This window comes from Megalobrama amblycephala, unplaced genomic scaffold, assembly GCF_018812025.1.
Source record: "Megalobrama amblycephala isolate DHTTF-2021 unplaced genomic scaffold, ASM1881202v1 scaffold775, whole genome shotgun sequence".
Taxonomy (NCBI): domain Eukaryota; kingdom Metazoa; phylum Chordata; class Actinopteri; order Cypriniformes; family Xenocyprididae; genus Megalobrama; species Megalobrama amblycephala.
In genome coordinates this window covers 260,001-325,924 of record NW_025953553.1, presented here as the reverse complement: position 1 = coordinate 325,924, position 65,924 = coordinate 260,001, and the positions used below count along the sequence as shown (strand labels likewise).

General features: G+C 37.9%; 3 protein-coding genes across 3 annotated transcripts; all 3 read right to left on the bottom strand.

Moving 5' to 3' along the window:
- Positions 1–8,739: 8,739 nt before the first annotated feature.
- On the bottom strand, positions 8,740–10,033 carry LOC125262166 (protein kinase C-binding protein NELL2-like). Its single transcript, XM_048180718.1, has 2 exons — positions 9,708–10,033; positions 8,740–9,161 (listed from the first exon to the last, which is right to left on the bottom strand). The coding sequence occupies exons 1-2, from the start codon at positions 9,751–9,753 to the stop codon at positions 8,890–8,892; spliced, it is 318 nt and encodes a 105-aa protein (XP_048036675.1). The 5' UTR covers positions 9,754–10,033; the 3' UTR covers positions 8,740–8,889.
- Positions 10,034–18,536: 8,503 nt separating this feature from the next.
- On the bottom strand, positions 18,537–39,406 carry LOC125262167 (NACHT, LRR and PYD domains-containing protein 3-like). Its single transcript, XM_048180719.1, has 7 exons — positions 39,269–39,406; positions 38,386–38,654; positions 33,617–33,661; positions 31,228–33,085; positions 24,983–25,150; positions 20,579–20,752; positions 18,537–19,515 (listed from the first exon to the last, which is right to left on the bottom strand). Exons 2-7 carry the CDS (start codon positions 38,645–38,647, stop codon positions 19,506–19,508), a joined length of 2,517 nt encoding a protein of 838 aa, XP_048036676.1. The 5' UTR covers positions 38,648–38,654; positions 39,269–39,406; the 3' UTR covers positions 18,537–19,505.
- Positions 39,407–53,039: 13,633 nt separating this feature from the next.
- Positions 53,040–60,187, bottom strand: LOC125262164 (homeobox protein DBX2-like). The gene is made up of 4 exons (XM_048180716.1): positions 59,450–60,187; positions 58,061–58,135; positions 54,243–54,427; positions 53,040–54,025 (listed from the first exon to the last, which is right to left on the bottom strand). Exons 1-4 carry the CDS (start codon positions 59,739–59,741, stop codon positions 53,846–53,848), a joined length of 732 nt encoding a protein of 243 aa, XP_048036673.1. The 5' UTR covers positions 59,742–60,187; the 3' UTR covers positions 53,040–53,845.
- Positions 60,188–65,924: the final 5,737 nt, after the last annotated feature.

Genomic DNA, 65,924 nt, shown 5'->3' with positions numbered 1-65,924 from the left:
CAAATTTTGTCCAATCAGAATGTTTGCAGCTATTTTTCCAAACACTGGATATTTAAGATTCCAAAAGCCTTAATTTAATGCACTTATCCTAATGAACAAAAAAAAAATGCATTTTTGTTGAAGACTTCGTCCGGATGTGATTCAGAGCGATGATTAAAGCACAGATGAAGAACATCGAGTCCATCAACACCTCAAAGCTTCACAGTCGTTTCCTCTTCATGGGTTCAACATTTCTTTCAGTAACGTTAGGCAGTTTTGATTTATATGCTGATTAATGTTTGATGATTGCATTATTTGACATGTACGTCAGCAATGCTTATATCGCTTATTTCTGCTTCTTCTTTACCTGTGTTTTGATCCAAAGATTCTGTACTCTTTCAGTAGATGCGTAATAACGCCCCCTACCGTATAACACTGAAAACATGGATTGCTGGAGAATTCCGTTAATGGCGGGAAAAGAGTTAAAAACAAAAATGGGCAGGAAAAACCTTTAGGAGAATCCTGAGAAAGCCAAAAAATCGCTTTTCTCATCGTCTTGCATGGGAAGCATCTCTCTAGGGAGGCGTTTGTGTTATAATCTCATCCTCGGGACAGATCCGATGCTTTAGAACAAAGAATTGGGCTCAGATGAAGGAAGATGGATGCTGGTTTTTACCGGGGGGTAAACAGGCTCCCAGATTCACTCCGTATGGAAATGTTTCTGCTTTTTCTCAGAGGCAAAACACACACCTGGCTGAGAATCATAAACAGAGAAAATCATCAACTGTGCCTAAAAATAGATGAAAGAATCAAACTGGAGAGAATTTTAAGATATTTTCGGTCTGTACACTATGCAAGTACGTGAATGCAGCTCGATTTCATGCGTCCTTGCGTTTTGAAGTGTGTCAGAACATGATTCATAATGCAATGCATGGGACGCTAGCAGGCATTAGTGTACACTGTCTTCTTTTGCGGCACGTTTTCTCTTTCAGGTCGAACACCGTCCAGCTGCTGAGCAAGTTAGTTGAAGTTACTGGTTTAATTCTACAGACATATGAAGGAAACTCTTGAAAAGGATCCAAAGGGGGGGTTTCACAGTGATGCAATCCATAGTCATGTGACCGAGAACTGGAGGGCAAAACATCCATTGAACTGCAGCTCAGGACTGTCAATTTTCCATTTTAAAAGAAGAAAAACTAAAATATGAGAACAAAACGCACGTTTTGTGATTCACAGTATTTCAATCACTAAAAACAGAGAGACATTAACATGAAAAAGTGCATTATACAACAGTGATATTAAAAGATCAAATTCAATATATACTTTATTGATGATGCATACTATATACAGGTGAGCAGATTGACCAAGAATATAAATACAATGCACTAAATCTCTAAAAAGAGAAACACATTCTCTTTATAATGGTTTTCTATGGAAAAATGCTTAACTAGAAACTGAGCATTGTGTTTATATTCTCAGTTCATCCGCTCGCCTATATATATATTCTCAAAGTTCCTTTAAGGCAAATCAATTTCAGTTGCCGGCCATCTTTGAAACAGCTGTTTCAGTCATGCAAGTACAGTGTGTATCTCTTTGAATGAGCTTCTCCAAAGCTTGCAATTAACTTTCATATATGAAATTGGCAATAAAATCTGACAACAACTGTCTCATCAATTTTCCAGAGTTGCTAATGGCAGCTGCAGTGACGTAATGACTTTACCAATCAGTAATTGGCTGTTTTATTCAGAAGGCGGGGCTTATTCAGCCACATTACGCCTTGCACTTTCTCCTATTCATATCATAAGTTTACAGTCTTTCTATATGTAAAGTCTTTGATAGTATGCATCATCATCAATAAGCTGTATATTAAATCTGGTCTTTTAATATCACTGTCTTATTACATTAGGACTTAGTACATTAAAAAAACCTTTATTTGAATATCTTAATTTACAAGTGAATGTTCACTTAAAAAAGCTCCTCAACAAACAAACAACTTTCAATTGTATTTTTATATTTATCAATATTTTTTTGCATATTATTATATATTGTTTTAAGCATTTTTATATACTATTTTTATGGACCTAACCACATAGTTTTTCAGAGTTTTTGTTCATATTTTGAATTCGATTTTATTTTTTTATTTTCGTTTTCATTTTAGTTAACGTCTTAGTGATTTAGTGTTTCTGTTTTATTTTTTAGGGGCCAGAGCTCACACATCTCAACATCTGCATGGTTGCATATGTTCATTAACTAGATTTGAAGTCTATGATGAAGATGTTGGATCAACATGAGGGTGAGTAATTTTCATTTTTTGACAATTATTCCTTGGATCAGTCATCGTTGGTTATCGGTGCCCAGTTCAGGAGTTCAGCCTGAACCGTACGGCCTGAAATCTCTGAGTGATATTTGCATCCATTAATCATGAAGGCTGAAGATCCTTCTAGAGCGTCTGACACTGGATGTCAGCGCTGTCACACACGCTGAGGCAGGAATGAAATCCCAGCGCTGGTCAAGGGCACCTTCAGTTCTGCAGGGACGCTCCGTGACCCTCGCTCTGCTCCGCGCTTCACTCTCTCTCTCTCTGACAGCCGTGCGGCTCAGAGATTTTGAAAAGGCCGACCACGTTTCAGAGAGCTGGGGAAGAGGGCCAGAGTCTCGCTTGAGTCGCAGGACTCGAGTTGCACAAGCTCCAGATCGCTGGAGATTTACTTCTCTGGAACAATTCTGCAAAACTGAGCTATTGTGGCAGTGTAAATCCAGAAAAATAAAATGTATGATGGTTTCCACAAAAATATGAACTTTTTTCAACATTGATAATGATCAGAAATGTTTCTTGAGCAGCAAATCATCATATTAGAATGATTTCTGAAGGATCATGTGACACTGAAGACTGGAGTAATGATGCTGAAAATTCAGCTTTGATCACAGGAATAAATTACACTTTACTATATATTCACATAGAAAACAGATGTTTTAAATTGTAACAATATTTCACAATTTTACTGTATTTTTGATTAAATGAATGCAGCCTTGTGAGCAGAAGAGACTCTTTCACAAACATTAAACAATCTTAATTATTCCAAACTTTTGACCGTTACTCAGTGTTGCCAAGTCTGCCGTTTTCCCATGGAATTGGGCTACTTTTACACTGTTGCCGCAGGTTGGTTTTCATTTCTGCGGGTTAAAGTGGCCCCAATTAACATGATATTTAGCCCCAACTTTACATCTCCAATCAATTCCTGCACTGATTTTTCTCATTGAATATCCTAGAAGTAGAATGGAAGTAATCTGTTTGGTTTCCGTTTTAATTTATTTTACTTTAATTCGTTTATTTTTTAATGGGTTAAATCCATTTTAAGCATGTCTAAGCAATTGAATTCATAAAACTTTACCATAAATCTTTTAAAATGTAATCAAATTAAAAGTAACAATTCCCTTACAACAGAACATTGTATTTAAATTTTAGATATAAAATACAGATGTATTTATATACAGTTGTGGCCAAAAGTGATGATATTATTATGAAAAGTGAAATATTATTACATATTTTTAATCATATTGCGTAGTTGTGCTTTGATTCAATTGTTTTATATGTTTATTTTTATATACGTTTTGTTGTTTTTTATTATAAACAGTAATATATTTCTGTCATAATTTCTTCAAGTTAAACTGATCTTTTTTTATTGGCGATTTTTTCTTGTTCGTTGTGACAACAATTTCCCACTATTTCTGTCCCATATGCTCTAAAATATAATTCATTATCAAAGTGTATTTTGGTAAAGACATGGTTACAAAAAATCTATTTTTTTGCACTCTCTCATAAATAACATTGCGCTATTTTTTTATCAAAAAAGTAACAGTGTAGCTTTAATTGTACAGCCTACTTGTAATTATTTAATTCAAAACTGCCAAATTCAGTGATATTCCGTGTTATACAGTAAATTCCATTTTCATGACTCTGATTCCATCATACGATTTTTGACGCCATGTGAAGTCCCTCTAAAAAAAATCCCCTTAATATTGTTATCCGTGTGCGTCCAGACCAACAGAACCACAAACACCCCGGCCAGACTCATCTATGGAACCGTCTGTGGTCCAAATCCCGGCTCAGACTCCCTCCACCTGCATGAATGCCCTGCTGTCCCAATTAGAAGGGAAAGGTTCAGCCCACGGCTCGCCGATTTTATCCTGCTGGTCTCCACGGCCTTCCCACTGTCACTTAGAGCATATCTCACCGGCGCGCCGACAAGAAACACAGCGTTTAATGCCTGTAATGATGCCACTATGAACTCTGTGTGTGTGAGTTTGCATTCGCTGCGTAGGTGTTCACACAAATATCTGAGATGATATCGAGCAACAACAGAGCGCTGGCCAGAGTATTTATAAATGCATGCATGGAAGGAAGAGTAAATGACAATGAGACAAAGAGAGAATATGTCTGCAGAGAAATAATGAGAAAGAGCCGGCTGATTAAATCACTTCATCTGTCTTGCATTCACATCTGCCCCACAGGCACAATGATCGCAGGTCTAATGAGCTCAGGTGAGCAGGAGACACGTGAAGAAATCTAAAACAGAAGATCTACAATCAAGTGTGTACGCAAATATGAATCTGATTGAATTAAAGAGGCCATATTATGCTCTTTTACAAAGTCTTGATGTTGTTTTTGTGCTCTACTAGATTGAATGTTGATTGTTTTCCTCATATTCTCCATTGTTGCAGCTCCTCTCTTCCCAGTCTGTCAGTAACGCTCTGTTTAGTTCCCGTATCTATGAAGCTCCTCCTTCTGAAAAGAACAATGTGCTCTAATTGGTCGGCTGGAGCAGTGTGTTGTGATTGGTGTTTGGGAAATGTCCCGCCCCTTACCATAACCGCCAGTTACTACACACTACTAACTAACTCAACCAGGCCCCGCCCCTTTATTCTGCATATTAATTATTTAAATGAGGAATATTGTGAAGAAAACTCAAGACTACAATGGAGGCGTTTCAGGGAGTTCAGAAACACTGACACTGATATAGAGAAGAACTAGAGGGACTAGAGGGACTTTTACATGCTCAAGCAGCAAAATTACACACTAAAGAACGATGAACATGAACAAAAAGCATAACAGGTCTTCTTTAACTGAAAACATTTGCAATGCATTTTACTTCTTTAATGTATGTAAGCTAGTTTCCTCTACTGAATAAAAAAAAAATAATTGAGACTTTTTATCTCGCAATTCTGACTTTTTTTCTTAGAATTGTGTAACATAAACTCGCAATTGAGAGAAATAAGGTCAGAATTGCGAGATATAAACTCACAATAGCGAGAAATAAAGTCAAAATTGCGACAAACTCACAATTGCGCAATATAAATTCACAATTCCGACTTTTTTTCTCAGAATTGTGCTTATATGTCGCAATTCTGACTTTGATCTTAGAATTGTGTTTATATCTTGCAATTCTGACTTTTTTCTCAGAATTGTGAGTTTAAATGTCGCAGTTCTGAGTTTTTTCACATAATTTTGAATTTCACAATTCTGAATTTTTTATCAGAATTTTGTTTAAATGCCGCAATTCTGACTTTTTTAGAATTGTGAGTTTATGTCGCAATTCTGAATTTTTTATCAGAATTTTGTTTAAATGCCGCAATTCTGACTTTTTTCACATAATTTTGAATTTGTCACAATTCTGAATTTTTTATCAGAATTTTGTTTATATGCCGCAATTCTGACTTTTTTTTAGAATTGTGAGTTTATGTCGCAATTCTGACATTTTTCTCAGAATTTTGAGATTTTGTCGCAGTTCTGAGTTTTTTCACATAATTTTGAATTTGTCACAATTCTGAATTTTTTATCAGAATTTTGTTTAAATGCCGCAATTCTGACTTTTTTAGAATTGTGAGTTTATGTCGCAATTCTGAATTTTTTATCAGAATTTTGTTTAAATGCCGCAATTCTGACTTTTTTCACATAATTTTGAATTTGTCACAATTCTGAATTTTTTATCAGAATTTTGTTTATATGCCGCAATTCTGACTTTTTTTTAGAATTGTGAGTTTATGTCGCAATTCTGACATTTTTCTCAGAATTTTCAGATTTTGTCGCAGTTCTGAGTTTTTTCACATAATTTTGAATTTGTCACAATTCTGAATTTTTTATCAGAATTTTGTTTAAATGCCGCAATTCTGACTTTTTTAGAATTGTGAGTTTATGTCGCAATTCTGAATTTTTTATCAGAATTTTGTTTAAATGCCGCAATTCTGACTTTTTTCACATAATTTTGAATTTGTCAAAATTCTGAATTTTTTATCAGAATTTTGTTTATATGCCGCAATTCTGACTTTTTTTTAGAATTGTGAGTTTATGTCGCAATTCTGACATTTTTCTCAGAATTTTGAGATTTTGTCGCAGTTCTGAGTTTTTTCACATAATTTTGAATTTGTCACAATTCTGAATTTTTTATCAGAATTTTGTTTAAATGCCGCAATTCTGACTTTTTTAGAATTGTGAGTTTATGTCGCAATTCTGAATTTTTTATCAGAATTTTGTTTAAATGCCGCAATTCTGACTTTTTTAGAATTGTGAGTTTATGTCGCAATTCTGAATTTTTTATCAGAATTTTGTTTAAATGCCGCAATTCTGACTTTTTTCACATAATTTTGAATTTGTCACAATTCTGAATTTTTTATCAGAATTTTGTTTATATGCCGCAATTCTGACTTTTTTTTAGAATTGTGAGTTTATGTCGCAATTCTGACATTTTTCTCAGAATTTTCAGATTTTGTCGCAGTTCTGAGTTTTTTCACATAATTTTGAATTTGTCACAATTCTGAATTTTTTATCAGAATTTTGTTTAAATGCCGCAATTCTGACTTTTTTAGAATTGTGAGTTTATGTCGCAATTCTGAATTTTTTATCAGAATTTTGTTTAAATGCCGCAATTCTGACTTTTTTCACATAATTTTGAATTTGTCAAAATTCTGAATTTTTTATCAGAATTTTGTTTATATGCCGCAATTCTGACTTTTTTTTAGAATTGTGAGTTTATGTCGCAATTCTGACATTTTTCTCAGAATTTTGAGATTTTGTCGCAGTTCTGAGTTTTTTCACATAATTTTGAATTTGTCACAATTCTGAATTTTTTATCAGAATTTTGTTTAAATGCCGCAATTCTGACTTTTTTAGAATTGTGAGTTTATGTCGCAATTCTGAATTTTTTATCAGAATTTTGTTTAAATGCCGCAATTCTGACTTTTTTCACATAATTTTGAATTTGTCACAATTCTGAATTTTTTATCAGAATTTTGTTTATATGCCGCAATTCTGACTTTTTTTTAGAATTGTGAGTTTATGTCGCAATTCTGACATTTTTCTCAGAATTTTCAGATTTTGTCGCAGTTCTGAGTTTTTTCACATAATTTTGAATTTGTCACAATTCTGAATTTTTTATCAGAATTTTGTTTAAATGCCGCAATTCTGACTTTTTTCTCAGAACTGTTTGTCGCAATTCTGACTTTTTCTTAGAATTTTGAGTTTATGTCGCAGCTCTGAGGTTTTTCACATAATTTTGAATTTGTCGCAATTCTGAATTTTGTTTTATCAGAATTATGTTTATATGCCGCAATTCTGAATTTTTTCTCAGAATTGTTTGTCTCAATTCAGACTTTTTTCTCAAAATTGCAATGTGTTGCTAGTTTATATCACAATTCTGAGAAAAGAAGTCAGATTTGTGAGTCACAATTACCTTTTTTTATTTAGTGGTGGAAACAAGCTTCCATAGTATTGTGACACATCTATAATAATAAGATGCACAAATGAATCATTCATGGTATATTAAGACGGTAAATAGTATCAATTTTCTCTTGACTTTAAAGAAAGATTCAAAGGTGAAATGTGAACTTTTTGCATAAAAAGTTTCAATATATTTAAACAAGATGTCAAGCTGCAAGGTCATTAATAGCGCATATTGCACAACTGCAAATTTAACCATGTAAAACAGCTGAATGTTACACAACAGCAGAGTCATGGCTTTTCTTCAAATTTTATTGCCCAGAGCAGCATCTGCAGTGCCAGCAAATCACACAGCAAAACTCTCAAATATGAAGCTCACAGCATCCCAACCTTGCGACTTGTTGCATCATAGCGCGCATCCCAAAACAGGTCATTATTTGTCAACAGCAGAACTCACTGGAGATAAACTGTACACACAGATCTGTGTATCGTCTGAGGACTAATCTCATTATGCGCCCCATTATTCTCCAGCGTCTGTTTCCATAAAGAGCCACAGCCCTTTGTTTCCAGAGAGGCGCTCAATTGTCAGGGGCCCCATGAGGGTCCATTCATCCCACAGAGACCAGATGCAAAACAAACAGCCGCCGTTAGACGCGGTTACGCAGCTGTTTAGAGCGGCTTGTGAAATGCTTAAATATATCGGTAAGACTTTACAGTACAGTACAGGTTTCATTCAGCATGAACTAACAATGAAAAATACTATAATAAGGTTATAGCTCATTGTTTGTTATTGCATCTCCACTGGGACCATATTGTAAAGTCTTACCAATATATCTAAAATTATAATGGGCATTTATGCATTTGCAATTGAAATGCATGCAGTTCAGTGCAATATCAGTGTCAATCGAACACGACTTTATCATTCCTGACACAAAATTTATGAAGAATCCCAGCTAAAGCAACAAAAATGTGTTTTAAAAACATTTATTCTTGGTTATGTGAATGTTAAAGGAAACATTAATGGAATGCATTTTGCATGTATTATGGAAAGTTACTTTTGAATGTTCTCGTTTAAAAAGTAGTAACTTTTAAAAACATTAGACTAAAATGTTCCAGAAAAACAATGTATAACTAATGTTTTTGTGCTAATGTTCTGAGAACAGAAGACAGAACTTTGAACGAATGTTCTATTAACGTTACCGGAAGAATGTTTGCTCAGAACCTTGCCAGAACGTTCTGAGAACGTTCCCTGTTAGCTGGGATATAGCCAGAAGCGCAGATCCCAAAAGGAACATGTTCTCCCCCAAATTTCTGTTTGTTTTCAATCCTACAGTCTTACCTTGGAACAGGAACGCTCTGGTGTCATCATGGAAGCCTTGCACCTGTGTCACACCGGAAAACCCTTCTCCAGGACTGAACTCCTGAAACACGCTGATCCGAACCGCTGGATCCACTCCAAACGCAGCCACTTCAACACAATCACAACATACAGCATTAAAACACAGAAGGAAGTAGATCACAGTGTTGGTGTCGCAGCCTCAGGTTCAGACCAATGCATTTCCAGCACTTCTCCAGTCGTTTGCATTTACTGCATAAGGATTTTTAAAAATCACTGTACATGGATTGAAGAGCAATTACTTTTTACATGACTTTCATTGACTTTTGCTTGCCTGGAAATCAAAATTCCTTTAAATTTACAGGTGGAAAAACATGACTTGTAAATTTCCCAGCAAGTGACCCACTGAAATAAACGTGAAATTTGGAAGTAGAAAGACTGATATGTATTGTCCTGCATCATCTTTTACAGTTTTGCATATATTATGCTTAATGTATGTAATTATAATAACCATAACACAGAGATGATGTTAGCAGCTCTTATATCTCTGATTACAGGCTTTGATCGCTCCATGGGGATGAATGCATGACCAGCTATTGAGAAATCGCTGATAATTGCCATCTGTACTCATAATCAACGGATCAGACTATAATAACTGATGCTGATCTCTCTGCCTACCTGCTGCCGCGTAAAATAATCCAACAAACAACTGCAATAATCCCATAGTGAATAATGCAATTAGTCCATGTTGCGATACTCCACGAAAATGCAATCACATATACGCTGGATTGTTCCTCCTCATTCAAACATTCCCACTGGATGAGAGGAGCATCACCGGAACTTAACGCGCGAATATTCCGTGAGGAGAAGCACCGGAGCCGCACAGGTGGTTCTGCTGGGTTATTGCGCAGCGCAGCGCATCAGACTGACTGCAGACCGACCGCGAGGATCCACCAGCCTGCTTCTGCTCTGCTCAGCCTCCCTCCGGCTGAGAGAGAGAGAGAGAGAGAGAGAGAGAGAGAGCTCGTTATCCCCCTGGTGGCTCTATATGGAAGCGCGCGCACTGAACGCAGACGCAACGCAGCTGTAGACGCAAACGCTGCATCGCGTTTAATGCTTTTTTAGACATATGTACAATGCTTAACTTTTTTTTTTCTTTTCTTTTTTCTTTTTTTTTTGCGCATCTCTCATGAAACACCTGATAAATGATAAGGCTTTTATTATATCGCCACTTCCATTCAACACAAAAACATCTATAGCCTAATACTTTATAACTATAACTAGTAGCATTTATACTAGTCGTTATATAATCATTACAATTCAATAGAAATAATAGAAAATAGAAATAGAATCAATGTTTAATAGAAATTAAACATTGATTTGTATATTTTAATATAGACTGGGGCTGGTTATCACATTTTCTATTCCAGTGAATATTTCTCAGGATTGATTGATTGATTGATTGATTGATTGATTTGCTTAATTAACACAGGTTTGTTCATTCATGATGTAAATTTATTAATATATAGTTGGCTATTTAGTTTACTTAATGTTGATTAGTAAGTAATTGTGATTCATTATATAGATTTATTAATAGTTTTTTATCTATTTACTGTATATTTACTTAACATACTGTATGTTGATTGATGATATAGATTTATTATCATCTAGTTATTTTTTTATTTATGTCAAAACACACTCTAAAATCTCTGTTGAACTTCCCATGGATATTGTCATGATATAGATTCAATAGTTAAGTCTTGTCCTACACTGTAAAAAAAATCCCAGTAAAATTTACGGTAAAAAACTGGCAGCTGTGGTTACCAGAACTTTACCGTAAAAAATACAGTAGTAACGTAAAAAAAAATCTGTTAAATTTACGGTAAAATAACGTATTTCATTAACTGATATAATGTTAATTTACCAACCTAATGAAGTACTAATATCTGTTTTGTACCTTTATAATACACTGACAGTCACCAAACACAGTGGTGATGAGAGTCACATGATGAATCAAAGTTCATCACAAGCAGATTTTCCACAAGCTGAGGAGGACAATACTAACATATGGAAGGTGCACACAGTGTCATTCACATACACACTAAACACCATCATGGTAACATGCATGAAATTTTAAAAATGCAATAAACATTAATTTAACAACATTAGATGTAACATAAAACCCTAATGTACATAACTGATTAGAAAAAAAATGAGAAAAACTAAGAAGAAACAGAGTTATTTCAACGAAAATATATCAAATGTGAAGTGTCACGCAGGGAATTGTGGGAATGTCAATTTACGGTTTTTCACTGTAAATTTTACAATGAATTGTTATTTTTCACTTCCAAAAACTGTTAATTTAACGGTATTTTACCATAAAATTACATTAAATGTACCGTTAGATCTATTACAGTTATTCACCGTATATAGTACGGAAACTTTCTGTAAACCAATTGACAGTTTTTCACCGCAGCAATTTTACAGTCTTTTACTGTTAAAATCACAGTCATTTTTTTACAGTGTAATGCATGTGGTTTTAGTTTAAGCTGTTTTACATGTGATCCCATGTTTTCCCCACACAAGCTTTAACCATGTAATGGTACTGAGCTGATAACCTAAAGGTTTTGAGTTCACTTCCAGACAAGTCTGACCTAGAAATGTCTCTGAAACACAAAACCTGTTTCATCTTACTCATATAGTCCCAAGCGCAGAGTCCCCAGTGTGCTGTTATGCTTATATATAACTGAACAGGGTTGTTTTCTCTTTATTAAAATGCATCAGTTCTCAGAATCACAGTTTCAAACCCACAGGTCCAGCTGTGAATGTAATGTGAGCGTTGCTTTAGTTATCAGGTGCTGGTGTGAAGCAGATCATGGCGTTTCGTCGTATCATTCTGGAGACACTGTGAATTGATTTTTCTCTCATGTGGTCAGTTTTGAATTGAACAGGACAGAGACTCTTTCAGAGTTGGCCTCAAACCACACGCTGTGACAGCCGTTTGAGAAACTTCACCTCACTGCGAGTGCATTACACCGTCATTGACCTTTCTCTTATACAACTGAACACACAATGCAATCAATCTTTACAATCACTATGATTACTCTTGCTGGCAATTTTTCAATTTCAAGGTTTTGCACAATATAAAAAACTACCACTATAAAATACTTTGAAATATATTACATATATAAGATTTATTGTAAATAACAAAAAGAAGAAGAAAATACAAAAACTGTGCCAGGAGAAAAATAAATTGCCAGTAATGATGAAAATATAAAATGTATTCATTAATTAATTCATTTTAATTTAATTTACATATATACTTATTAATAATATTAGAAAATAATGATTTATATTTACATTTATGTGTGCATATATATTTGCTTTTATAAATAGTATAATTATTATTTATATTATATTACAATATTATAATTAATGTTTTTTACTTAACTTATTTAAGTAATTTAATTTATTTTTACTTAATATTTTAAGTTAATTTTGTACAAGGTTTCTGTAAATCAGGAAAACGCTAAAATGTCATGTAAACATAGTGTGTAAAATATATATAAAATGTTATATTAATATATATTCATATATAATTTAAAATACATTTAATAAATATTATATTTTTATTATTTTTTATATATTTTAAAAAACATATATACAGTATATATAATATATGTAGAATATATTAAATTTATAAATAAACTTTATATGCATAACATGTTAATATATTTATACTGTATATAATGTTATATTATATATTCATATAATTAAATTTTTTTATTCATTTTTATATATTTTTTTTATTTAAATGCAATATATATAATATATGTACCATATATTACACAATATATTTTTTTTTCATTTTTATTTCTATATAATAATTTACTGTTTATATTTATAATTATAATTAATTTACTTTCAAATAATACATTTTATTTACTTAATCAAGTAATTTGTCTTATTTTCTTTTCAGACTGTGGCTTTTGTTTCTGGATTGTAATCAGGCCACTTTTTCCTCAGCCATGCGTCCTTCTGACAGATCTGTGACACTGATTCTGCTCTGGATGTCTTTGAAAAGAGTTCGACTAGTCTCTTACTCTTAACAAGACGAGAACTCTCTCAGAAACTGACCCAGTAAATCGAGCGGTCAAGCTGCGTTTTGGCTCTGAACAGAGGAGCTTTGCTCGGCCCTGGTGACCCCTTTGGCGGCGCTGAAAGGCCAGTCAGTCTTATCTGAGACCCAGCAGCCATTATGGAGTCTGTCCCTCTCCTACAGCAGAGAAACACGGCTCACGTTCCCAACTAATCCCACCAGATCCCACAATAAGAGAGGAAAGGCTCAACAACAGGCCGTTTTCTTACAGGGTACCAATAAAGACTGACAGAGCAGATCCGCTCTAGCCTGGGCTCCAGTGATGAGGGAAGGTCTCAACACGGACTCTGACAGTCTAATATCACCTCAGATGTGAGACAGCTGCTGGATCACAGACGGCCAGAGCGTATTTAAATAGACCTCATAACTGCTCTGGGAAGATTTATTGAGAGGATTTCATATTTTGGTTACCCGGCATGTAATTGTCTAGAGAGAGAATGTTTCTGATGTGACTGATTGCAATTCAGAGGGTGACATGATGACAGAAAACCTGGAGACAATAATATATGATGGGAACAGCTTCACAAAGAATCTCAATTATGTCAAATGCAAATGTAAAACTTACAAACGAGCATTCCTATGCAGTTGCTAATGTGTTCTGTGTGGTTCCAAATGTGTTTTAACTGGGTGCTAGGGTGTTGCTATGTGGTTGAAAATGTATTTTGAGTGGTTACTAAATCATTGCTGGGTGGTTGCTAAGGTGATGCTATGGTGTTGCAAATGTGTTTTGTCTGGTTTCCAGAATGTTGCTATGTGGTTGCAAATGTGTTTTAAGTGATTGCAAATGTGTTTTGAGTGGTTACTAAGGCATTGCTAGGTGGTTGCTAGGGTGCTGCTATGTTGTTGCAAATGTGTTATGTGTGGTTGCTGGGGTGTTGCTATGTGGTTGCAAATGTGTTTTGAGTGGTTGTCAAGGCATTTTTAGGTAGTGGCTAGGGTGTTGCAATGTGGTTGCAAATGTTTTTTTTTCTCAGGCATTGCTAGATTGGCTGTTAGGGTATTGGGTCCACTTTATATTAAGTGGCCTTAACTACTTTGTACTTACATCAAAAAATAAGTACAATGTACTTATTGGGTTCATATTGAATTGCAAAACACTTTTGCTGATATTGAGGTGGATACGGGTAAGGTTAGGGAAAGCTTTGGTGGTATGGGTAGGTTTAAGGGTAGGGGTAAGGGTTAAGGGATGGGTCAACAGTGTAATTATAAATGTAATTACAGAAATTAATTACAGATGTAATTACATGCAGGTGTTTTTAAAATATAAGTACAATGTAAAAACATGTATGTACACAATAAGTGCATTGTATCAAATGATTAATTAAAATGTAAGTACATAGTAGTTAAGGCCACTTAATATAAAGTGGGTCCGGGTATTGCTATGTGGTTGAAATGTGTGGTTTCTGGAGTGTTGTGATTTGGTTGCAAATGTGTTTTAAGTAGTTGCTAGGGTGTTGCTATGTGGTTGCAAATGTGTTTTGAATGGTTGCTAAGGCATTGCTAGGTGGTTGCTAAGCTGTTTCTATGTTGTTGCAAATGTATTATGTGTGGTTGCTGGAGCGTTGCTATGTGGTTGCAAATGTGTTTTGGGTGGCTGCTAAGGCATTGCTAGGAAGTTGCTAGGGTGTTGCTATGTGGTTACAAATGTGTTATGTGTGGTTGCTGGAGTGTTGCGATGTGGTTGTAAATGTGTTTTGAGTGGCTGATAGGGTGTTACTATGTGGTTGCAAAGAGGTACCTTTAGGTTAGTGTTAGGATGGTTGCTAGGGCATTGTTAGGATGTTGCTATATGTTGCAAATGGGTTTTCAGTGGTTGCTATGGTGTTGCTATGTAGTTGAAAATGTGTTTTGAGTTGTTGCTAAGGTGTTGCAAATGTGTTACATGTGGTTGCTGGAGTGTTGCAATGTGGTTGCAAATGTGTTTTAAATGTGGCTGATAGGGTGTTGCTATGTTGTTGCAAAGAGTTAACCTTTAAGTTAGGGTTAGGACGGTTGCTATGGCATTGTTAGGGTGTTGATATGTGTTACAAATGTGTTTTAAGTGGTTGCTACGGTGTTGCAATGAGTTTGCATATGTATTTTTGGTGGTTGTTAAGGCATTGCTAGGAAGTTGCCAGGGTGTTCCTATGAGGTTGCAAATATGTTATGTTGGTTGCTGGGTGTTGCAATGTGGTTGCAAATATGTTTTGAGTGGTTGATAGGGTGTTGGTGGGTGGTTGCTATAGTGTTGCTATGCAGTTGCAAAGGTGTTTTCAGTGGTTTGCTAACCTGTTGCTGTGTGATTTCTTGGGTGTTGTGGCTGGTTGCTAGGGTGTTGTGGCCTGTTGCTAGGTGTTTGCTTCCTAACTCACATGAAACATGTCCAGCACCATTGTGTCTCTTTGATCTTGTGGTCTGTGTGTGACTCTAATTCCTCCTTCATTGTGTGTATGTGGGATTTATTCACCTGATTTCCAGTCCAGCTGGTAAAAGATGGTGCATCTGATCACTTAGTAAAGTATTCATGTCTGTAGGACAAACACTGCAGTGCAGGACGATGCACACTAAACTTTAAGGGGTTGGATCAAATTAATGTAAGTGCTAGTAATTGTTATGCTTGCCTTAGCAAACACCACTAACTAATTAGTTCAATTTAAGTAGAACAGAAGTCGATGGGAGATGCATACAGTGAAATAAAACATGCCGTGTGTGTGTGAGAGAGAATGAGTGTGTGTGTGTGTGTGTGTGTGTGTGTGTGTGGTCCATCAGTTATTGATGTTGTGGCTGATGGGACTAAAGCTCATGAAACACAATAATACAGTCATCCTCACAGCACGTCATTTTCTAAAGTGCCACCAGGAAAATAAAATCATTCAAACACAATCTGAAGCCTCTTCCAGACAACAGCAGCCACTCGAGACCCTCGAGAAATAACAACAGAGACAGAAAGGAGAAAGAAAAAGCTCAGAAAGTGCCCCAGTTTTTCTCTTATTTGTGTTATTGAAAGTGAAAAAAACAACTGCTAAGCAACAAATATTTCTTGTGTAGCAGTAAATAAAGCAGCACCTGTGCTGTAATCTTTGCTCACCTGCACAGAGCCACGAGCGACTGATGTTGTTTCTGATGGGGTTTGCAGTATTGAACTGTAGGAACGAGTTTCTGAAGCACACTAGATTGTTTTCACACATTCTGAACTGCAGAGTTTTCACCTTGGTTTAATTTGCATTGTAGAACATGAATCACAGTCCACAGACAACCAAAAACCACAAGAACCTAAGAGTTTAGTTGCATAACAATCATAAAAATTCACATCATGTAACCAGTTTATATTGAAAATGAATAAATTTATATGGCATTTTCCTCAAGCAGCATAATAATCTTTCAGAATCTTTAAGTACATCACCACAAAATCTAGTTATTTCAGCAAAAAAGTTTCATTTTATAATTTAGACAAAGTAAAAGAAAAAGTACTGTATGCAGGCTTAATTTACGAGTTAATAATATTTATAAGTTGAATGCACATGAACAGCACCACAAAGTCGTAAATATGAATGGGAAGCTCTGAATTTTCTTTAAGTCCCGGTGAGAAATGGCAGAATATTCTATACTGTAGGTAAACAACAAAAAAAGTTAATTGCTTGTACAAAATATAATAGCATTGCAATACAACAATAACGATAAAGTTGACAGTGGCTTCATAAATTAATTAAAAACACACAACAGCAAAACCACACCTGATACACATTTTCTAGAAGTATTTTTAAAACATTTTTGTGTAGTTAATTAAGAGAAGGTAAGCCTGCACCTTGAACCCATCTGACATCATAAACACAACTTCCCAACTCGTAAATATGAACTTCCCAGGAGGACTTGTCTTGAACTCACCATGATGGCACAGCAGTGTCATCATGTCATTTATTGTAAAACACTGACCTCTAGTGACGCAAAACTGACTGGCTGAGCTTCGCACAATGACCAATCATCTGAGATGGAGGCTGAGCTTTAGTGACAATAAAATGACAATAATAAAATTCTTTAAATATATATATATATATATATATATATATATATATATATATATATATATATGACATAATTTAAAGAAATATATTTCAGATATATTTATTTATTTAACAAAAAAAAAAAAAAAGTACCAAAAAATTGTAAATAACTTTATTTCACAGTAGCTGTGCAGCATATCAAAAATATGGAAAAACCTTTTTTGTGTGTGTAGGCACCTTCACTGAATACAATGGGAGCAATCTAGTGTATTTTTTTTAGCCATTTTCTATTATTTTATAAATTATACTTTACCTGAAGCTATCCTTTATTAAACCAGGATAAAACTCAATTCTATTCCGCCACCTAGTGGTCGAACACATACACTGCAACGGCCTCCTGTTTAATCGTTTAAATTTATTCACTCACTCAACATAGGCTTTACTAAACCTCTGGTTTACTGTTATCCATGTCACAAGCTCTTTATGATCAGTCACTTTGCTACTTTTGTTCTGTTATACAATTTTATTCAGATTTAAATGGAGAAAAATTATAAAACTTCATTGACAGCAGTTTCTATATCGATATCCTAACCAATAGTATAGCCTTAAATATTGAAAAAACAAAACAAAACAAAAAAACACAATACACAAAAAACAAAATAAAGGTAAAAAAGCTTTCAAAATGTAGCTTTAAGGGGTAAATAAGGTATAAAGGTGAATCTTATGAAAGGGTTATACGACAGTGACAGCTTTTGTACCTTTTCTTCAGAAAGTGCACAAACATTTTTTTATTAAATATTTTTATTTTTTGAATGAAAAACAAAAGCAAAGACATTTATACATGTTTCATTGTAGCTTAAGTGTCTAAATGCTATTAGGGACCAATGTATATGAACATTATGTAAATCTTTACATACAACAAGGCTTCCGTGTTTACGTCCGAATGCCGGCTCAGTATTGGCCAAAGCTGATCACGTGATCAACACGATGCATGTGTGTGATGCTGACACAGGAGCCGGCCAATAATGAGTCGCATTCTGATGTAGAGCCTGGAAGCGCTGGACGTAAACAACGTATGAGAATGACACAGAAGAGAAGAGATTGTTGAATGAAGTGGTTATTTTTGGTTTGTTTTTTCACACAAAAAGTATTCTCGTCTCTTCATGACATTAATGTTGAACCACTGCAGTCACATGACTGTTTTAACGATGTCTTTAGTACCTTTCTGGACCTTGAAAGTGTTGATTATATTGCTGTCTACTGTATGGACGAGTCATAAACCTCTTGGATTTCATCAAAAATATCTTAATTTGTGTTATGAAGATGAACAAAGGTCTCACGGGGGTGGAACGACATGAGGGAGAGTAATTATTGACAGAAATTTCATTTTTGGGTGAACTAACCCTTTAAGAGGATTTCCAGTTAATGTAAATTAAAATAATATTACAATAAATTTGCCCCACAATAATTTCATCGCGCATCACCACATAACTGACGTGCTGTGAGGATAATAAAAGATTAGGCTATTAGCTCCTCTTTAAAAAATATTTTAAAATATTTTTAGGTCTATTATACAATTAATTATAGGCCTATAATTAAAATTATTAACAGTCTATAATATTTCCTAACACTGCAGTCATCAATGAAAATTAGGAGCGGCTTTACTTCAAGAACCGACTTTTAAAAAAACAACCTGTTTAACAGGAAATACTATTCCTCTCATTTGTTTCACTATGTATACAGGCCACAAGAGAAATAATGGAATAAATTAAGACAGTTATATACCTTTATCAGCATATTATGTTGAAATTTGTCTCTGAGAGAATATGCCTCGTTAATGCAACGTCAGACAGCTCTGTCACTTTTTACTTTCAAAAATTTCCAATATTGCGACGTAACACCGCCCCTCCCCTCGGGGGCCCTTGGACTTTCAGCTTGCGGGGGCCCCCGCGGGTTAGCGCTACGCCACTATCAAAAGTGAGTGTCAGAGACGTTGTAGAAGAGCAAAGTACCGGCCAGTCAGTCCAGAAACACTCCTGCTCTGTTAGAGGAGATGAAGGGGCAGATATGATGTCCTCTGATTATTGTGACGGACAGTGAATCTGTAATCAGAACAGTTCAGACTCAGTTTTATATGTCACTGATATTCATTGACTGACTCCATTCATCCTCCAGTAACAGCGTCCAGTCAGACTCTCTCTACACAGAACCTGACGACACTCATCAAATCTCTCTGGATGATCAGGATACGGCTGATTCTCAAACACGAGCGTCATATTTCTGTTCTCCTCAGACAGAATGAGACGAGCGTCTGCTGTGTTTGGATCCAGTGTGAGATTAATAGAGTCTGAAGACAAGAGAAAACAAAACAACATTAACCACAGATATATGTGCGTGTGTGAACATACCTGCGTCGTATTCCATGATTTACACTATAAAAATGCACACATTTACTTAATGAGGATATTAACTATATTAATTTAAAAATGTTTAATTATAATATATAAAAACATACCAAATTTCTGTGTTTTGTAGATAAAGCTAACTAAGCAATATCACATGAGCAAGAGTGAAAAACAGTGAGGATCACAACGGTCAAAGACGCCTGTCTAATGCTTGTTTATAAGAAACAGTGAAGACAGATGAAAGAACCGTGTGTGAATGACCTCAAACGTGTGTTAGCTTGTCAAAATGATCCCTTGATGGTGAAGACAATGAAGGTGCAGAAGAAGATCCAGTGTCAAAACATGGAAGAGCCTCAATTGTATGGGAATATTTGGTTTTAAACACTATGAAGAAACTCAATCAAACATGCCATAAAACCTGTACAAGTAGATCATGTGCAGTCACTCAAAGAGGAAATATGACAAACCTGTCAGTCCAAACGTAACATGGTTATATTCTTACCAAAGAAGAAATCCAGTGATTCTGAGCCAAATAACCTACTCTTTATTAAAGGGACAGTTTACACAAAAATTAGCACTCTGTCATCATTTACTCACTCTCATGTGTTTCAAACCTGCATGGATTTCTTCTGCCGAACACAAAAGATGATATTTTGAAGTTTTGGTGACCACTGACTTCCACTGTAAGGAAGAAACACTGAGACTTTTCTTACTGAAAAGAAAATGTCTTATTTTGTGCTCCACAGAATAAAGAAAGGCATACAGGTTTGGATGACGTGAGGGTGAGTAAATAATGACAGATTTTAAATGTTTGGGTGAACTATCTTTTTAAGAAGGTCTACTCATTGAGATTGATATTGTAAGAAAGTAAAGTAATCTTTTCCTCCACGCAGCTCTACTACAGACCCTTTCCACATTTCACTCCACTGTACACTTGTAGATGGTGACACTGAAATACAAATACAGACATTCACAGGATGAGTTGAATCTTACTGCTCAACATACTTGAGTTTGTTCAGTGCATAGTTTGGATCCTCCAGTAGATCAGAGATGATCTTGACTCCTGATTCTGTCAGGTTATTGCCTCTCAGATCCAGCTCTCTCAGGTGTGAGGGGTTTGAATGCAGAGCTGAAGCCAGATAACCACAGCCTTCATCTGTCACTGTACAGCGAATTAATCTACAAACACACACAGAAACATTGACAATATCTGTAACTGTGACATCAGAACTCGCAACAAACACTTGGTAAATCTGTTGAATAATTACACATCCAATTAATATAAACTGATGAGAGTTAAATCTCTCTGTAAACTGTAAGTTCTGCTGAAAGTAGAATATGGTTCTGATCAGATCTATACTGCCATCTACCAGATACTGAGGATCATAAACTCATAGATTTGTATCTCCTGAAGGAAACAGTGTTCGGGTAAGTTTGGGTTTGAGGTTCTGAGTAAATTAAATGCTGCATCAGTGGCACCTTAAACTGTGCTATTGACACTCGACACATTGTTTTCTGCACAATAATATTCTTCCTTTTTTCTGCATTTTAAAGCCAAATACATTTTACAATGACAAATCTTTAGTTAATAGTTTACCCTGATTTTTAAAAATGGTTTTACTGTTTGTGAAAAGAGAGTGCAGAGAAGCAGCATCTAGGCAGCGTGCAGCGGGTGAGCTCAGAGTATGAGTGCACTGCAGTGTTTACATGTCCTGTTATTATAAGCAACGGGACCTCTCCAATGGGACAATAATTTCAACATATTAAGTTCTGGTATAGTTATACATGAGATTCAACACGACCATACTCCAAATGTGTGACAAACAGTGATTAGAGAGACAGACCTTCAGTGCAGCGATGGTGAACTTGCCGCTCTAACCAGTGATTAACACAATGAGAGGTGTTCAACCCATCTGAATTCAACACTCCTAAGAATGTGATATGGGAACTATAAGATAATTAAAAATAAAGATATTTAAGATAACTTTAATTGAATTAAAAAATGAAATTAAATAAGGAAATGCGGTTAAGATCCTAATGAAAGATCAATATCTGTCAGAATTAAACTTAACCATATAAATTAAGAATTAACTTTATACTTTTATTTTGTTGTTGTAAATAGTAGTACTGTGCTCAAAAGTAATGCTTTACTGTCATATACACTGTGTGCAGAATTATTAGGCAAGTTGATTTTCTGATCATATTTTTTTTCCAAGCACATTTTACCAATTCCAATCCACATCAATCTTAATAACTACTATTAATATTGTTTTTAATCATTTATAAGTGATATATAATTGTTCATGAAGGCTGGAAATGAAAAATGCCTTATATTCAGGTGTGCAGAATTATTAGGCAGGTTTTCTTTTACAGGCAAAATGAGCCAAAAAAGAGATTTAACTCTGACTGAAAAGTCAAAAATTATTAAATATTCATGAGAAGGACGCAATACTAATGCAATACTAGAAATTGCAAAGTTAAAGCATGACCAAGGGACAGCAAAATGCTCATTGGGTCAGCGGGGTCATACAAAAACAAGTGGAGAAGAAAAGACACATGTTAACTGCAAAATAATTAAGAATTAAGGTGAAGAATTAAGTGTGAAACCATCAGGAACCCTTTAGTCTCCAGCGCCACCATTTTCACCAACTGCAGCCTACCTGGAGTCTCCAGAAGTGCAAGGTGTCAGGATCTCAGAGACTTGGGTTAGGTAAAGAAACCTAATAAATGACCCGCTCTTAATAAGAATCACAAGCTGAAGTGTTATAAAATACATGAAGACTGAGTTTTTATAGGCCTTATAGACAGACGGCTTGAGAATGACTCCTGAAGGACCAGCACCACATCCTCTTGTACCACTGTTTGAAGAATTTATCTTCCAAAATCTGGCAGTAAGTTTTGAAAGATCATTTTTAGTCCATCTCTGCAAGACAGACAATTCAGGATAATAGATAGACTAAAAGTGAACTCCCACATCTTACTGCCAGATTTTGGAAGATAAATTCTTCAAACAGTGGTACAAGAGGATGTGGTGCTGGTCCTTCAGGAGTCACTCTCAAGCTGTCTGTCTATAAGGCCTATAAAAACCCAGTCTTCATGTATTTCACAACACTTTAGCTTGTGATTCTTATTAAGAGCGGGTCATTTTTTAGGTTTCTTTACCTAACACAAGTCTCTGAGATCCTGACACCTTGCACTTCTGGAGACTCCAGGTAGGTTGCAGTTCTGGAAAATGGTGGCGCTGGAGACTAAAGGGTTCCTGATGGTTTCACACTTAATTCTTCACCTTAATTCTTAATTATTTTGTAGTTAACACGTCTTTTCTTTTCCACTTGTTTTTGTATGACCCCGCTGACCCAATGAGCATTTTGCTGTCCCTTGGTCATGCTTTAACTTTGCAATTTCTAGTATTGCATTAGTATTGCGTCCTTCTCATAAGCATTTAATAATTTTTGACTTTTCAGTCTTGAGTTAAATCTTTATTTTTGGCTCATTTTGCCTGTAAAAGAAAACCTGCCTAATAATTCTGCATACCTGAATATAAGGCATTTTTCATTTCCATCCTTCATGAACAATTATATATCACTTATAAATGATTAAAAACAATATTAATAGTAGTTATTAAGATTGATGTGGATTGGAATTGGTAAAATGTGCTTGGAAAAAAAAATATGATCAGAAAATCAACTTGCCTAATAATTCTGCACACAGTGTACTGTTATATATTTAGTATTATATTAGTATAAAGTAGTATTAGTGTTATTGGAGTTTTTTTTTTTTTTTTTTAATTTTGAAAAAGAAAAATTAAGAAGATATATTCACGGGAATGCATCGGCCAGATAGTTAGGATTTTTCCAGGCAGGGCCAATCCTGACAATTCTGATTCCCTACAGGCAGCGGTTATTTGTAATGCTGCTGTTATCAGATGTAGAAAGCAGCAATATGTTTTCTCCATCACATTGAATTTGGTTTTAATTGTCAAGTCAGGTCAACTTTATTTAGCACTTTACAGATCAAAGCAGTTTACAGTAATAAACAGGAAAAACAGCTTGAGCATTGTAAACTTTTTCAGTTTCAGGAATCAGTCATTTTAAGTATAATTACAACTTATATTTCAATTATAAAGCCTCTCTACAGGTCAGCTCTGGCTTTACAATTGAATTTGTGGCAATTACTTTTGCTTTATATTTTTTTATTGTATTGTATTGTTAAACCAGATACTTTTAGTTATTTTATTGGACAACTTTTACTTATGGAATTTGTTTGGAATTTTTTTTCTTAAGTAAAAGTAAAAGTATGTTTACATTTAATCATTTAGCAGACACTTTTATCCAAAGCGACTTACAAATGAAGAAAGCAATAGAAGCAATCAAACCTACAACAGGACAACAATATGCAAGCATTGTGATCAGTCCCAGTTAGTCAAGCACAGTTCACATTGCAAGGTTGTTTTTTTTAAACAGATATAAAATATTTAGTGTTAGCATTAATGGGTCAAGTGTTGCCGAAAAAGATGCATCTTCAGCAGTTTCTTGAAGATGGGTAAAGACTCAGCAGCTCGGGTAGAGATGGGCAGGTCATTCCACCAGCAGGGAATCGTCAGGGTAAACGTACCACACCAATATATTACTGAAGTAGGAACACTACAAAGCGAGAATTTTTTTTTTAAAGTATAAAAACCATTACGCCTATGGAATGTCCTCACTTTGATAGCAAAACAAACCTGTGTGTGTGAGTGTGAGTGTGTGTAAGTGAGTGTGAGTGTGTGTAAGTGAGTGTGAGTGTGTGTAAGTGAGTGGGTGTGTGTATGAGTGAGTGAATGAAGAAAAATTCACAGTAGTGTTTACGTCGACTGTGTTTATGTGAATGCTCAAGAGGGGCATTTTACATATTTCCGTGTGTACACTGTTTGATCGTTTTGATGTGCAACAAAAGACAAAGGCTACTATGCTTGTCTGTGTTGTCCATACTACTAATTTGATTCGCACCATTTATTGTATGATATATGATATAACACTGTCATATTATCTAATAACTTAGAGATGACACTTTGTCTGTCTTAGAAACGTACAGCAAAATTTGACACGCCATCTCTCATGCGTGGTCATAATGAAGAGAAAAACGTGCAAAGTTTCATGTTAATTGTTTCCCATAGGAAACCATAATAAAGAAAAACAATTCATCTGCAATTTAGCGCACTGTATTAAAATTATTGGTTCATCTGCTCGCCTGTATTTATTATGCATCATCAATACGGTGTATCCTGAATTTGATATATTAAAATCCCTGTCTTTGTGCATTAAGGCACATTAATCATTTTAATATTAAGCATTTCAGAATGTCATACTCTGTTTTTAGGGACTAAAATACTGAGGTGAGTGTTGTATAAGGTTTGAATGAATCTCAAACCTCAGTATCTTCAGCTGACAGTTTGGGCTCTTCAGTCCATCACAGAGCAGCTTCACTCCTGAGACACTCAGGTCATTGCCACTCATGTTAAGCTCTATCAGGGGTGAATTTTGTATCTGCAGGGCCACAGTTTCACAGCAGGTGTCATTGAGAGAACAGTGGGAGAGTCTGTAAAAACAGGATATTTGTCCATGTAATTTATTCTGTGTTCATCATGTAGGAACAGTGTTTGTAGTAACAGTGATAGGTTATGTCCTGTTCTCTGTGAACATTCAAGCTTTCTAGTAAAGATAAATGTCATGTATGCTGGAACTGATGTGACAGTCAAGTGAAAATAACTTTCAAATATATGTCTATAAAACGTCTCGGTTACGTATGTAACCCTCGTTCCCTGAAGGAGGGAACGGAGACGTACGTCAGTAGTGACCGACGAATTGGGATATCGCTTAGAGAGCCCTATCATCTTTGTGTAAACTAAAACAAGCCAATGGAATTGGCGTGCGATATTTGCATAATGCGCACCGCCCCCGACAGGTGTATATAAATAGGAAGCAGATGCAATCGCACTCTGTTTTTCGCTGAGGAGACAACTGGTGTCCGCGCTACAGCGAGGGTACAGAAACTGTGGCGACGGGACGTACGTCTCCGTTCCCTCCTTCAGGGAACGAGGGTTACATACGTAACCGAGACGTTCCCTTTCAGTCGGTCACGTTTGACGTACGTCAGTAGTGACCGACGAATTGGGATCCCAACTAAAGCGCCACAGTTACGAAACCCCTTCCAGTGCCCAGCGCAAGCTCAGCCGCCCATAGCACCGGCTGGCGGTGAAGGGGACGAGCTTACACCGAGAGAGCTTACTGCTGTCTAACCACTACCCACTAAGTAAACTAGACTACACTGGGGAAGCGAACCCGTAAGGGACGCTGCGGAGCCACTACCTACCCAATGGGGGAGGAGTTTACGTGGAGAATACACATATGGACTTGCCCGGGGGCAGTACGCATATGGGGTCCCTGGGATGGCTCCACCTGGGTAGGGGGAGACTCATCTGACAGGTGACAGCAGAGCTGGCTCTGCTAAGGGAAAGACACGGACTCGGCCCGTAGGGAGTTTTAAACCGTGGAAAACACACATATGGGACCGCTCACGTAGAGGGGTCACGACATATGGGCCCCAGCCAACAGACAGCGTCAGCGACGGATGTAGGCCTGGCATCAGACACTCCGCAATGTCCGAGCCGAAGGGGGAGGCGGAGGAGCTCGACAGGGTTCGCCAAGCGGGGAACACGACTGGAGAGAAGTATGCACGTATCCGGCCAGTGGCGGGAATGGCATTGCAAGCCGACACTTAGAGTGGGTACAACACGTCTACCGACTAGTGGATGCGAGTACACGTGAAGATACCGGCTCTACACGTAGGCTATAAAACCTAGCGAACGTGTTTGGTGTCGCCCAGCCCGCAGCTCTACAGATATCTGTCAGCGAGGCGCCATGAGCCAGCGCCCAGGAAGAGGCCACCCCTCTGGTGGAGTGGGCTCTCAACCCGAGTGGGCAAGGCACACCTTGGGATTCATACGCCAAGGCGATGGCATCCACTATCCAGTGGGCCATCCTCTGCTTGGAGACAGCCTTTCCCTTATGCTGGCCTCCGTAACAGATGAAGAGCTGATCTGAGGTCCTGAAGCTTCGCGTTCTATCCACGTAAACGCGCAGAGCGCAGACGGGACAGAGCAAAGCTAGGGCTGGGTCTGCCTCCTCCGAGGGCAGCGCTTGCAGGTTCACTACCTGATCTCTGAAGGGAGTGGTAGGAACCTTGGGCACGTATCCAGGCCGGGGTCTCAGGATGACGTGAGAATCACCGGGCCCGAACTCTAGGCACGCTTCGTCGACCGAAAACGCATGCAGGTCCCCTACCCTCTTCAGGGAAACCAATGCGACCAGAAGGACAGTTTTTAGGGACATAACCTTCAGGTCGACTGATCGCAAAGGCTCAAAGGGATGACCCCGGAGAGCTGTGAGAACCAGGGTCAGATCCCAAGAGGGTACGGAGGAAGGGCGAGGAGGATTCAGTCTCCTTGCCCCCGTCTCTGAGTCAGGAGGTCCTTCCTCAGAGGAATCGGCCAGGGAGGGGCTGTCGCGAGGAGAATGAGGTCTGAGAACCAGGTCCGAGTGGGCCAGTACGGAGCCACTAACAGAACCTGCTCCCCGTCCTCCCTGACCTTGCACATGAGTTGTGCGAGAAGGCTCACTGGGGGAAACGCATATTTGCGCAGACCCGGGGGCCAGCTGTGTGCCAGGGCATCAGTGCCGAGCGTGCCGCCGGTCAGGGCATAAAACCACTGGCAGTGGGCAGTTTCCGGGGAGGCAAACAGGACTACCTGGGCCTCGCCGAAATGCTGCCAAATCAGCTGGACCGCCTGGGGGTGGAGCCGCCACTCGCCTGCAAGTGGAGGCTGCCGTGAGAGCTCGTCGGCTGCACGGTTGAGCACACCTGAGACACGAGTGGCCCGAAGGGACCTCAGATCCTTCTGACTCCACAACAAGAGATGGCGGGCGAGTTGCGACATGCGACGGAAGCGTAGACCACCTTGACGGTCGATGTACGCAACGGCCGCAGTGCTGTGTGAGCGGACTAGAACGTGCTTGCCTGACAACAGCTTCTTGAAGCGGGCCAGCGCAAGACGAACCGCTAGCAACTCGAGGCAATTGATATGCCAATGCAGCTGAGGCCCCGTCCAAAGACCTGTCACTGCATGCCCGTTGTACGTGGCCCCCTATCCCGTGGCAGAGGCATCTGTGGAGACCACAGCGTGCCTGGACACTCGTTCGAGGGGAACTCCGGCCCGCAGGAACGAAGGGTCCGACCACCGGACAAGGGTGCGACGGCAGCTCGGTGTCACGGGGACACGGAGCGTGCCGCACTGCCACGCCCATCTCGGGACCCGGCCGCGGAGCCAGTGTTGAAGCGGTCTCATATGAAGCAATCCGAGCGGCGTGACCGCGGCTGCAGATGCCATATGCCCCAGGAGCCTCTGAAAATCTTTCAGTGGAGCCGCTGTCCTGCGCTTGAGCGAGCTCAGGCAGTTCAACACCGACTGGACACACGCCTCGGTGAGACGCGCAGTCCGTGCGACCGAGTCTAGCTCGAGACCGAGACAAGAGATCCTCTGCCCGGGGGCAAGTTTGCTCTTGTCCCAGTTGACCTGAAGACCCAACCGGCTGGGAGCTAAAACCATGTCGGGTAGGACTTTGTACTGACATGCCCGACCCTCGAACGCAGACCGGAGGAAGGATCTGTGTCGAGGCAGAATCGAGACATGAAAGTACGCGTCCTTCAGGTCTATTGCTGCAAACCAATCCTGGGGACGGTCCAGGATTGGCCGTAGCCCACCGCCCTTTCTCGGTACAATGAAGTAGGGGCTGTAGAACCCCGACTTCATATCGGCTGGAGGGACCGGCTCGATTGTATCCTTCGCCAGGAGGACAGCAATCTCCGCCCGGAGAACAGGTGCACTGTCCAACGACACCTGAGTGAAGTGGACACCCCTGAAGACCGGGGGACGCCGGGCGAACTGAATCGCATAGCCGAGTCTGATAGTGCGAATGAGCCAGCGGGACGGGCTGGAAAGCGTGAACCACGCCTCCAGACTCCGAGCCAGCGGGACCAAAGGCACCACAGACGCACCGGGGGTGGGGCAGCGAGGCAGAGAGGGACCCGACTCGGACGGCTTGGGAGCGGCCCGGAGTGGGGTCGGACTCTGCGAGGCAGCAGTGTGCATGGGAGACGGCGCACGGGGCGCGGTCTGCGCCATCACACTGCCGCCTGCTGGCGAATGGGGAGGGAGCTGTCAGCGGCGAGGCGGGGCCTGGCACACTGGCAGACACACCTTGTTGTGACCTGGAGTTTGAGGAAACTGCTCTTTTTGTGAAAAAGTGGGTACCGCTGGACTCCGGGGAGCCAGCGGCGGTTGATAGACAGACATCACAAATTCCCCCCGGCCCTCCTCCGGGGGTGGGAGAGACGATGGTATTCTCTCCCGAAGAGCGAGAACCTTCCCCTCCAGGTTGCCCGTCTCAGTGCCGTGTTTTGCTCTTCCGTTTACCACCGGGCTTAGCGGAGACGGGCTGGGCACCACGCCCGCGACCGGCACCCTGCTGCCTGGCTGGTGTAGGCTGCTGCTTTGCCGTTCTAGCAGGGGCGGAGGACGATGCAGGCGGGCGCCCTCGGCGACGAGCGGGCTGAGGCTGAGCCACGGGCGGCTGGGTGGAGGCAGCAGCGGACCGCCGTGGCATGACGTGACTGATAGCCTCAGCCTGCTTCTGTGCAGCGGAGAACTGTTGGGCGAAGCTCTCCACCGCGTCGCCGAATAGGCCGACCGGGGACACGGGGGAATTTAGGAACCGCTGCTTGTCGGCATCCCGCATGTCCGCGAGGGTCAGCCAGAGGTGGCGTTGCTGGACTACCAAGGTAGACATCGCATGACCAACAGCGCGTGCTGTCACCTTCGTTGCCCGGAGGGCAAGGTCAGTGGCAGCGCGCAGCTCCCCAAGCAGCTGTTGGTCAGGACCTTCCTGGGGCATCTCCGACAGCGCCTTTGCTTGGTGAACCTGCAAGAGGGCCATCGCGTGCAGGGCGGAGGCAGCCTGCCCACAGGAACTGTAAGCTTTCTCAGTCAGACCGGCTGAGAACTTACAGGCCCGGGATGGGAGACGCGGCTCACCACGCCAGCCAGTGGCCGTTGGACACAACTGCATCGCAACGGACCGCTCGACTGGCGGGATCCTCGCGTACCCCCTGGCTACCCCGCCGTCCAGGGAGGTGAAGGCGGACGCGGGGCCAGGCCTGGTACGGGCACTATACAGTGTCTGCCAAGACCTGGTCACCTCATCATGCACCTCCGGGACGAAAGGCATTGGGGCGGGACGCTGGGGCTGACCAGCGCGACCCCCCCCCAAGTACCAATCATCCAGCCGAGATGGGCCGGGACAGGGTGGAGGGTTCCACTCAAGCCCGACGCACAAGGCGGCCCGAGAGAGCACAGCCGAGAGTTCGGGATCCGATTCGGGCAACGCTACCGTCCCGGAGGGCGGCAGCGCGTCCGGATCTTCCTCCCCCGAATTCTCAAACTCGCCTTCCGACGCAGCGATCGACATCTGATCCTCCACCGGCGCACCGAAGGTAACGGCTGGACAGTCCGAAGAGGGCCCAGCGGAAACCAACGGCGGCAAGATGGGTCGCAGTGCTGACGAGGGGGCAGGGGCCCGAGGAGCGTTTCCGCTCGGCGGGGGAGCCCTGACCGTTATCCTCAGGCCGCCCTCCCTATACAGCGCCGTACCGTCATTCCGGTTCCCGGGCCGGAAAAAACGGTCGTACGCGGCATAGGAGAGGGGACCCCCGCTTCCTGAGACTTCAGGAAGGAGAGCCTCGACCTCAGCACCGCGATGGTCATGTTCCCGCAATGGGAACATGAACCATCCACAAAAGCTGCTTCAGCGTGCTGAACGCCCAAACACGAGATGCAGCGATTGTGCCCATCAGCAGGGACCAGGGAACGACCGCACCCAGTAACGCACAGACGAAATGACATACTGTCAGGGTTCGTCTGTAAAGCTCTTTTAGAAGGGGAAGTCAACTCACTCGTGCTGAAGCACCCAGGGAGCGACGCGATGTGTCAGGTACACCACTCCCTGACACACCGAGGAACCGGCCCAAATCGCTACACACACACACTCTTTGTGTTGCTGTGAAAACAGCAGTTTTAGAGCTTATAGCTCAGCTCCTCAGACACTCGTGACCTCGCTGAACGTGCCCTCTCACCAGCACTGACAGCTCGCTGTAATCCTCTTCTGAGGCAATGTTTTAGAATAAACAAAACGAAGAAAGGAGTCTTCTAAATAGGACACCAGTGAATGGCTCCGAAGCGAAAGACAGAGTGCGATTGCATCTGCTTCCTATTTATATACACCTGTCGGGGGCGGTGCGCATTATGCAAATATCGCACGCCAATTCCATTGGCTTGTTTTAGTTTACACGAAGATGATAGGGCTCTCTAAGCGATATCCCAATTCGTCGGTCACTACTGACGTACGTCGAACGTGACCGACTGAAAGGGAACCACTGTTTAGTATATACAGATTTTATACTACAAAATCAGTAAAAACGTGATACTTCACACTGCATTTTATGATAAAATTGATTAAAAGAGTTAAAAATTTTGACTAAACAGCTAACAACAAGTTCCTTACATGGCTCTTGTGCAGCATCTCACAGCTGGCAGGAGATTTCTGTGGCCTCCCGGTTCAGTAATGTACATCCTCAGGTTGAACTCATCCAGCACCTCCCCTGACATCAACAGTACGTAAGCCATCAATGAGCACATGGAAGATGAGAGGGTTTTTTCTGGAGATGATCTGAGGTGTCTTTGGATTTCGGTAAATAATGAATTGTCATTGAGCTCCAATAAGCAATAGAACAGGTTGACAGAAGTATCAGGTGAGATGTGCCTCTTCTGGTTTTGTAATAGTTTTTTAATGTGTTTGGTTATTTCTGTGATGCTGTATTTGCTGTGTTTGGTTGTTTCTGTGACGCAGTCTTTGCTGTCTTCAGTGTGTGTGAACAAGCCTCTGAGAAGTTTCTGATTGGATTCCAGTGAAATGCCCAGCAGAAACCGTAAAAATAGATCTAAATGTCCTTTCTGACTTTGCATTGCTTTCCTTACAGCCTTCTTTAGTAAATCATGTAAAGCAATATTTGTGTCTGGCTTGTTGATGTGGTCAGGCCTGACTTCTCTTCTTGTTTCTTCACTGAAAAACTGCAGCTCGTCCATGTTCTTGTTCAGGTAGCAGAGGAACACATACACTGCAGCGAGGAACTCTTGAATACTCAGATGCACGAAGCAGAAGACCTTCATCTCATGAAGTCCAGCTTCTTGCTGAAAGATCTCAGTGAGCATTCCTGTGGACTCAAAGTCTTCTTCACTCACATCAATACCACATGCTCTCAGATCTTCCTCATAGAACACAATGTTTTCTTTCTTCAGCTGTTCAAACGCTAGCTTAGCTAACATCAAAATCATTGTTTTATTGGAATCTAAGAGCTTGGTACGTTCTCTTTCTGTTTTTCCGTCATGCTTCTGGCTCTTCATCCTCATCTGTATCAGGAGGAAGTGTATGTACATTTCAGTTAGTGTCGTGTTGATCTTCTCTGCATTGTTCCCAATGGGAATGTCCTGAAGAACAGTGGCTGTGATCCAACAGAACACAGGAATGTAACACATGTAGAGACTACGAGATTTCTTAATGTGTGAGATAATTCTGGAGGCCTGAGTCTTATCTTTGATTCTCTTTCCGAAATACTCCTCCTTCTGCTGGTCAGTGAATCCTCGCACCTCTGTGAACAACCCTACATACTCGGGAGGGATCTGATTGGCTGCTGCTGGTCGTGATGTCACCCAGACATGAGCTGATGGAAGCAGAGTCCCATTGACCAGACTTGTGAACAGTTCATCTACAGATGATCGCTTCTCAACACTCCTCTCAATTTCACTGTCAAAATCCAATGTCAGTCGACTCTCATCCAGTCCATCAAAGATAAACGCAAGATTACGTTTATATATCTCAGATATCTTTGATGTTTCCAGGTCCTCCAGTTCTGGATTAAATATCTGTAGAAACTCATGCAGACTGATCTCTCCATCTTTAATGCAGTTAATCTTTCGGAATGGAAGCAGGAAAACACAGTCTATATCCTGATTGGCTTCTTCTTCTGCCCAGTCCAGAATGAACTTGTGCACTGAGACTGTTTTTCCAATGCCAGCGATGCCTTTGGTCAGCACAATCTTTTTCTTCTTATTTTTGTTCAGATTAAATACATCATTGCATTTGATTGGCATGTCCTGTGATTTACGAGGTTTAATGGCTTCATCAATCTTCATAATCTCATGTTCTTGATTGACTTCTTTAAGATCCCCCTCCGTAATGAAGAGTTCAGTGAAAACATCCTTGAGATGTGCTTCATTTTCCTTTTTACCCTCAAAAATGTGTTCTACTTTCTCCTTCATGTTCATTTTGTGAGTTTTCATAAATTCCTGCAGCCAGAAATCATCTGTTATGAAAAATATAAATAAACAGGAAAAGCTGTGAACAAAACAACAAAACAACACTTGTCATAACACTTGTTCAACACTTCTCCTAACACTAGAAAATTAAACACAAATGTTTTTGAGGCGAATAACAGCAGATGGAGATCATGAATCAGTGCTCTACTGCTATTCGTGCAGTTCCCGGATGTGAAATGTTGAATTTTCTGTCAAATTTGAACCACTGAATTTGTGGAAGTGAATGGACAGAAAATTACTAGTTGAATATAATATTTGTATCATTAAATGATTTTGGAAGTGAAGTCTGGAAGGAGAATATGGATTATTGAATTTGTAATAATCTAAATGTGTGAATGTTTTGAATTGAAATATTCACAGCTTAAATATACAACCATGTTGAATTTCAGACCCTAAAATAAAAGCCCTGAAAACACAATGCATTAAAATGCAAGTACTGTTAATGCAAAAGGATTTGTTTTTCAATTAGTGCAATACAACATGTTTTGTTGTTTCAAATACATTTAAGGTTAATTCACCTTGTTTTCTTGTGTGTTTCTCAGCTGCTTCTGATGATTTTTGCACTGTGAAGAGAGAGAAAAGAATGAGACTTCAGTCCCTATTTTAACAATCTAAGTGCATGGTCTAAAGCGCACAGCACAAGTGCACTTAGGGCGTGTCCAAATCCACTTTTGCTAGTTTAAGGACAGGAAAAATGGTCGGTACATTGTCTAAAAGAGTTGTCTCTACTATCTTAATGAGTCATGTGTTTAGGGTGTAACACGCAATAAAACAACCAGAGTCTCGTCTCCCATTCCCTTTAAAAGCCAGTTGCACTCATGCCATGGTGTATTTGCTATTTACAAGGTGGAATTTGCAAGTGGAATAACTGAACGCATCTATAGTGAGGAAATGGATCTGCCTGTGCGCGAGGTTAAAGCCCTAAAATCCGCTCTTAAACAACACACGTTTAGTGTGACTGTCCAAATTAGTCCAATTTAGCGATGACTTGATGAGTATCAATGTTGCTACCTAGCTAATTGCCGATACCTAATTTTACAGAGAAAAAAGTCATCTGTGAAAAACATCTGTGGTTGAATATTATGTCAGAATAAAATAAACAAGAAAGAAGGGATTCTTTAATGAATTAATCTCATTATAATGGTGAAATGTAATTAATACAATACATACAAAAATGCAAACAATCATGTATATTTATTAATGTTTTGTTGATGTGAGTTTTTATTATCATTTATGGTTAGTTTAATGATTATGAACACGCGTTAACCATGGAAAGTCAGATCTATATATATTGCATTAATATAAGCTACCATCAATAAAGCTGGCACGGAGGTATGTATAATTACAAACTAAAGTCACTATGACTCTATTCTATTTCTAAAATAAGCTAAATGTATGTGACAAAGTTTCTGCGACAGCTCTCTGAAACAATTCGTAAGATTCCGAACTCCTCACTTCATTTCGTTCACTCCTTGCTTCTAGTGCACTCAACTGCCATGCACTATATAGGCTATGGATTCGAAAATCATTAAACAAGAGAGTGATTCCGGACACAGCAACAGAGTCGACACCGAGAGCCGATTCCTGTGCTGGAGTCGATCCCGACTCTGGGGCTATTCAGAGTCAAGGAATCAACTCTTTTGGAGTCGACTCCCCATCACTACATATTACTAACGTGCTCTTTCAATAACAAAACAGATATTACACAATTGACTTTAGACCAGGTTTCAGTTGGTCAATGGCGCAGTCGTATTCAGTTGCCTCAAAATAGTAAAGCACCAACAACGTGCCTGAACACACCTCGTTCTAGACGCATGGGCGTGTTACATCCAATGTCTTTAGGCAATGTTGCCATGTATGTTTTGAGTGTTTTTGTGCAGGAGAAGGTGTGGCCTGCGAAGAGGTTCTGATTGGTCTGAGCCCGATTGGCTGATTCCTGCTGCTGTGATATAAGGACCACCCCATGCGTTGGGCACTAATTTGTCAAGGGTTTAATGTGAATATCCAGCACAAAAGAGGGGTTGAAAATGTGATTGCTGACACTCTTTCACATATCTATTCTTAAAAAAACACTTTTTGTGCCGGGTGTATGATAGGGCCCTTAATGTTCATCAGAGTATCCTGAAAAAGGCTCTACAGTACATCATGTTTCAACACTTTATTAAGCAGAACAACTAATAAACTATTAACCCTCTACCTCTAAATCTATAAAAAAAAATATTTGACTCTTTTTCTTTTCTTAGAATGGCTTAACTTAAAGTGCTGTAAAAAAAAAAATTTGGAAAAAAATATTATTTTAAGGTACTTTATGATATTTTGCCATATGGCAACAACGCGCAATAGTGGAAATAACTTAGAATAAGTGTAAGTGTATATAGTTAATATTTTTCCTCAGAAATGTTGTTTGTATTGAATCAATTGGTGCTATTATAAGCTTTAGCAGTAAATATAAACAACACCTTATACTTATTTTCCAACATCTTGTGCTTTTCCAATCTCTTTTGCTGAATAATGCTTTATATTCTTTAAATTTCATTACATTTTTCATGAATATTATTTAAATTGCAAATGTAGACAGTTAAAAACAAATCTAATATTGTTCATCATGTATCATAAAACATTGACATAAAACCAAAAACATTGCAGTTCATGAAAATTAAACATTACGCAATTTATGAGAGGAAGGTTATGAACATAAATCCCCCATAATCCTTGAAACTTCACCTTTTTCTGTACAAAACTTCAAAAAGCATTTTTTTTCAGAGGTGAGACACATGTACACATTACATTTGGTGCACTTCACCCTAACAATACACTTACAGCCACTTGCACCTGCCTTTTTGAGACACAATGGTAGGCCAGTGGTTGGTCTGGGCCAGTTGTACTGGCTGTGATGGCAGATCTCTGATATGATTTAATCCATAATACAAATGCCATGGCAGTCCTTAACATATGACTAATCAACATTATATCACCAGCATTAATGTTTTTATTGTTACAGCTTAACAGACTGCAGCTAACTTTTGCTAGCTAGCTAACCTATTATAATAATGGCATTCCATTATTGCACAGTGTTGCCATATGGCAACACAGACATTTTATCGATTTACCAAAAACTAATTTCATAAAAACTTTTTTTTGAGTGGTGAATATGTCATCATACCTTACCTGAGATGATGTTAACATTTTTTTTTTGTGAATGTGACATGGGCGGGTGCTTGTTTGTTACTGACGTTTTAGTTTGCTTTCAGCAACTACCGACAAGAGACAGCAGTCTGTCAGATATCGCGTCACAGAAAAAAATTGCATGTGATGTAACTTAACCAAAGCACATCATTGGCTAAACTAAGGTCTTCTCTTACCAACAAAAAAAACTAGAATGTTCTCTTAAAGAGACAGTGGCAAGGAAATGAACACAAAGAGTATGTTGCCATATGGCAACACTATGCGGTAGAGGGTTAAATAAATCAATATATTAGAATGATTTCTGAAGGATCATGTGACACTGAAAATTCAGCTGTGAAATTTTTCCTGTGATGGAAACATAGGAAAAATATATTTTTTAAAGATATTCAAATAGAAAAGTTATTTTAAATGGTCATATTTCACAATATTTTAACTAGTTTTGATCAAATAAATGCAGCCTTGGTGTAGGAACTGTGGACGAACCAGACAAATGAATCATTCAGATGATTCTTTCAAAACATAATTCTAATTCAGAATTGAGGTTCCGGCTCCGGCCCGTCTGCAGATAAAGCCAGGCTGATTACTTTTACGACACATGCTTCCTGATAGTAGAAGAAGCGACATACCAAAGGGTCACCCAAGAAGACAGAGAGACAATCCAGACCCTTTTGTTTCCTTACTTCACAGGAAAGCCAAAGAGACTGTTGAACAAATAAAACTGCTTCAAAATTGTTCCAACAATTTTAACGGACTTATCAAACATCTTTTAACTACATACATTTTGCATTATGTGTCCACAAGTACTACCTGTAAACAGTTAGGCTTTAGAACACTCACAATTCATGTAAATGTGTTAACTCTTGACTGAATGACTGAAAGTATGCCTTATTTGGACTTAATTTGATTCTTTCCCCCTTTCCTATATCCTGACTTGAATGAAATCTGTTTAAAATGTATTGTATTCCATTTAATAGAAATTATGTTAAAATGGCACTCTCTGCTGAAGCAGAAACAGGATGTAACACTTATGTTTTATTGGGGGCAGAGGAAGGCCCTCTTGAAACAGGACAATGTCTGATTGGCCAGGACTCCTCAGAGGTGTGACAAACAACTAAGTTTAAATGATCATATTGCAAGACAGTGAACGGGAGAAGTTGGTTAGTAAAAGAACAGGGAGTTGGTTCTGTTCTGGGAAAAGAAGCCAAGACAAGTACCAAGAACAATGGAGTAACAAGAAAGAACAGACAAACTGCTCATTCAAGCCATCCGACCTTCACTCACTTTTCTTTTCTTTACTTAATTTTCCTTTACCGCTGAAAGTCTTGTGTTCTAAGTTTTGCCGCAAAAGTTCAACCAACTACTTCTGCCGCTTCAACTTTAACTCCAGCGACAAAGAGACTTCCCTTCAATTTTTCAGCAAGCTCAAACGTGATTGGGTTCTACCGAACACAACACGGACCTTGAAGACCCTGCGACAAATCATCGACTTGGAAAACCCTTCTCTACACGCCAACGAGGGATATTCACATTTAAAGTCAACGCAAGCAAGTACCTCCAGACTAAAACTGAACTGGTGCATTTAAATTGATTCAGGGTTCGTTCAGGTCAGATCTTTGAAATGCATTGATAGGAATTCTGTTAATCAGATCACTCTCTCTCTCTCTCTCTCTCTCTCTCTCAAAACTCTTTCTCTCTCATTTCCTTCTTACTGCAACGCGTATGAATGTATGTGTGTGTGTGTGTGTATGTGTGTGCCTTTGTGTTAGATTAGTTTGTGTTAGAATAAATAAAATCTCTTGTAGATTTTAAAAAGAAAGTGTCTTGTATTATGTGCTTTATGATTTAATGTCTTAAACTGTCGATTTCAAGTTACCGTGCTCTAATCAGTGTTTTCACGATTGTTGGATATTTATATCCGTTACAAGAGCTTATTACGGCTCGAGCAAATAAACACTGGACGAATCAGTTGCTCGGTCGTAATCTAAACAACTCTTTATTAATTTGAGCTAATTTTACTTCGTAGGGTGTTTTCCCTACATTGGTGAAAATAAGAACATAAGAATCTATGCTTTCTTTCGTTCTCTATTCTTTCCTTTATTACCTTCAGTGTAGTTGTTCTCTAACTCTTTAGCCAGCTGGTTCTGGTTCATCTTCCTCAGGATGTTCAGTGTGATCTTCACAGCTTCTTCTGCTCCAAAACGCTCCATCATTATATCCACTATATCAGTGACACCAGCCTTCTCCAGTTTACCTGCTCCAACGGGTCCATCTTCTTTTAAGTAACTCTTAAATTCCTTCAGATTTTCTTCTTTCAGGTCATCTAGAGTATCATGAAGCAGCTTTTTTACAGATGCCATCTTCATTCATGGACTGTTGGAAAAAGAGAAAAACTTTTATAGCTGAGATCTATTCATTATGTGCAAATAAATGTGTGTAATGAAACAACACTGATCAGATCAACTATTATGAAACATTTTAAGGTCTAAAACTAATTCTTCAGGTTGTGTTTCAGTTTCAGATTCTGTGCTCAACAGTAGATTAATGTTTGACAGATTCAGCTGATGATTGAGGCTCATCATGATACGACTCAAGAAGTAGTTTCACATTTTGCCCTTCTTGGAAGACTTGTCTTTTACATTTCAGACCAGACTGGAATAAAAAGAGTAATGTGACACTGAAAATACTAAAAGTTACTCACACAAACACACACACACACACACGATTATATTTGATAACCTTGCTAATAAATGAAAAGATTATCATGATCAAAATTAATCTGTGTAATTAAGTAAAGGTTGTGATGTTGAATCAGTCTGTGCATTCATGAGTAGAGAACAGGAGGTAAAGATGAGTTTAGTTGAGAAACAGCTTTTTAACTGCTTTAGTGTCATTGACCTGAACCCGTATTTAATGTTTGATAAATGAAAATGAGTCTGTGAGAGAGACAGTACTTGATCAGTAACTTAAAATAGTCAGTAACTTACCTTGAATAATGACAGTATTTGCAAATGTTTCTTTGTCCTCCTCTGAAATGCCTTGATCATCAAAAGCACTGATCTACCTGAACCGTGTTCTCATGAGGAACTGTGTGGCTCACAAGCCACACCTGGGGCACATTCAAGCTCAAACCGGTGCACAACGCTTTGCTACGGTTTCCGGGTTTCCTGGAAATGACGTGCAACAGATTTGAGACACGTTTTCTCTTGTTTGGTGGGTGTGTAAAAAAATGACAGCCCAATCAGCATCAACATGCATATAAACCACGCGGTATGAAAGAAACAGCTCGTAAATGTAATTAACATCAAAATAAATTCACAAGAGCAAGTATATTGTTTGCATGTTTATTTACATTAATGGCAAAATAACTTAAATATTAAGAGCACAAGTACAGATCTGGAACTTCTTTAAGTCTGTCTATCATTTAGTAACTGCAGTGTCTTCTGGTCCATATCCTTTCCTTAGGAAGGTGCGCTAGACACTGATAAATGTAACATAAAAATGCTATACTTATATATTTTGCTATTGTAGCCTATTGTGGAGTGATACTTTCATAAACTTTCACTTATCACAATAATTAGGAACCACAGTTTCCACAAATCCCTTCACTTGATGTTCTCTTTTATTCTAGACGGCAAGGGCTTATAGGCCACTTATTCTGCCATATTGCGTGTTACACTTTCTACCATTCAAAACAATACGAGTGACACGTCTTGTGTTATTCTATAGTCTTTGGTTCAAGTCCTCCTGGGAAGTTCGTATTTACGAGGTGGGAAGTCGTGTGTACTAGGGTAGGTGTGTTCAAGTCACTTTTGTCGGAGTATGACGGTGTGCCTTCTCTAAATTAATTACACAAAATAACAACACTTCTACTTTTTGAAAATGTAGAGCAAAGAATGTGCAATGGTTGTATGTTGCTTTTGTATGTTGTATGTTTTTTAATTAATTTATGAAGCCATTGTTAACTTTATTGTTACATATTACATTTTTATATTATGATGCTATCGTATTTTTTGCTGGTAATCAGCTAACTTCGTTGTAAACAGAAAAGCCTGACAATGTCACTGCTAAATACCTGTAATGCCGAGTTCAGACTGCACGATTTTAGCCCCGATTTTGGCTCGCCGACAGGTTTTGAGAAATCGCCGACAAATGCCCGAAATCACAGGCAAATCGGTGCTCGTTCACCCGAGTGACAATCACGCAGTGTGAATGAGCAAAGACGCGATCTGAGAGAATCGCCGACGAGTTGCCGACGCCCGTGAGATATTTGGCATGCTAAATATCTGGACCTGTCGGCGATTCAAAATCCTGCAGTGTGAAAAGTGTTCTGACTGAAAACTACATCGGCGATGACCGACAGCCAATGAGAGAGCAAGATACAGAGCAGCTGGGAGTTCGGGGAGGAGTTATAGACCACAACATCAGCAAGCATCTTCATTCACACAATTGTATCAAACTGAAACAAAACACAAACATTTGCTTGACCATCCGCAACAGCAGCACATTGAAAAGTTATGTATTTACCTCCAACTCTCGTTGCAGAACACACAATCCACAGTCTCCCCAAACATTTCCTCCTCCATATTTTTCTTTTCTTTTTCTTATATTCGCTGCAAATCAGCGAACAGGCAACTCGTATTTCAAGCTTCTTGCGGGCTACCGTTTTTAATAATAATAATAATAACTCCGGTCCTGCACGCGTGATATCGCGTTGTTTCCTTGTCACATCTTGCGTGTGTTTGGTTGTGAAACGTAGTTTGCGTGCCAGACAGAGTTGTCGGCGATTCTTCCTATTGTAAAGTCATGCAGTGTGAAACCGTCTGTCGCCGATCCATCGTGCAGTTTGAACACAGCAGCGGCTGAATGCTGGCCAAGATAGTCATGCAGTGTGAAAAGAACAGTGACCCGACTACTTTGAAAATCGTGCAGTCTGAACTCGGCTTAAAGCCGAGTTCAGACTGCACGATTTTAACCCAGATTTTGGCTCGCCGACAGGTTTTGAGAAATCGTCGACAAATGCCCGAAATCACAGGCAAATCGGTGCTCGTTCACGCGAGTGACAATCACGCAGTGTGAATGAGCAAAGACGCGATCTGAGAGAATCGCCGACAAGTCGCCGACGCCCGTGAGATATTTGGCATGCTAAATATCTTCTTCTTCTTCTTCTTCTGTAGTTTTTATTGGCAGTTTGCAAACAGCGTGCATTACCGCCATCTTCTGGACTGAGGTGTGAACTCATTTGGATAACGCTACCATTTACGCTACCATATGTGAGAAAAACAAAACAAAAAAAAAACAACTTTTATATACACTAAGTGGGGTTATGATTTCTTCCTATACTATATCCTGTTTGCAAGTTGAGTTTCTTTCAGATATATGATTACAGCTTTAATTAAAGATTGTTCACCTGACATGCCCAATAATTTTTTTAAACACAGTTCATTATTTGTTATTCTTTCTAGTTCTTTCCTTTTTTCAGAGTATTTTCTACATCTCAGGAGAATATGTTCAACATTCTCTACCTCTCCACAGTGTGTACATAGTCCAGTTTGGTGTTTGCCTATTATCCTTAAACAGCCATTTAAACTTGTGTGTCCTATTCTCAATCTTGTGATCATATTTTCTTCCTGCCTACTCAGCCCACTATATTTTTTACCTATTACTTCTTTTTGAATGCTGTACAAATGTCTTCCTTTCTTCTCCTGATCCCATGTATCCTGCCACCTTCTATTTATACTATCTTTAATAATAACTTTAATTTCTGACTTGCTTAATGGTACTTTTATTTCAATTTGATCTGCCTTCAGAGCATCTTTTGCTAATTTATCTACTTTTCCGTTTCCTTTAATACCTACATGTGCTGGAATCCAAGTAAACTCTATATAAATGTTTTGCTGACCTAATCTAAAAATTAATTGACTTATTTCATCTAGAAGATCTTGTCTACATATAGACTTCCCACTTTGAATACTTGACAAGGAGGACATGGAATCGGAACAGATGACTGTCCTATGTGGTTTTACTTCCTCCACCCATTGCAGTGCTATGATAATGGCCATTATTTCTGCTGAGAAGACAGAGAGGTGATCTGTAATTCTTTTTTGAATCATAATATTATATTTTGAAATGAATACTGCTGCACCTGTTTTCCCAGTAACTGGGTCTTTAGACGCATCTGTATATATCTGTACTGCATCATTATACCAGGTTTCTATATATTGTTGGATATTTTGATATCCGCCTTCATTTTGTATAATATTTTTCACTTCCATGTTTACTATAGGGTAACAAAATAGCCATGAAGGGATGGCAGTAATACTAATTGTTTTACATCATTCAATAGTGTCTATCCCCATTTCTTTTGCCTCTTTTCCCCCACTCCATCCAAAACTACTGACATTAGTCCAACCATACTCTTCAAGTACCTTTTTTGAAGGATGTGATTTTCCATGTCCCTGCAGACTTATCCAATAAGACATTTTAAGTTTCACTCGTCTAATATTCAATGGCATCTCTCCTACTTCTACTTGTATTGATGCTACTGGCGATGTTTTAAAAGCTCCACAACACAAGCGGAGGGCCTTAGATTGCATCTTATCCAAGACTGTCAATAAGGATTTAGCTGCAGAATTATACACTATGCATCCGTAATCAAAAACAGATCGAATTAGAGCAATATATATCATCTTCATAGATGCTCCAGATGCACCCCAATTATATCCTGACAGACATTTAAGTACATTAATACCTTGTTTACATTTATCCACCATTTTTTGGATATGAATTTTAAAAGTAAGTTTATTATCAAACCATACTCTTAAATATCTTATTACCTTTTCTTGTTTGAGAGATTGTCCATACAATTTAATATCTAATCTAGGGTTTTCCCGTTTTTTAGAGAGACATATATATTGAGTTTTCTCAACTGACAAGCGGAATCCCCATTTACGTGACCACTTTTCAACCTGTTCTATTGCTTTCTGCATTTTTGACTCCAGTACTTTAATGTTACGACCCCTTACCCATAATGCCCCATCATCTGCATATAATGCTTTACTCATTCTCTGTTCAACTCCAGAAAAAATATCATCAATCATAATATTAAATAATATTGGGCTACATACGCTTCCTTGCGGAGTTCCATTTTCTATTGGGTAGATATTTGAAGATTCCACACCAATCCTAATCTCAATAGTCCTTTCTCTTAAAAAGTATCTAATCCAATTAAACATTTTACCACCTATTTCCATTCTATTCAATTTAATTAAAAGTCCTTCCTTCCATAACATATCATAAGCTTTTTCTATATCAAAAAATGTTGCTAAAACATATTCTTTATTTACTTGTGCTTTCCATATTTCATTCTCCAAACAAATTACAGGATCCATAGTTGTTCTTCCTTTTCGAAAGCCGCTCTGATAAGGAGAGAAAAGATCTCTTTTTTCAATTTCATATACTAACCTATTAGTTATTATTTTTTCCATAAGCTTACAAAGGTTAGATGTCAAAGCTATTGGTCTGTAACTTTTAACATCTGTTTTATCCTTTCCAGGTTTTCCTATCGGGACTATTACTGAATGTTTCCAGCTAGTAGGTATCTTCCCTTGATCCCAAACTTTGTTATAAAGCTTTAAAATTACATTTTTAGCTACATCACTCAGTTGTTCAATCATTTTATACACAATACCATCTTTCCCTGGTGAAGTATTTCTAACCCCTAAAAGTGCTCTTTTAAGTTCAAACAATGTTAACTTCATATCAAGTGGGCTGTCTTTTATTTCCTTTGTTCCCAATGCATCTTTGTTTTCCTCAATTACCTTCTTTCTCCATGCTACCTCCTCATTAGATAGATTTTGAGAGCTATGCACTTTAACAAAAGCCTTCGCAAGCATCTCTAATTTCTCTTCGTTTGTATTTGCAATTATATCATTGTTTTTAAGCACAGGCAAAGAAAATTCCCTTCTAATGCCTCCCATTTTCCTTATTATTCCCCAAATCTCACTGACCTGGATTTCTGTCCCAATATTACAACAAAAATCCCTCCAATATTTCCATTTTGCTTCTCGTACAATTCTTTTAACTTTTGCCTGTGCTTTTTTGTATTCCATTAAATTGTTAAATGAATGATTTGATCTAACAATTTTAAAAGCTTTATTCCTTTTCTTTACTGCTTTTTTACACTCAATTGACCACCATGGTACCATTTTCTTTTTCCTTGCCCTAGATGATTTACCTATAACTTCTTCTGCTGATTCCTGTATTATATTTGTAATCACCCTATTTATTTCATCAATATCATCACTCAAGTATGGCATAACCTCTATTAGTTTATTACTTGCTTTAAAACTATACAGATCCCAGTTAGCATCTTTTATTCTCCATCTTGGAAGCCAGTTCTCCTCTACTTGTAAATTTTGATTTCTTATTTTGATCCAGATAGGACTATGATCACTTCCAATTGTGCTTTCTTCAACAACATCCCACTGACTTTCCCCTGCCAACTGTTCTGATACTATTGTAAGATCAATAGCTGACTTCTTACCATGAACTACACCATACCTAGTGCCTCTTCCATCATTCAAACATACTAATCTGTTTTCATCCATATATTCCTCAATAATCATCCCATTCCCATCTGTTTTTGTGCTCCCCCACAACGTGTTATGAGCATTAAAATCTCCGCATATTATAATTTTGCCATTTCCCTCTCTATGTATATTATCAAACATCTCTTTTGTTATCTTTTGGCAGGGATTATAAAAGTTTACTATTTTAATTTTTGGTTTGTTGACCCATATTTCAATTCTAACCCTTTCAGGAATTTTATCCTCATCAAAAATCAACATTACTGACATGCTTTGTTCCCTAACTCCATTCCTTGTGTATGGCAAGCGTTTTACTTCAGTCACACAAATTCTTTTTATGTTTCTTTGTATTTGTTCTTCCGTTATCTCAGTTGAAACTCCTGATATTACTCCCATGACTTTCCCTCTTTCTTCCCATATCTGTGGTTTAATATCCTTCCCAAGTAATGTTTTACACTACTTCATTAGTCTTTGTTGTTGATCTCTGTTTTTACATAAAATCAGCAAGTTTCCATCTCTTAAAGTTTTGACAAGCCGTACCTCACCTATTAATCGATGAATGGTATCACTAACTTTCAAGGGATTCATTACACACGGGGATTGGAATCGAAGTATAACTTTTATTTCTTTCCCTTCAGTATCTCTTTCACTTTTATCTTCATCTGAATCTCGTTCCTTCCTTTTCTTTTTCTTGCGATTCGCCTGCATCCATTTTCCAGTGTTTGTATTTCCCGGCGCGAAACATTACTCCAATCATCAACATCCTCCTCATCTACATCAATCTCACTTCCTGAATTCACCTCCCTTCCTGTTAATCCCGGATCACACCTCAGTCCTCCTGGATTGATCAAGGGGTTTCGCCCAGCCATCTCTCCAAAAAACCCAGATGAGCCTTCGACACACGCGCGGCTAGCTGCTGAGGAGTCGAGAGCGATTCGAACTGCGAATCGCTTAGAGCGATCATGCTAAATATCTGGTCCTGTCGGTGATTCAAAATCCTGCTGTGTGAAAAGTGACTGAAAACTACATCGGCGATGACCGACAGCCAATGAGAGAGCAAGATACAGAGCAGCGGGGAGTTCGGGGAGGAGTTATAGACCACTCTCGTTGCAGAACACACAATCCCCGTGTTTTTGGTCATTTTAATGAGAGAAAGGTGTTTATTTTGGGGGAGTTTTTTCTCCCAGTCTGTGTACTGGGAGTATGGCAGCTCCAGGTGCGGAGAGTTTGGAGACGTCGTTAGGGGTGTTCACTCGTTTTCTCTATGCATCGATTACAAATCCTGACGATGCATCGATCTTGAAAAAAATTTTTTGAATCGTGAATCGTTAATTTCGACCGATAATTGATGTAAAATGCTAAGAATTGGATTAATAAATTACTACATGTGCGAATTGATGATTGTGCGCCATCATTCGCGCTCATACAGCTCTTCTTCACAGATACGCGCTGCACTCTTTACCGTCTCTCTCTGGATTGCGCTCGCGCTCTGTCCGCAGCTCTTATCTATGGGAAGCCAAACACACCAAAAGTGGTATGAGGCAGCGGGGTGTTACAAAGCTCACACCGCGCTGACATGTCATCTGCGCTGATCAATGGACCGAGCCGCGCGACCGACAGCGCGGACGTGTTTTCTAGCGCCACCCAATGGGCGGCGCGGGCCAGTTTAAACAGCGCAGCGCAGACCATACATACACTCAAATGTACTATAAAGAAACCCCTCATTCCTTACAAACATTGGTTCTCTGCTGAAGTTTAGGAAGACAAAGGAAATCAGGATGAAACTCATAAACTTCTTTTGTTTATTATCTTTAATAGTGTTGCAAGTAAACAGTAGTGTTGTGCGTCGATACTTTGAAGAACTGCACATATGTATAGAGGCTACGGAAAGAGCTGCACAAAGCAGAAACTTCAATGACTTTCAGTATTGTAGTCGTCTTGAGGAGCACCTCCTGGTAATTATATCGGACAGTTTACATGTTCAGGTAATTTATTACTTCATAAATTTGTAGACTTTAAGGTTTTTATATCTGAATTCCATAATTAAAATGATCATCTGCATTTGTTGACACTTTTTTGCCATTGAGATGAATTGGAAAAAGTCTCCCAATCAACCTGAATTCATACACGCACACACGTTTGTTTTGAGTACTCAGAGTAAAAACAAAATGTTGTGCTTTTTGTAAAATAAAGAAAACTAACATGATGCATGATCTCTCGTCTCCCTCTGAACAAAGTCCAATCTGATAGTTCTAAGAAAATGAACTGTAACTTAGTGAATACTAATGACAAAAAAATTAAACTTATGTGTAAAGAAACGTTGAAATGTCAGGTTTTAAATCGTGCAAGTCAAATCGAAAACAAACATTTTGTGTTTATGTAATCTGTATGAAAAGAGAGCCATGTCAGAAGTCCGTGATTCAGCTCATTATCTGCTAATGCGGCCACGCCCACGGAGCCAGCGCTATTCAGACGCAAATTCAGTCAATACATGCATTCGTCATCTCAATCGTGTATTTATTGTCCTGAAAAGTGTTTATTTGGATGTTAAAGCCATGGTTGGCGATCTCTAGAAGACATGCAGTTAGTTCCTGGTTCTTCTTCTTCTTTATATGGATTTGTGGCCTAAAGGTGCACAGAGCGCCCTCCGGCTGCAAGTATGAATTGAAAACACAGTATCTAGCACTCATAGTGATGATATATAGAATAAATATAGAATAAATATTACTCCTCTGTATAGAAATTTGACATAAACATATAAGAATCCATCAATATTTCTCCAAATGTGCATGCTTTTAAGCTAAAAGCCTATATGAAATGCCATAGAGGTAACATAATTGTTCAGACACTTTGCATCACAGAAATACATTATATTTTAAAGAATATAATAGAATACCATTATTTTAAATTGAGCTGAGACATGATTACAGATGGTTTTTTCACAGCCTACCTGACTGAAAGGCCGCATTAATATGCAAGTCATTTCAGGTCATTATTATGTGATTCTTTTGTCTTCTCATGTGTAAATGACCCATTATTCATGATGATTCACGCCTCCACGCATACTGTGTTTCTTGACAAAAAGTGTCTTACAAAAACTAAATCAATATATTGTTTTATATGAAGGAGTAGGCAGCATAATTTTTACATAATTCTGAAGCAAAAACTCTAGTCTACAACCTCCAATACCCAGAAGTCTTATGAACACAGATTTAATATACTTTTTTTGGCCTTATTTCAGTGACTTAAGTTTTTTGTTTTTTCAATAACCACGCATAAACGTTATTCCTTCAAAAACACAAACATGTACATACATGTTCCTCACATATTATGGTAGCCTAGTTTGTGTTGAATACAGTGTAATGACACTTGTGTCATTAATGTGTTTATGAACAAATGAAAAAAGCACAAATGTCAGGGCATGTCAAAACTTCTCCAGGCCCCAAATCAGCCTCAGACTCCAGAGGGTTAAGTTTGATGTTGCAATTTTGCAATTATTAATTTTTCAAGGCTTTTTCTTTAGGCTCATGTAAATCATAATCTGCTTTACAGTGGCACAGGGGAATCTGTCAGTTGATGGGTCCCTTTGAGTTCCATAGGTTTTTTTTTTGTTTGTTTTTTTAATGCTATGGAAGTCAATAAGACCTATCAAATTTTTAGTAACCAACATTCTTCTATGAAATATCTTCTGTGTCCACTGTTCATCAGAGAGAAAAAAAAAAAACTTCTCGTCTTAATAAAAGTTAACCCATAAAACATTTTTAATTCTAACTTCCAGATATCACATCACAGCTGAACAACTTTTACAGTTGAGGACAACTGGTATGTCCTGGGTTTCCATAGCAAATGTCCTTGGCATTGGTATGTCCACTCTTTCTCGAAGACGAGCTGTCTTTGGACTACTCAACAATTATGATGCCATTCCAAATAGTCAGTTGGATGACATTATTTGAGACATCACTGCCCATACTTCTAATGTTGGTGAAAGACTAGTACAAGGTAGGCTGCACATTATGTACTTATAATATTTGAAATAATCTGTTTTCAATAACATTTTTAGAAAATTATATTTCAGAACTATATTTTATTTTTATGTGTTAATTTTCTTTGTTTAATCTCAAGGAAGCATTAGAGCAAGGGGGTTTAGAGTCCAAAGGCATCGGGTTAGAGAGAGATGTGCCACAAACAATCGTGCCAACACAGTGCTGTCATTTTTTCAAAGTGGTGTCTGTCAGTTTGGTTTACCTTTAAGAGTAAGGGGAGACAGAGGTATGGAAAATGTACAAGTAGCACAGTACATGATAGACAGAAGAGGTGCAGACCGAGGGAGTTTTATTGTGGGAAGAAGTGTGCACAATCAAAGGATTGAACGTCTCTGGGGGGATGTAAACAGGGTTGTATCGGACTTTTACAGGCAGCTTTTTCTATACATGGAGCATGTGGGCATTCTACACCCAGAAAATGAGATGGACTTATGGTCCTTGCACTATGTCTTTCTTGGTAGAATTCAGCGGTCCTGTGATCAGTTTGTCAGTCAATGGAATTACCACAGTCTAAGAACGGAGGGTGCCATGAGTCCACTGGCATTGTGGAGTTCTGGCATGATTATTGAGCCAAACCTTGTCCTTAATGCATCTGACATAGAAGAGTATGGCATTGACTTTGTAGGGGAATATGAGACTGACACACAGGCCATCACAGTTCCGGAAAGCACATTTAGAGTTAGTGTTGCAGATACTGATAACCTGCAAACATTGCTGGATCCTCTATCAGATGATGGAAACTATGGAATACAGCACTTCTTATTTGTATTTAACTATCTGTCATCACACTATACATAATAAAAATTTGCACACACGACACAAGAATTCATATACAAACTTTAATTTTATACTTAAATTTTCAAAATCCATTATATATATATATATATATATATATATATATATATATATATATATATATATATATATATATATTTGAACCTTTTAGCTTAGTAAAATTAATCCATAAAACAGTCAATTTAGTTCAAGTACTTTATAGAAAAATACAATTGTGTTCTTAGTATGTCCTCTGTAAACTGTATAACAATAAACTATTGAAGTGTTTTTGTATTTTGTAGTCGTTTTTTCATTCTTTTTTTCATCAGAACAAACAGTCACTAAAACTACATTTTAAAGTTAAAACTGAATTGAAAAATGTCTAGATAGATTTTAGATAGAGGTGAACTTTAGCCTTTGGACAAACGTGTCTATATTTGTAAAGAACAGTAAACCGTAAAATGAAAATGATCCCATAATTTATTCATCCTCAAGCCATCCTAGTTGTATAGAACTTTCTTCTTTCAGCCGAACACAATCAAAGTTATATTAAATAATACCCTAGCTCTTCCTAGCTTTGTAATGGCATTGGATAGTGCCAGAGTTTTTGAAGCTCCAAAAAGCACATCCATTCATCATAAAAGAAATCCATACGAGGTTTATTAACTCCCTGGAGTCGTATGGATTTCTTTTTTGATGAATGGATGTGCTTTTTGGAGCTTAAAATCCCCCCAAAAAGAAAGTTGTTGGAATGTCATACTGATGAAAAAGCAAAAAGAACAGATGGTATTCATAAGAGCCAGACCGACACAGAGAGCGAAAGTGACATTTCAGCGTGTAGTGTCACTGCTAGTATGCCCCAAAATGGTTTCTCTAGCTGAACATACACTGCTGGTGACCTCAAGTCTTTTTTGAAAGAGAAAAAAAAATCTGAAAAAGGTAAAAAATAGAAGAGTATTGTCCAGACATTGTACAGTTTTAAAAATGTAAAGATTTTCAGAAGTGAAAGTTGTTTCACTAATCAAGAGGTTTACCGTCTGAAGAAAATTCAAAGTTAAGTAGTCAGTCAGGTGTGCCCAGTGAAAACAGCCAGAATGGATAATTTGATGCATCCTTTGTGGTTTTGTTTGTCTCTTTTGCTTTTTTCTTTTATCCTTAATGGGGGAAATAAATCTTGCTTAATTAAATGCTAATGGAGCAAGAGATTTTAAGAAAAAAGCTCAAGTATATGACTTTATGAAACTTAAGAAAATTGATGTATTGTTTATACAAGAGACTAATAGCGATGTATTTAATGCTGTAGAATGGGTTAAGGAATTTGATGGTTTGGTAATTTTAAGCCATTATACCTCCTTGAGTGATGGAGTTATGTTATTTTCAAAGAATTTTACTCCATATTCCTATAACGCAGAAGAAATAATTAAAGGAAGGGTTTTGAAAGTTAAAGCTGTATTTGACAATAGTTCTTTTGCTTTTATTTGTGCATATGCTCCAACTATGGCAATTGAAAGAATGATTTTTTTGAACACTTAGGATGATGTTTTAAATGATTGTAACGATGATTTCTTAATGTTAGGAGGAGATTTGCACTGAAAATATTATGGACCGAAATCATGTTGAACCACACATGCAATCAAGGAAGAGGTTAATTCAAATGATAAAGTCTCATAGCATTATTGATATATGGAGAAATTTCCATGGTTCACAGAGACGGTACACTTGGGCTCATGCTCATGATAATCAGATATCGTTGGCAAGGCTTGATCGATTCTATGGTTTTAAGCATCAATTAAGCATGTTTAGAGAGTGTTCAATACTTCCTGTATGTTTTTCTGATCATAATTTGATAAAATGTGTTGTGGCAAAAAAAATATGTAAAATCAAAAAGCGCCTATTGGCATTTTAATAATAATCTATTGTGTGATTCTCTTTTTAGATAAGTTTTTAAAGAGTTCTGGACAAATGCTAAAGTCATGAAATCTTCTTTTTTAACATTACAGCAGTGGTGAGATTTTGTGAAGGTACAAATAAAACAATTGTGTCAGCAATATACTCACAATGCCATAAGAGACATTAATAGCTCAATGAGTGTGTTGGAAGAGGATTTAATGAAGTTACAAGAGTTAGCAGAGTCCACCTATATGGAGAACATCAAAAAGAAAAATAATTATTAGCTGATATGCTGGGTTTGACTACGAGTGAGGCTATAATTAGATCCCGTTTTCAAAATGCAGAATTAATGGATGCTCCTTCAAAATTCAAGAAAAAATTTATTCATGCCTTGCGGTCTGAAAAAGGGGATTTTTTTTTACTACCCCCTTAGATATCAGAAAAAGAGCTGTACAGTTTTATAAGGATTTGTACAAAAGTAAAATTTCAGGTGAACAAGATGGTATTTTTTTTTTTTTTTTTTTTTTTAATTTACCACAGATAACTAAAGATGCGAATAAGAAAATTAGTAAAACCTTGAGCTTAGGTGAACTTGAAGAAGCACTTAGAAAAATGGAAAATGGAAGAGCACCAGGTCTTGATGGTTTCACGATTGAATTTTATAAATCTTTTTGGGTAGAAGTTCTGGAGTTCATTCTGTATTTTCTATCCCCCTACACTACCCCTACTCCTAAACCTAACCATCACAGAAAACTGTGCACATTTTTACTTTCTCACAAAAACTTATTCTGTATGATTTATAAGCCTTTTGAAAAGTGGGGACATGGAGTAATGTCCTCATAAGTCACCCACTCTTTGTAATACCTGTCATACCAGTGTCATTATACACATTTGTGTCCTGATATGTCACAAAAACGTGTGCACACACACACACACACACAGAGAGAGAGAGAGAGAACTCAAGAGAATTTATGCTCCTCAGGTGGTAAATCAACCTCATATGAAAGCCCAGCACAATGAATTGTATATTGCAACTTATTTATTTGTTTGTTGCACATTTTTGTATTTTAGTTGTGTATGGACTTAATAAAGTTACTATTATTAAAACGTTATTGAAAAAAAAAACGTTATTTTCATTAACGAAAAATGAAAAATTGGCTCTTTGGTCAAAGAAGGTTCCCGACCCCTGTTCTAGATGTTTGATCATTCAATGTTTGTTTCATCTGTAACTATTTTAGATGAACTTATGTTAGGATGATTTAGGAACAGATACACTAACAGAGCATGTGATGTCTTGTGTTCATTGGCACCTCGAGTTTGTTCATTTGACATCTATTTATTTGTCTGAAATTGTTTGTATGATGAGATGTCAAGTGTTTCTCTGTGAACATGTAAAGCTGCTGCTTCATTTCCTGTTAGAGCAGAAAATTTGAGCTCTGCATGAAGAAATGAATGTCAGAATATCAGTTTCAACTCTTTTTATTTAAAAAGTAAAGCTTCTCAACTAAACGTAATTCAGAATTTACAATGTACACTTTATGCAAGATTAAAAATAAGTCATATGTAATTGAGCTTATGGTAATTAGTTGAAATTTATCTTATAAAATGCTCAATGACAAATTTAAGATAAAGAGCAGTTGCATTATTCACATTTTCCAACACTTTTGCACCAGTGAAATTTCATGACTTGTTTCAGTAACACTTTACAATAAACATTAGTTAATACAACATGAACGAACAACAACAAATATTCTAAAGCATTTATTAATATTAGTTTATGTTAATGTCAACATTTACTAATGCATTATTTAAACTCAAAAGTTAAAGCTAGGGTAGGCAATTTTTGTTATACTGGTTAAAATGCTCTTCACATCCTGATAGCAAACAATATATATTCATATATCATATGTGGAACCAAAAAATATTTGTCCAATCAATGAATTCAGTCCGAATGCAATGATAGGATGTCCTTCCTGCCTGTCAACGTATGTATTTGCATACCTTCATGCACATACTGTTTTTATATAATATGTGATTTTTGATGCTAGCCTCTCCTAAATTGCCTACCCTAGCTTTAATATTATTTATTGGACAAATATCGAAATCTATTGCTCATTGTTAGTTAATGCATTTATTGTAATGTGTTACCGAAACTTGTGGATTTCCACAATAAATCACTACTGTAAAATGTCCAGGTTTTGCAGAAAAAGCAATATTTTCCAGCTCTCCATGTTTTGCACCAAGAGTCTCTGAAGAGATGAAGAGTGTGTCATAAATCATCTTTGCAGCGCTCGTCTGTGTACAGGTGAGTGTGTGTCACATGTGTCGTGTCGGCTGGTTCTGATTGGCTCCAGACCATCAGTCGCTCCATGTGCGGCCGTGAGAATGAGCTCTCCTTCTCTTTGGAGTTCCTCCACTTCATTCTGCGGTTCTGGAACCAGATCTTCACCTGCGGGACGGATGAATTCATCAAACTGGATTGACTTACAGAGTGTGAACACAAATGTATCTTGATTTAAGAACGTTAAGATATTTGTACTGGAAAACAAGACAGAAACACTGAGGAAGAACATCATTTTTTGCAGTGCAAAAACTCAGAACTTTTTCAGACATTCTTCATGAGATCTGAAGGACAGAGAGAGGAGTTGTGCATGTGTTTGTCTGACCTGTGTCTCTTTCAAGCAGAGGTCTGTGGCCAGTCTGTTGCGGTCTGTCTTGCTGATGTATTTCTGTTTGCGGAAGGTCTTCTCCAGCTCTCGTCTCTGTTCCTCGGAGAACACGGCTCGTCGCAGGATTCCCGGCCGAGACCTGGAGTTCAGCGCTGGACTCCACAGTACGGATCCGACGCCCCCTGCAGGACACAAACACCACCTCCATCACAGTGCTGCTGCTGCTGGTTTGACTGTTAGTTTGATGGGGTGATAATTTGTTTATTTATAGGGAATGTAGGTGTTTTATTTCATTATTTACAAGAAATGTATGAGATTTATCCTAAATGTATAAAAAAATATGTCCGCAAAAAAGAGAGAAACATGCCATGACCTTTGCAATAATGTTTTTGATTACTATTTTGTTGGGGTGTATATTTATTAATTTACAGGGGATGTATAGGATTTATCTCTTCTAATTATTTTATTTTATTATTTACAGGAAATGTATGAGATTTATCCTAAGGGTATAAAAATGTGTCCACAAAAACGAAAAACAAAAATATAGAGAAACGTGACTTTTGCAATAATACTTGGTTGTTAGATAGATAGATAGATAGATAGATAGATAGATAGATAGATAGATAGATAAAGATAGATAAATTAACTAACAACCAAGTATTATTGCAAAAGTCATGTTTCTCTCTATTTTTGACTCTTTTTTTTTTCAAACTTTGTATGGATTTATCTCTTCTAAGGGTATTTTATTTTATATATACAGTACAGTCCAAAAGTTTGGAACCACTAAGATTTTTAATGTTTTTAAAAGAAGTTTCGTCTGCTCACCAAGGCTACATTTATTTAATTAAAAATACAGTAAAATTAACAGTAATATTGTGAATTATGATTATAATAATTTAAAATAACTGTGTACTATTTAAATATATTTGACAAAGTAATTTATTCCTGTGATCAAAGCTGAATTTTCAGCATCATTACTCCAGTCTTCAGTGTCACATGATCCTTCAGAAATCATTCTAATATGCTGATCTGCTGCTCAAGAAACATTTAATGTGTACAATTGTACCAAATATTTGTGTACAATATTTTTTTTCAGGATTATTTGATGAATAGAAAGTTCAAAAGAACAGTGTTTATCTGAAATCTAATCTTTTGTAACATTATAAATGTCTTTACTGCCACTTTTGATTGATTTAATGCATCCTTGCTGAATAAAAGTATTCATTTCTTTAATTTCTTTTCAAAAAAATAAAAATAAAAATTCTTACTGACCCGTAACTTTTGAACGGTAGTGTATAATGCTACAGAAGCTTTGTATTTCAGATAAATGCTGTTCTTTTGAACTTTCTATTCATCAAAGAATCCTGAAAAAAAAAGTACACAACTGTTTTCAACATTGAAAATAATCATAAATGTTTATTGAGCAGCAGATCAGCATATTAGAATGATTTCTGAAGGATCATGTGACACTGAAGACTGGAGTAATGATGCTGAAAATTCAGCTTTGCCATCACAGGAATAAATTACTTTGTGAAATATATTCAAATAGAAAACAGTTATTTTAAATTGTAATAATATTTCACAATATTACTGTTTTTTATTTTATTACTTTAATGAACAAGAAATGTATCCTAAAGTTATTAAAAAAAAAAAAAAAGTCAAAAATAGAGAGAAACATGACCTTTGTTAATGTTTTTGGTTGTTTTTATGTTTATTAATAAGATTTAGCCCTTCTAAAGGTATAAAAAAATATATATATCCAAAAAGGAAAAAATGACGTTTTTGGTTGCTAGTTTATTGGGATGTTTTTGTTTATTTATTTAGGGAAAGTATAGGATTTAGCCCCTCTAAGAGTATTTTGATTTATTTGTTAATTTATAGGGAATATATAATTTAGCCTTGCTGATGGTATAAAATATGTCCATTTGTGTCCAAATATTTATTATTTTTTATCTTTAAGTGTGTGTTACATTGCAATTTCCCCTTCCAAAAATAAAAAGGAAACGTAAACAATTTTAGATCAGATCTTCACTACTGAGAGCTCAAAAGTGACTGAAGATTTTAAAAGCAGCTAATAAAGTTTTCTGTTTTCCTCTCAGGTGCTCTGAACACATTCAGCGATGCTTTGAATCTGTTCGACAAATCTCAGCGCGGCCACCGTCAGCGCGTGAGTGAGGAGGTTAGTCACGCTCTCTGCTCGCCATTCACTCTAAATAGTTTCCACTTAAACGCCCTATTAAAGGGTCAGCTGACCCTCAACCCCGCCCACACACCCTCAACCCTGCTTTTCCTGCAACAAATGATCCGTTTGACATTCCGCCGCATTATCTTCTCCTCTCAGCATCCCTCAGTGTTTCCTTTCAAAAGATGGACCGCGGCTCATTCTCGTAACAGGGAGATGAGCTGAAAAAAGTCTATAAAAGTCATTTCTATTGAGGGCGTCATGTCTACGGGGCCCTGAAACGGACAGAATTGGCTTTTAGAGCTCTGCTTTTCATTAGCGAGGACAAAAAACTCCCGGAGAAGCGATTCCGCCCTCCGCTGTGCAGGAATGCGGGTCATTGTGTGTTCTGGACTGATCCCAGACCTGCGCGCGGCGCGCTCCGGTGCTAGAACCGCAGTGTAGCTGATCCCGGATCAGTGTGAGCGCGCGCGGCGCGTTGAGAAGTGCTCGCGGGGTCACATGTGTGCGGTCGCTCTGAATGAGCTGATTGGTCACGGGGCAGGAGAGCGCGCGCGCGCGGGAAGATCGCTGTGGGAAAGTGTCAAACCACTAAACTGTTTCCAGGGAGGCTTTTTTAAAACCCCCAAATCTGACAGATCCGGATTTGCCAGGTTTTTGGCACACAAGCCCGAATTAGAAAGACGGGCTTCAGTAAAGTGATAAAGATATCACTGAGTTCACACGTTATATTTTAGCCTATTTTCTTTTATGTATATATTTATTAGGCTATAAACGTTAACTTAAAAAATATTTTAAGTTACATTAGAATTAAATTGTTATTAGGAAATTAGAAAATAATGCATTTCAGATTCTGCATTTTACAATTTTGCTATGTTGTTGCTTTGTTTTGGGTTGTTGCTAGGGTGTTGCTATGTACTCGCCAGTGAGTTTTGTGTAGTTAGGGTGTTCTGAGTTGTTTCAGACTATACATATAGAACGACTGTTCACTCCTATTACTTGTGAATGTAAATTCTGTAAAAAAAAAACTGTAAAAAAAAAAAAAAAAAAAGTAAAAAACTGCAAATCGCAATATGGCGGAATACGTCCCGCCTTCTAAGTAAAGGAGCCAATCGCTGATTGGTAAAGTTATTGCATCACTGCAGCCGAATCTCCTGAGACTCGCACTTTGGACTCGCACATGTGCATTGGCTCATCTAGCCTGAAAAATAAGCGTTTTTAATGCTACTTGAGCATAAGAAACAACATTTTAGTTCATGTTCAGATTTTGTTGCTGATTTGAAATATGTTATTTAATTGTGAGTTCGGCAAACGGTTTTTGAGATGTCAGGATTCCCCCATTCAAACAGATAGGACTTGGTCTTGGATGCCTGAAAAAGCTGCCCAGAGGCATTGCAAATATGGCCGCCGAGTGAACAGAATTTCCTTGAAAGGTGCTTTGGTTGTTACTAGGTGGTTGCTATGGTGTTCTGGGTAGTTCCTGGTGTGTTGCTCTGTGATTAAATTATAAATATCTAGATATATAAATAGAATTTGAAGGTAATTTGTAGCACAGACTCTTTTGATTGGCTGTTGTCCATCAGGGTGGTGTGTGTGTGTGTGTGTGTGTGTGCTGATGAGGCAGTTTTCTTACTAGGGAACAGAGGAGTAGACGACATCACGGATCCAGATCCAGAGCAGCAGGGCAGAGCGACACCAGCCATTATAACTAGAGAAGAGACGGATGGATGAGTGAAACTGTGTTTTAATCACATTATATTAGCCATGAGTCTGCAGATCGAACAGCATCAGTGTTAAAAACATACATGACTGAATTTTTGCTTCTATCTAAAGCATAATAAATCTATCTTCTAATATGCTTGAAATTTCTTTTAATGCATGACAGGAGCAGACAGTGAAGGAAAAACATCAACATGACGCATCTCATGAAGAACAGTTTTTTGAACACAGCATCATTCCCATATTTCCATGAGTGTTATTTCATTGTTTTAATAACTTTTTCTATTATTCTATCATGTGAAATAGTTAATAAATAATGAGTATATGATCAGTAGTGTGCAGCATGTATTTCAGTGATTAGATTTTTAAAAGTAGCGTAAACAACGAGGCAAAGTGTAAATAATGAAGTTTGTGCATTGTTCAAATTAATTAGTTTTAATGTACATCTCAACAATAATGATGTATTAATAAAATTAACCAGAATATTCTAGAGTAGTTGACATTTTGTTCAATTTAAACTACTTTAAACAATATTATAAGTCTGGTATATTTAATTATTTCATTAAAACAACAAAATATTATTAAAATTTATTTGAATATATTTATCTTAATTTAGAGGCTACATGGATTATATTATATCTTATATACAAAGGAAAACTTGTAACAAAATAAAAACTAATATTTTATATACAAATAAAATATATACATATGTTCTCTTATGTATACTAATATTATATATTGTAAAATGAAGAAGTGAAAAGCAAAATGCTAAAAAAATTGTAAAACTAAAAAATGGTGATCAGGTTGAGGGACAAACACTTTCTTTTACTAATCTAATATCTTGATATAAAAGTACAAATTAGGTGCTTAAATTGATGATTTTTCTTTAATTTACAAATGAAAATAAAAGTGACTTTTTTGTTTGAACTTTAAATACTGTTTGTAAATGTAGATGCACTCTAAAAAATGCTGAGTTGTTTCAACTCATGTTTGGGTCAAATATGGACAAACCCAACTTTTGGTTTAAATTTTTAAATTAAATTTTAAACCCAATGTTTGGGTTTGTCCATATTTGACCCAAACATGAGTTGAAACAACCAAGCTTTTTTAGAGTGTGTATTTCCATGAGGATATTGAGTGAACAAAGCTTTAATTTAATTGAAGTTGCATTAATGTTGCATGAAATGACACGTTACGAGAAAGTCATAACATGAACAAAATTACAGACGAGCATTGAGATATTAATGTCATCGGATCTGTCATTGAAATGTCTTTTTCATGTCAGGGCTGCAGGTCGTCTTACCTGGCGTTGGCTGAATAACGTCCCCGTCCTTCGTTTGCCGGCCCTTGTGGCCCTCAGGGGCCCCGCTGTGAGAAACACACTTCAGCATCAGACTCAGAGCGGGGAAACGCACACCTGCCGCAGGTGAGGAACTTCCCGGACGCAGCAGATTCTCTATGAGAAAACACTTCCCGGAATTCCCAAATCCGGGATGCCTCGGAGGAAATCCAGCCATGTCTTTCAGGTACCTCGTTCGTTTCAGGAGATCATTCTGGAGTGTAGAGTTTCTCCCTCTGGTGTGAGTTAACTTCATTAAAAAACACAAAGAAAACAATGCGCTCTTTCCCTGGGAGTCTGTGATTGGCCGAGGCGCGGCGCTCTGATAAGAGTGGGCTCTTTCTGCGGGACAGAAGGTGGAACCCCTTCATTCATTATGTCAAAGTTCCCATTAAATGATAGACATTGGAGACAATGGACTCCCGGCCAAAGTTTAACTTGCACACCAAACAGACCCCAGTGGCAGTAAATAGTAATATCTTTTTTCAGCGCGTCCATTGAGGAGGCCTTTGAGAGCCGGCCTGGAGAAGTATCTGTCCCTCAGTCTATCAATCTGACTATATTTCTTTAGTTTATTGTTGTCCGTCGTCGCACAGCTGGGGACAATGAGAACTAGTTTGCAATCAACAAGTGCTATTTTACAACAATTAATGCATGTGTGAATCTCATCAGCAAACCATTTTTATTTACCCTCCCTCCAAAAAAAGATATTTTGCATATATTTGTATATTAATATTACTTTAGGGTAAAAGATGGAAAGATGAGGTCTAATTTTAGCATCATTAAGATTATATTCTTAAAATTTGAGCATGTTAAAAAAAAATCTCTTTAGCATTACCAAAAAAATAATGGTATATTTTTTTTAATTGTATTTAAAATATAAACGTATTGCTTCATTAAAAAAACATTAGTGTGTGTGTGTGTGTGTGTGTATATATATATATATATATATATATATATATATATATATATATATATATAATTTTAAAATATGAAAAGATGAGGTCTAATTATTGCATCATTAACATTATTTTCTTAAAAATTAAGCATGTCACACTAATTAAAAAAATATCATTAGCTTTGCCATATTGTAAAAAATGTATTGTATTAATTGTATTTAAAATGTAATGCTGTTTGTCATATTCACTGTACAGCCTTAAATGTATGCTAAATTACATTAAAAATTACTTTACTTTCAATAATTTTATAGTGCAAATAAGATTCATTTTCTTAATACTATATATATATATATATATATATATATATATATATAGTTATATAAATGCCATGTTTTCAGAGCTAGAACAACACAAAGAAAACAAGTTTATATTCAGTATTATTCCATCAAATGTTAATTTCTGAACTATTCTGAAGTTAAATTATTAGTATTGTGTTGTTTTAAAATTGATATAAACTGTATATTTGTGTGTTATATATTTTATATATAAAATAAAAATATGAAATTTGTATGTGTAAAAAAATATATAATAAAATAATATATATAATAAAATGATAATAATATGATATATATAATGTATAGCAGGAGATGTGTCTCATGGTTCAGCGAATGTTGGCGGCGTCTCTGGCGTCTCAGAAGTGCGTCTGTAAACAGGCATGTCCAGCGCAGGGGGGAACCGGGCCAGTCTTTTGGGGGAAAACATCACCTCATGCTGGGCATGCTAATCGCCGCAGACAGCCGCTCTCTTTGTCCCCCCGACACAGAGCCAAAGGCCACATGTAATCAAATTTGCAGTTTTATTGGCCTCGCTGGTAGCGGGCAGGCCGTCGGCCGATGAATATGTAATGTGTGTTAACTGGGAGCAGTTCGGATGTGGAAAGATCCTCCGTGGGGTTATAGATCAGGAAATCTGCTTGTGACTAATCAGACGAACAACAAACTGTGATCTCCTTCCCTTCCACCCACCTGACAAACAGTGCAATACAGCTATTGGAGTTCAGTAGTTCATGAGAATAAACTTACAATAAAGAATTTTTATAAAAATGCACCGCATGTTCTATTTATTAATTTTAGTTTAGATCATTCTCAGAAACATTCAATATCTTGAACAGAAGCAATTTGTAAAAAATAACCCTTAACCTATAACACAACAAACACAGGCAAATTAACATTCAGAGACAAATATCTCGGGAATGGTACCGAATATCAAAAATCTGTTCAGTAATTTCTGTGCGGTTCAGTCCAAAGATCACCTCAACTGATTTTGGACAAAATTGGACATTTGTAGGAAGAATAGTAAAAAAATGGAATACAGTACTTTTCAAAATGGCCACTACTGTACTGGGTGGAGTCTTAATGTAAGATGTTGAATGTGATCAGTATGAAGAGAGGAATCAGTTGTTCTAAGATTCATTTTTCTGGAACAAAGGGTTAAAAAGTTATAACCTTTACAAAAGTGAATTATTGAACTGGTGGTGGCACTATAGAGTTGGTCCTAGATACTCCAAAGTTGGTCAGATTACTTTTAATTACCTTCACTACAAGTGTGCCAAATTTGATAATTTTCCTATGTATGGTTAATTGAAGAATAACTATGAATTTGGACATAAATTAATTGCATGTGATAACTTTAGATTAGGCCAGTTTTAGGCACAATGCCTAGAACAGACACAAGTTCTGCATCTTTTCCTGCCACAGTACCTCATGCGGTCTGGGCATGTGTCACACTGAGTTTCGAACCAACGACACAGAGCATTCGGGATCCGTGGTGTAACACATTGAGCTAATCAGCCATGCATGTTCAGCAGTCTGCTAAGCAGAGGTTTCAGTGTGAGAAAGAGTTCACAAAAAAAGCATCATAACATGTTAACCATATTAGTATGCAAAGTTACTTAATGTCAACTAATTTTTGGTTAACCTGATGACTGAAGACCACATTAGAAAGAATAGCAATAGTTTAGCATGTTAAGCAATTACTGTGCTAAGCTAACTAGCATAAGACAACAAACACAAGGAAGGTCACATTCTGAGGTGAATATCTTGGGAACGGTAGCGAATATCCAAAATCTGTTCAGTCATTTCTATGCGGCTCGGTCCAAAGATCATCTGAGCTGATTTTGGACAAAATTGGAATTTATTTCAATATAGCAGACAGGTACATTTAGGGAAAATGACATCATTGGAATTGGCATTAGCCAGGGAATAAAATGACATAAAGCATAGGTGGCGCTGTGTTGAAACTTCTGAGGTACCTTCAGGACCTTCTGATGTTCATACGTACCAATTTTTGCGAAGATATTTCAAATTATTTAAAAGATATTGCAATTTATGACAAAATCCAAAATAGCGGACATGCTTTTCATCCGATGTTGACAAATTCAATATCCACGCATGACCCAAGAAATTCGGCATGACCCAAGGAATCCATAGACACCAAGATCTTGATTTTCTACCAAACTGTTCAAAAGTTATTGGCCAAAATAGCAATTTTCCAGATCTCATGAACTGTAGGTGGCGCTGTTCCCAAATTTTACATTGCTGCCATAGACTCCCATTGGGGAGGAATAATAATAATAATAATAATAATAATAATAATAAAACTAACGGATACAATAGGGGCTACAGCACCTTCGGTCCTTGGCCCCTAACTAACGGATACAAGAGGGGCTACAGCATCTTCGGTGCTTGGCCCCTAATAAAGTAAACTAACGGATACAAGAGGTGCCTTAGCACCTTCGGTGCTTGGCCCCTAATTAAAGGTATATTTCAGAGTATGAGGTATAGAGTATGTGTAATAAATTCTATGTTGAATCAAATAAAATATTTCTTGCTGAAGCAACTTTTTGTAATGTCAATTTGATGCTTTACACAACAATGACTTTATCTCTTGGGAGTAATTTGTCAGCCAAATTTGATGTGTGATTAATTTGTAATTAATTAGATAAAATATTTTGATCGCTTCACAGCCCTACTAAAAACACCTGCCTTCATACTCTCTGCATCTAATCTCATAGAATTAGGCCTCACACATTAGTAATAGCAGATCAAAAAGGGAAGGAATCTCATAAGACTCTCCCTTAGCTTCACCCACCTCCGTGATTGAATCCACCTGCTGCTGTGTTGTCCGCGGGACCCGAGCCGTGGAGTGCAGGTGCTCTATTCTCATCCCTCAAGAGATAATAAACTTTTAAACAGGCATTATATGGAGGTAAGAGGAAAAGATAATGCCATCAAAACTTTTCTGAAGACAGTTCACTTTATAGAGTTATCCATATAACCCCCACCCCCAATTCAATATTTAAATTTTTCTTCCAATATTTCGGGCATCATGAACAGTGAGATTGCTGTGCTTGGTATTTTTCTCTGCTGGCACATCTCTGTTCTCCTCTTTGTGTCCGTCTTCAGTGTTTTCTGTCTCTGGCCTATGTTAACATTCCATGTATAGACTTCATAATATTTCCACACAAATTACATTTCGGGAAATTATTGCAATGCAGTTTGTGCGCAAGTCCGGAACAGAGATCAGCCAAAATAAAACGAAAAACCGTGTGATGGGGGTGGTCATAAAATGAACCTATCACACATTACAGAACTGTACACAGTTAACCCATCATTATTACAACCAAAATAAACGTTTTATTTAACTCTTATTGTGTGGCTTGCTGGATTTTTTTTAAAGCACTTAGTTCACATCAGTAGAACCGAAATTATTCACATCATACAACAATATCAAAACATTATATCAGGGAATTCAGAAATCATAATAAATATGTACATAATCACCACATTGGCCAACAATCAAAGAAACGTGTCAAAGAAAAATCTCATCAAACAATATTTGTAAGTATATTAACAAAATATTCATAATTTTTCAAACATTTGAAACATTTTGTGCTTTAAACTCCACAATGTAAATAGTAAAGTGATAAGTCCAACTCACACAACATCAAAACAATAACTCAGTGCATTAACCACTTCTAATAGTTCATGAATTAAAGGATTAGTTCACTTTCAAATGAAAATTAGCCCAAGCTTTACTCACCCTCAAGCCATCCAAGGTGTATATGACTTGTGTGTATATGAAATTCAGATTTTTAATCCCCGTATCCACTTACATATATTTATATATAATCTATTTTTAATCTCTATAATAAAAATGTATAATTCAGATTTTGATCTCCATATCCATTTACATATATTATATATATCTTCCAAGGGGTTGTTTCCCTCCTAGGACTTTTTTCCCAGTGTTAGCACGCTGGGTTTTTCTCCTAGGGGTTTTTTTCCACCCCTGGGAGTCAGCCGACATTGGCTTAATGTAGCACCATCTTGTATATGTTACATATTACCACGCTTGTTTGTACAGCTTATTTTTAACCACTTCCCTTTTTTCTGTGCTTCTAATATGTAAAGCTGCTTTGAAACAATTACCAATTGTAAAAGCGCTATATAAATAAATTTGACTTGACTTGACTTGACTTTCTCCTTTCTGATGAACACAATCGGAGAAATATTAATAAATATCCTGATGCATCCGAGCTTTATAATGGCAGTGAACGTGACCAACTAGTGTGAGCTGAAGAAAGTGCTTCCATCCACACCCATCCATCATAAACGTGTTCTCCACACGGCTCCGGGAAGAGTGAACTGTTTCAGTCCTACCTGGTGTCAGACACACAGTATCTTGGCTTTGTGTTTCACAGTCCACACAAGAAAAGAGGAAACTCAGAGTGCTGCAATGTTCCGCTCCAGTCAAGCACCTTTTAGGAATAGTAACAGCGATAATCCCGACACTCTTTCAGAGTTTAGCCAGCGAAATGCTCAGAAACACAGCAACCTTCAATCGGGTTTGTCCTTTTCGGCAGTGTCGAAATGTAAACTCAAAAGAATGTCTAATATTCAGCTTACGCACAGCCCAAACAGAGCTGATGAATGAGAGTCTTTCAGGAATAGCGACAGTGATAATCCCGACACTCTTCCGCAGTGCAGCCAGCAAAGCACTCAGAACGGACTGCCTACTCATTCGCATAAAACAATACATTGATTTAAATTTTGTATGACACTTTTTGTTAGAAAAACAGTATGCGTGGAGGTGTAAATAATAGGGTGCAACAGCTGACATCAGCTGACTGGCCAAATTCTAACCCCACCCATATCAGCTGATATGATTGCTAGGCACTCAATTGGCAACTCTGAAACAGGGCGCATTACTTAAATACAGCTTCAGTCTGCCTGCTTGGCTGCTTCCACTGCACACTGCTTTGCAATCCACCTCCTTAAACTTGTGTTTAACTTAATCAAAGTCATTCTGTTCTCATTGATGCATGCTCTGTCCTCAATTAGGGAATTTGCACTGCTCTCCCAGTTTAAAAAAATGGGAGGTTCCCCCCAGAAGCTGCTGCTGTTCCCTGTCTTAGCATTTCATGGAGCTCATGAAAAGGACAGGGAATTTAGAAAAGAGCCATACCACCAAATGAAACT

What these genes read in the sequence shown, in the direction of transcription:
- LOC125262167 (XM_048180719.1), bottom strand. Translation starts at nt 38,647, where the DNA reads ATGAAGATGGCATCTGTAAAAAAGCTGCTTCATGATACTCTAGATGAC. An exon ending in AGATGCTGCACAAGAGCCAT is followed by an intron (nt 25,151 to 31,227) that starts GTAAGGAACTTG and finishes CTGTTTTTACAG; the next exon opens with ACTCTCCCACTGTTCTCTCA. An exon ending in TGTCAGCTGAAGATACTGAG is followed by an intron (nt 20,753 to 24,982) that starts GTTTGAGATTCA and finishes GTGTGTTTGTAG; the next exon opens with ATTAATTCGCTGTACAGTGA.
- LOC125262164 (XM_048180716.1), bottom strand. Translation starts at nt 59,741, where the DNA reads ATGAAGTTAACTCACACCAGAGGGAGAAACTCTACACTCCAGAATGAT. An exon ending in CGTTATTCAGCCAACGCCAG is followed by an intron (nt 58,136 to 59,449) that starts GTAAGACGACCT and finishes TCTCTTCTCTAG; the next exon opens with TTATAATGGCTGGTGTCGCT. An exon ending in TCTGCTTGAAAGAGACACAG is followed by an intron (nt 54,026 to 54,242) that starts GTCAGACAAACA and finishes TCCGTCCCGCAG; the next exon opens with GTGAAGATCTGGTTCCAGAA.
- LOC125262166 (XM_048180718.1), bottom strand. Translation starts at nt 9,753, where the DNA reads ATGGGATTATTGCAGTTGTTTGTTGGATTATTTTACGCGGCAGCAG. An exon ending in ATTATTTTACGCGGCAGCAG is followed by an intron (nt 9,162 to 9,707) that starts GTAGGCAGAGAG and finishes ATTGTGTTGAAG; the next exon opens with TGGCTGCGTTTGGAGTGGAT.